Genomic DNA, 72,089 nt, shown 5'->3' with positions numbered 1-72,089 from the left:
GTAGCATCATCTATCCAAAGATCTCTGAGTAATTTACAGAGTCCACCTGCGATTCCAGCTGGCAATCTGCACCATTCACTAATTTATAAATCATGCAAGTACAGCATGCTTATGCCGTATCCTTCCAGCATTAAGTATCCTTGTAATTCTGTTTGCTATAGTTCCAATGTCAGGAGCATTTGCTCCCTGTCACTTGGAGCTTGCAAGGGTAGAGTGCTTCATATTTCTTTCTGTGGAAGAAACCAACAAAAACGGAAACAAGAAAGCAACCATCGTCATCATTCATCAAGCTAAGTAAAAAGTTACAAGTCAGGTTCTCAACTGATGTAAATCAACGTAGTTCCAGTTACTTCAAAGCAATACATGTGATCCTCAAAGCAGATTAAAATCTGTTTCATGCACTCTTTAATGACTAAATTTAGATTCTAAATTGAGTATCCAAAGTCAACTGAGCTACACTGCTTTACACCAGCTGAGGCTATGGTCCTATACAGTCTGTTCATATTCTACAGATTCGTATTCTATAGATTTAATTGCCACCCCCAGAAATGATTAAAACATGGAATCATATGAAAAAGATGGAATTAAAGAGTTATTTTTATATTAACAGAATTATAGAAATGTAAACATTAGAGATAGAAAAGATCTGTTAGACCATCCAGTCCATTTCCCTTCCAGTGCTGAATTGTTACTTCATTGTATATTTTCTAGTGTTTTGCCAAGTCCTGCTTTTAAAAGTCCCCTGTGATAGGCCTTCCACAACTTCTATTAGGAGACTATTCCACAGCCTGATTTATCTCGCTGTCAGGAAGTCATTCCTTATCTTCAGTCTAAATTTTCCTCTTCTTAATTTCATCCCATCGTCCCTATTTGTATACATGGGTGCTGCCCTAGGTAATTCCTCTCTACCTTTGGTGTTTACACCTTCAAATGCTTGTAGGTAATTATCACATCCCACTTGGCCAATCTGCAACCTTTTGCATTTTTTGGGGACTGATCCATGTGCATAGAAAATGGTGGAAACCTTCCATTAACTTCAGTTGGCATTGGGTCAGGTTTTTAATCTTTCCTCATAAATCAATTCATCTAATCCCCTGTTCTTCTTCTTCTTCTTTAGACTCCCTTCATTTTGTCATTGCAGTTCGATAGGTTTCAACTATGCAACCTTCAGAACTGTCACTAAAGGAGAATATATAGTAAATGAAAGAAGAGCTGTATGCTTTTCTCCTGATTATCACACTGAAAGCTGTACTCAGTCCACATCTCACATCTGATTCTCTCTCTTTGGCACATCTCTTGGGTTGTTTTTTTGTTTGTTTGATTTTGTCCCTTTCAGCTCCTAAAATACTAAGTTTTATTTGCCAGACTACAGATGCCATTCCAAGTTGATGACAATACTGGAAAAATCTGCTTTCAGCTAGGCACTGAACACACATGCACATGGTTCTGCTTTCAGGCATATCCATCCAACACCCATGAAGACAAAGAAGATATAATTTTGCCTAATTCATCAACAAAACTATTGACATGATATTAAACAGCCTGCTGCCTGAGAGAAATTTTATCCATAGCAGTGATAACAATATAGGGAATCCGAAGCCTAAATTTGAACTTCCAGCTTAGCATTTACACTAATGCCACATGACTCTCTTAATTGTCCTTACAAATAAAAGGAGGATATCGACACACACACAAAGGACTGATAATGTTCTTTTTATTTCTTTTTTCCCTAATGAATGTACGTTCAAGAGTGCAGACCAGGAAATACCAACTTTCATAGGCATTGACTATGTGGGTGGTTGGGGGCCAGTGCACCCATGCCTCTGGGGAAACAGATGTTGCCACTGATTCACTTTGCAAGCATGTGAGTCAAAGTCTACATCTGTGACAACTTACAGTAAGAAATTGTGCGCAGCTGTTAAGTGAAAGGCACCAAATGTAAAGTCAATCAAGATGTAAAATAAGATACTGTACAAACCTTGAAAACTGACAGATGGAATCCATTGATTTAGGCTCTAGCTGTGATAAATCTACCTGAATATAAGAAACGATAAGACAGACAACACATACTGATCTTTTCATATATGATCTACTGGGATTATTCCCTTGTGTGTGCACCATGCTTCCCTTGGATCTCATAAACTAAGCAGGGCTGTGTCAGGTCTGTACTTTGGATGCAAGACTTTCAGGAACACCCAGGTCCTGCATAATATGGATTTAGGAGATGGCACTCTTCTCTCTGGGTGGGTAATGAACCAACCCCCAAGCCTGGTGGGAGCGCTGTTCTTCTGGAGTTGCCAGTTTGGGGATGAGATGTAATACCAAATTCCTAGCAACTTGGGGTCACTAAGGGTTTGTCGACATCGAATTTTGGTACGAGTGGGAGTGAGCATCTCAGCTGGGGTCAACTGACTCAGGCTAACAGGGCTCACACTAGTGCTCTAAAAATAGCTGGAAAGACAGCACTTTGAAGTTGCAGCTCAGGCTCTGAAGCCTAGGAAGGGGGAAAAGGTGTCAGTGCCTGAACTCCAGTCCAAGCAGCATCTTCAAAGTACTGTCTATGCAGCTATTTTTAGAGTGCTAGCTGCAAACCCCATTAGCCCAAATCTTTTTGATCCAGGCTGGGAGGCTCACTACCACTTACCCAAAATGCTATGTAGACATACCCTATAGATCCAATGCTGCTCTTCATTAAAGTGGAGTGGTTAATTCAAGTATGCTGACCAGAGTCCATTTCTGGTAGTTTGTTTCTGCCTATCTATGTTAACCCTCCATTTTCAGCCTGATGTGGTATTCATTTGCTGTCAAAACCGTAGGGAAGGGCTGCTCTACATTGTTCCACAGTTGCTATTTCACTCCACATGTGTCTGCATTTCAGTAACCTCTGTGAAAGGTTTGTATATCAGCTTTTTACATCCGTAGAAAGGGCTCTGGAATTTTTGGGGTGAAAATTATAGACAGAGATAGATAGATCTGTCTCTATACCTAAGAGTTGAGGGAGTACTGCAAAAACTGATTTGCAAATATTCATGCACATGTTTAAACAAATGTTCTTCAGCCATGTTTTATATTTGCTTTTTGTGAATATTTATGCTATAAAGTTTTACTAGCTCAAGTATTTGTAGAAAGTAAATTACAACACAAGTTTATATAAACATGGCAACTGACTTTTAAATTTGTTACTCAGATTTTGCACAAGAAATATGATGAGAACTTCACTCATACAATCAAGAAACAGAACAAAACCGTGTGACTTAACTGAGCAAAGCCAGTGATGTGAGAACTTCTCCATGTAGATGAATAGTGCAAGGATGACTTCATTTGTAACTTTCATATGATTTTATACATGATCAATATTTGTGTAAGTACAGCAAAAGATACAACTGCCTTTATGATGTTTGATGTGTAGCTAAAACTACTCACATTTAACATAATTTAGCAGTTGAGGTTATTGGTCAATCAGAACACTATTCTGTCAGTTGCAAACATACCACATCCTGCAGAATTCACTGCTTATGAGTGTTCTATTTGTAAAATGATGTTGATGGAAGCAGTGATCTGATCTGCTGGAGAAATTTCCATGCCTTGCCTGGATAAACCATAGCCCAGTTCATAAACTACCTGTCGTAGAACTGGATACAGGAATACTGCAGCAAAGTGAAATGAAGAAGTAATTACAACTCACCACCAGCCTAGACATTATCAGATTTCTATGTGCATTACAACAGAGGAGTGTTGTGGATGGATTTACAGAAGGATAAGTTGGAGGTTGGTTGGAAGCTTTGATCCACACTGTACTCATGCAGAAAAACCATATCCCAGGGTTAATGGCATACTTTAGCATCACTGCACCAGTACTGAACACATTATTACAGATGAGACCATACCATTGATTTATATAATCACATTTAAATTGTTTCCATGTTATTCTTCATCCTGTTCTTTATGCATCCGAACATCTTATTTGCTTTTCTGACCACAGCTGCACATTGAGCAGAGGTTTTCATTGAGCTCTGAGCTGTCCACAATGATACCCCTTGTCCCTTTCCTGAATTGACACAGTTAATTTAGGACTATCTAATATATATGAATAGTATAAATGTTTCCCCTTCAATTTCCATACTTTCCACCTAGCAACATTAAACTTCGTTTGCTATCTTGTTGCTCATTGATCTAGTTTGGTTAAGTCCCTCTGAAGTTCCTCACAGTCTTGTCTTATTTAACTAACCTAAATTACTTTGTGTCATCTGCAAATTTGCTACCTCACTGCTCACCCGTTTCCAGGCCATTTATATATATATGTGTGTGTGTGTGTGAGAAACAACACTGGACCTAATACGGAACCTAGATAACACACTACTGTTAATCTTTTGCCATAATGAAAATTGACCATTTATTCCTACTCTTTAGGGATGTCTACCCTGCACACTTCTTATGGCAGCGTGTTGAGTACATACACGGGTAGCTCCCCTAGCATGGGTATAAACTGCAGTTTAGACAGTGAAGCATGGCTTAGGCAAGTAAAGACATGCCTAAAGCCCATGGACCTGTACCTTACAGGCCTTGCTACTCACCCAAGCAGTGCCTACTCTGTCTACATTGCTATTTTTCACAGAGTAGTAGTATCCCACTGCCTCCCTGCTGCTGGACGCTCCCCACCATGAGGCAAGACTTTGGCAGTGGGGAAAGGCTCTGGCAGAGGAGCTGCTGGAGCCTTTTCCCACTGCATCCCGCCAGAGACTTTCACTGACACATGTAGCTACGTGCTGGAATATGAACTCAGCTTACTTTTCAATGCGACTTTAGCTGCATACCCAATGCACTGGTGCCACCGGTAGACATAGTCTTTGTTTCCTGTCTCTTAGCCAGCTTTTGATCCATGACAAAGCCTCTCACCGAATGATTACTTAGTTTCTTTAATAACCTCTTGTGAAGGACTTTGTCAAAGGCCTGTTGAAAGTCTAAATAAATTATGGCAACTGGTTCTCCTTTATCCATTACTTGGACACATTCGAAAGAATCCTAAGAGTTTAGCAAGACACATTTTTCCTTTGCAAAAACCATGCTGGTTAGACCCTAGCATATCATGATCTTCCAAGTGTTTTATTCATTTATTTTAATTATTGTTTCAGCCAGTTAACGAGGTACAGAAATAAGGCTTATTGGTCCGTAATTCCCTGAATCACTCTAGAGCATTTTTTAAAAAATAGGTAAAACATTTATTACCATCCAGTCTTCCAATATAGTAGCTATTTTCAGTGAGAGCTTGCTTATTTTTGCTAGCATCTCCACCTCTTTATACTTAACAACCTTCAGAACTCCTGGATGTTTAGCATCTGGGCCTGGAGATTTATTGCTTTTTAAATTATCAGTTAGTTTCAGCACTTCTTCTGACACATGAATTTTTGATAGTACTTTATCATTATTATCAGAAAGGATCAAGTCTGAGATCAGGCCCTCTCTGGGGAAGTAGGTAAATAATATTACCTAAATATATTTAAGGTGAATTTCTACCAATTGTTATGGCAGCCAACTCCCACTGAAGCCAATGAAAATTATATGTGCATGTCTACAAGCAGAATTTGGTCCTTATCCTGTAGCTGATAGGAGGTTTATCACAAAACAGATAGATAAAATAATCTACAAATGGTCCAGTTCTCCATTCCTTGCATGCTTGAAATCAGTGGGAGTTTTTAGTCCAAACAGAATGCAGGATCCGGACAGGGGAGTGCACAGGAAAAGGCTGGCCTCCAGCTTTAAGTTTAAAGTTAAACTGAAATGCATTTGTTACAAAATTAGCCAGAAAGAAAATCTGTTTTGTTGGCAGTGGTGTTGTGATAAACGAAGGGAGGGGGAGCTCCCTTTTATGGACACCCAGTTAGCTATAAAATCCCTCTTAGTAGCTGTTCTCTACTTGCTTTTGTCTGTCTGTGGTTGTTCTCTGGGGGAGAGGCGGATAGGGCAGCAGTTATGCTGTAAAAACCTTGGGCCAGGTATGAAAAATCATCAGATCATACCTAGAAACTATGCATTTGAAACCCCAGATATGTAAGTAGATCAGGAAATGTCTAGGAAGATGCAATTAGGTTTATCTCTTTTATTTCTTTATGGCTTGTGGATTCCTCTGTGCTAACCCCAGGTGCTTTTGTTTTGTTTGTAACCTTTAAGCAGGACCTCAAGAAAACTATTCTTGATGCTTAATCCTTGTATTTGTTCTTTTAAAATCTAGCAATTGCCTGAGTTTCCAGATGCATTTTCTTTCTTTTTTTTAAATGAAATTTACCTTTTTAAAAAACAGATTGGAGTTCTGTGTCTTAAGAGGTTTGTGCACCTGTTTTTTTTATTAGCTGGTAGCAACAGCTGATTTCTTTTCTTTTCTTTCCCTTTCACAGCTCTTCCCCGATGGTGGGAATGAAAGGGCTTGAGGGTACCCCCCTGGAAGGCATTCCCAAGTGTGCCTTCCTGGTCTCTCAAAGGGGTTCTGCACTTGGGTGGTGGTAGCATCTACCCATCCAAGGTCAGAGAAAAGCTCTAACCGTGGGAGTTTAATACAAGCCTGGAGTGGCCAGTATTAATTTTTAGAGTCCTTGTGGGCCCCACCTTCTGCACTTGAAGTGCCAGAGTGGGGAATCAGCCTTGACAAGTGTAGTGGTAATTTTAAGTGCCTATCTACTCTATATTTCAAGAACTGCACTGGAGCCATTCATGTCTACATTAGAGTTTAATCATTCCCAAAAAGAATCATCCTCTATGGGACAATACATTAGACTTTCTGGGGAAAAGAGGCAAATATATTAGACTGATGTGAACTATATTTTAAAACTCACCTGAATGTACTTCAAACTTCAAAGCCTATGCACTGAACATTTTGTCTGGTTTATTTACATGTAAACATTTTCCCTGCTTGTTAAAAACAGAAGTTGAATTTGAAGTTGTTTAAAAAACAAAAAACAGATCATACCTTGAGAATATAAAATACTAATATGGCAGCAAAATAAAAATCCAACCGTAATCCTGGATTTCTAAAGCTGTGCTACAATCAGATCAAAAAATCCTCTGAAAATTGTTTGATATGTTCTCAGCCTAAAAGAATCATACATGTTCTGCAGTTGTCCCAAAGTCCAAATTTTCAGCTTTAAGGTAGGTTTTGAAATAGGACGTCCTTGCTATGGAGAATTCTGTCACAGAACCAGGTTTCTTGGGAGAGAAAGAAAGAGAAATGTCACCTAGCTGTTGGTACTAAGAAGCAGGACTGCTGGGTTTAATTCCTGGCACTATCACTGTGTAACATAGGCTATAGGGCTGATTGAAATATTTTCAGCAACAAGATTTTTATTGAAAAATGAAGTTTCATTGTTTTACCCAAAATAAGTGTTGAATTAAATGTTTAAATTTTTGAAAAAATTTAAATGAAAGTTTATTTCTTTTTAATTTTCAAAAGTTTTGGAATTTTTTTTTATTTGAAATGGTACTTTTTATTTTCTCCTCCTTTTTTCCACTGGGAAACATTGGGAAAAAGTTTTTCAAGTGAGCAAATGTGAGGGGGGAAACATTTTCTCATGTTTTAAATTTTAAAAACTCTTTCCCTACTTTTCCACTGGAACAGTGACAAGTCCATGCCACTTCGTGTGCTGTGGTTGGAGACTGGTGTGGAGCAATTCAGCACTCGCAGGGGTAGGCTTCACCCACTACTCATTAGTGCTGACCAGGCAAGTCATTAAAGCTTGTTTCTACAAATGGGCCTAATACTTTGCTTTTACTGGGTGCTTTTCATTCATAGATCATGAAGCGCTTGACAAAGGTGGACATAAATGAGTAGCTTCCACTTAACAGAAAGCATCGACTGAGCAGAGTCTTGAATGCATTTTTCTGAGAGGCAATGAAGTCTCACGGACATTGACATCAGAAATCTAGGTTCCATTTCCCAGATCTGTCTCCAGCTGATTATGTGACTTTGGACAAATCATTTATTCTATGGTTTTAAAAAGTGTCCCCTGATTTTGGATGACTGAATCATCTCTTCCACATGTTCAATATGTGAGTTTTAAAGGTCCATAACTATTAAATCAAACTCATTTCTTCTGGAACTAGGCAAGATGCTGCTCCTCAGTAAGGGCTATTTCCATAACGTTTCAACTTTCAACCCCAAGTTGCTACAGCTGTAGGACACATGATGAAAGGGTCACAAGAATTTAATGTCTTAAAAGAAAAGTAAACCTTTTTCTACTCTCCTCGTATTCAAAAATGGCCCAACCATTTTAAATCAAACTTTGAAAAAACAGAATTCACATTCAGGCAGGGACAAAGCCTGAAAACTTTCAGTCCAAAACATTTCAGAAAGTCATAAGCAACTGAAAACAGGGGGTTCTTATGGAAATCATTATGCAGTCTTAACTACAGAAGATCATGACAAACATTCAATATTTCTTTCAGCCTCTGGTTTATGAATGTTTGTGAGGCCATCATTTGAGTTGAAATAATTAAAACACTGGTGCATCTAAAGTTCATTAAATGCAGATACAGTCTGTAACAATTTCTTACTGTGCATGGTATTTCCAAACAGATGTTTAATTTTACTTTTACAAAACCATGCTGTGTAATCTTGTGACACGATCTACAGTTTGAAATAAAAGAATTTGGCTCTGATACATATATAGATATAGTATATTTAATATTTCTCTTCTTCATGTGCATAGCATGTCAGTGTAAAAACACTCACAGGAAAATATAATCTAAACGGCATTATAAATTCAAACAAAACAAAACTAGGTATTCTTCAGCTGTAACCATTTACCAAGTGTCCTTCATCAGCAGATAAATATGCCTCTATAAAAATCCTTATCAAACTTTACTTGCCAGCACATCTCTAAAAGTTTTAATTGTTATATCTCTAAGAGCATTACATCATTGTGTCAATTTGATGAAACAGTTTTTTACTACTTTTTAAATTAGATGTTTATTTCTTTTTAATTTTCTCTGTTCTGTCCATCTACTTTAGACTAATCCATGGCTTTGGCAAGTTCAGCCACAAGTCACTGGGCAAAATGTAGGAATTACTGGCGTAAAATTATATGGCTTGGTTATGCAAGAAGTCAGGCTAGATCATGGGTTTTCAATCTGGAATCATGACCACACTCCCTTTCTTTATGAATGAACAGTAGAAGGGGTCTCCCCCTCCAAAAAAAATTTGGTTTTGTAACATGGGATGATGGTATGAAAAAGATTGAGAACCACTAGACTAGATGATCACAATCTATGTATTTTAAAGTGCAGCTTCGAACCCTTGAGTATGATGGAGTTTCTCTGCACTGCTCCAAGGATCTCATCCAAAGCCCACTGAAGTCAGTGGCAAGATGCCTACTGACTTTGATAGGCTTTGGATCAGGCCCCAATGAGCTGTTCCGTCCCTGCGGAGGCTACGCCACCTGAATGCAGGGAAATGCTCAGATGAAATACATCATCTTCCTTTCCAAATGCAAACAGATGGACATCATACCAAAAGGACTGAAGGTAAAAAATCCATTACAATCTACATACCACACAGACTATGCTGACAGCTTGTGCCACACGCTCTCAAAGAAACTGCGGAACCACCTGATCAACATCCTCTTCAGCAAACAGGGAAAGATTAAAAATGAGCTCTCAAAACTGGATACTCTCATAAAAAACCAACCTTCCACACAAACTTCCTCGTGGCTGGACTTTACAAAAACTACACAAGCCATTTACAACACACACTTTGCTTCTCTACAAAAGAAAAAGGACACTAAACTATCTAAACTACTACATGCCACAAGGGGCCACAACAGTGGTTCCCTTTGCCCACCCAGCAATATTGTTAATCTATCCAACTATACTCTTAGCCCAGCAGAAGAATCTGTCCTATCTCGGGGCCTCTCCTTCTGCCCCTCCACCCCAGGATACAGTTCTGTGGTGACCTAGAATCCTATTTTCGACGCCTCTGACTCAAGGAATATTTCCAACACACTTCTGAACAACATACTAACCCACAGAGAGCTTCCTACCAAGAGTACAAAAAGAAGGATTCTGGGTGGTCTCCTCCTGAAGGTCGAAACAACAGACTGGACTTCTACATAGAGTGCATCCACCGACGTGCACGGGCTGAAATTGTGTAAAAACAGCATCACTTGCCCCATAACCTCAGCCGTGCAGAACACAATGCCATCCACAGCCTCAGAAACAACTCTGACATCATAATCAAAAAGGCTGACAAAGAGGTGCTGTCATCATCATGAATAGGTCGGAATATGAACAAGAGGCTGCTCGGCAGCTCTCCAACACCACTTTCTACAAGCCATTACCCTCTGATCCCACTGAGAGTTACCAAAAGAAACTACAGCATTTGCTCAAGAAACTCCCTGAAAAGGCACAAGAACAAATCCACACAGAGACACCCCTGGAATCCCGACCTGGGATATTCTATCTGCTCCCCAAGATCCATAAACCTGGAAATCCTGGACGCCTCATCATCTCAGGCATTGGCACCCTGACAGCAGGATTGTCTGGCTATGTAGACTCCCTCCTCAGGCCCTATGCTACCAGCACTCCCAGCTATCTTCGAGACACCACTGACTTCCTGAGGAAACTACAATCCATCGGTGATCTTCCTGATAACACCATCCTGGCCACTATGGATGTAGAAGCCCTCTACACCAACATTCCACACAAAGATGGACTACAAGCCGTCAGGAACAGTATCCCCGATAATGTCACGGCAAACCTGGTGGCTGAACTTTGTGACTTTGTCCTCACCCATAACTATTTCACATTTGGGGACAATGTATGCCTTCAAATCAGCGGCACTGCTATGGGTACTTGCATGGCCCCACAGTATGCCAACATTTTTATGGCTGACTTAGAACAACGCTTCCTCAGTTCTCGTCTCCTAATGCCCCTACTCTACTTACACTACATTGATGACATCTTCATCATCTGGACCCATGGAAAAGAAGCCCTTGAGGAATTCCACCATGATTCAACAATTTCCATCCCACCATCAACCTCAGCCTGGACCAGTCCACACAAGAGATCCACTTCCTGGACACTACGGTGCTAATAAGCGATGGTCACATAAATACCACCCTATACCGGAAACCTACTGACCGCTGTTCCTACCTACATGCCTCCAGCTTTCATCCAGACCACACAACACGATCCATTCTCTACAGCCAAGCTCTACGATACAACCGCATTTGCTCCAACCCCTCAGACAGAGACAAACACCTACAAGATCTCTATCAAACATTCTTACAACTACAGTACCCACCTGCTGAAGTGAAGAAACAGATTGACAGAAGAGTACCCAGAAGTCACCTACTACAGGACAGGCCCAACAAAGAAAATAACAGAATGCCACTAGCCGTCACCTTCAGCCCCCAACTAAAACCTCTCCAACGCATCATCAAGGATCTACAACCTATCCTGAAGGACAACCCATCACTCTCACACATCTTGGGAGACAGGCCAGTCCTTGCTTACAGACAGCCCCCCAAACCTAAAGCAAATACTCACAAGCAACCACACACCACACAACAGAACCACTAACCCAGGAACCTATCCTTCCAACAAAGCCCGTTGCCAACTGTGTTCACATATCTATTCAGGGGACACCATCATAGGGCCTAATCACATCAGCCACACTATCAGAGGCTCGTTCATCTGCACATCTACCAATGTGATATATGCCATCATGTGCCAGCAATGCCCCTCTGCCATGTACATTGGTCAAACTGGACAGTCTCTACGTAAAAGAATAAATGGACACAAATCAGACGTCAAGAATTATAACATTCAAAAACCAGTTGGAGAACACTTCAATCTCTCTGGTCACTCGATTACAGACCTAAAAGTGGCAATACTTCAACAAAAAAAACTTCAAAAACAGACTCCAACGAGAGACTGCTGAATTGGAATTAATTTGCAAATTGGATACAATTAACTTAGGCTTGAATAAAGACTGGGAGTGGGTGGGTCATTACACAAAGTAAAACTATTTCCCCATGTTTATGCCCCCCCCACACTCCGCACCGTTCCTCAGACGTTCTTGTCAACTGCTGGAAATGGCCCACCTTGATTATCACAACAAAAGGTCCCATCCCCCCCCACTCTCCTGCTGGTAATAGCTCACCTTACCTGATCACTCTCGTTACAGTGTGTATGGTAACACCCATTGTTTCATGTTCTCTGTGTATGTAAATCTCCGCACTGTATTTTCCACTGAATGCATCCGATGAAGTGAGCTGTAGCTCATGAAAGCTTATGCTCAAATAAATTTGTTAGTCTCTAAGGTGCCACAAGTATGCCTTTTCTTTTAGCTTCCATAGTGGTTCCAATGCTGCCCATCTCATGGCTACCCCGTACAGGGTGCATGAATGGGGGAACGGAGGCATAGCCAAGGTATTCATATGCCCTGTGATGCCTGACTTCTGCCAGGGACACCTGAGGGCTGCTCTAATTTTTTGCCAGAGGTCCAGCCTAACATAAGATCAGCCCCAGAATCGAGGGAGGTGGGGTACAAAGGTGGGTTAAAGCTAGAACTCATCAAAAAATGTCAATCAAAAATATTTTGGACAAAAATTGACCTTTTTTCTAAACTAAACTTTGTGCAGAACATTTTTGTTGCTTTCTACATTTTTCCGGCTTTTAAAAAGCAAAACATTTTGGTTCCCCTTCCTGTTTCTCCCTTTTCCAGGAGCAAAATGAACAAAGGGGGTGAGGGGAAAGGGAAAACGGAGAGAAATAGGGGGAAAATGAAAAATTTTCGGTTTTCAAAAACCCAAAAATATTTGGTTTTCAAAAAAAATTGCAGACAATTTTGGGGAAAAAAATTGAAAACTTCTTGTGAAAAAGACTTACTATTTTTTGACCAGGTCTGGCTAAAGCCACCTTTGAAACGCTCCCAAATGCTTCTCAACTGAAACCCATGGGTCCGTAGGAACAAATAACCAAATGCAGCCTAGTTCACATCCCAAATGGTTGCTATTTCTCCTCCAACTGAAGTCGGCCCAGAGTACCAAAAACAAAAAGTAGGTTGATTTTGAAAAAAAAAACAAAACAAAAAAAAAATAGAGAAAGTTGAACAAAGGAACTTAGAGTCATAAATTTGAAATCCAGAAGGGTTCACCAGATCATCTACTCTGACCACCTGTATATCACAGGCCACCAACATCACCCAGCACCTGCACACTAAAACCAACAACCAAAATTAGACCCGAGTATTACAGCCCACAGGAGACTCGACTATTGTGTGCCACAGGCAGAGGATAGTAGGAATCAAGGAGCACCAGTGCTCAAGACCCCAAAATGGCAGGGAAATGATTAAGTGAGATATACCCAGATAATCCTGGCAAGTGACCCACACCCATATGCTGCAGAGGAAGGTGAAAAATCCCAAGGTCACTGCCAATCTGACATGAGGGAAAACTCCTTCCCAACTCCATATATGACAATCAGTTAGACCCTGAGTATGTGAGCAAGAACCAGCCAGCCAAACACCTGAGAGAGAGAATGCTTGGTGTAGGGTTGCCAACTTTCTAACTGCACAAAACAGAACACCTGAGCACTGCCCCTTCCCCGAGGCCCTGCTCTCTGCTCACTACATCCCCCCTCCCTCGGTGGCTCGCTCTCCCCCACCCTCCCTCACTTTCACTGCGCTGGGGTGCAGGCTCTAACTGGGGCTGCGGGCTTTATGGTGGGGCCAGAAATGAGGGGTTCAGGGTGTGGGAGGGGGCTCCAGCTGGGGCAGTGGGCTGGGGTGCAGGGGGAGGGGGAGGGCTCCATCCAGGGGTGCAGGCTCTGGGGTAGGGACAGGGATGAGGGGTTTGGGGTGCAGGAGGGGGCTGCAGGCTGGGGGGCGGGGCAGATGGGTTCAGGGTGTGGCAGACAGCTCTGCACATGTCGCTACTCTTGCCTACAGGCCCTGCCCCCACAGTTCCCATTGGCCACGGTTCCCGGCCAATGGGAGTGCAGAGCCAGTGCTCGGGGCAGGGGCAGCACGCAGAGCCCCATGGCCCTCCCACGTAGAAGCTGAACCTTCCAGGGTGCAGCGTGGAGCTAGGACAGGTAGGGACTAGCCTGCCTTAGCACTGCAGCACCGCCAACTGCATTTTTAATGGCACGGTCAGCGATGCTGACCGGAGCTGCCAGGGTCCCTTTTTGACCGGGTGTTCTGGCCAAAAACCAGACACCTGATTACCCTAGCTCGGTGCCACCTCAGAGCACTTACTCACCCCATCCAGTTTCCTGCCATGCTCATCCCTGATGATTCAGAGGAAGAAGATTTAAAAAAAAAAAAAAACAGAACACACTGGGGAGAGGAATCCCTTCCATACCTCTGCTGGTGGCTGGCTGAAACCCTGAAGAATGAACCCATAGGCACAAAAGAGGTAAACTGGAAGTGAGACCCAGGTCTGCTAAGTCCTAACCTCCACTAATACAAGCAACCCCATCATACAATCGCACGCATAAATTTGTCCAGTTCTCTCATGAAACTAATTAAGTTGTTTTCCCCCACAACTCCTATTGGGAAGTTGTTCAAGAACCTCATCTATCTGATGGTTAGAACCCTTCTTCTAATTTCCAATCTGAAATTAGTTCGTGGCCAGATTATATCCATTTTTTCTTGTGCTAACATTGTCCTTTAGCTTAAATAGCTCTTCACCCTTCCTAATGTATTTATAGACAGCAATCGTATCATATCCCCTCTCGGCCTTCTTTTTGCTAGCCTAAACAAACCACATTCTTATAGTCTCCCCTCATAAGATAGACTCTTCATTTCCCTGATCATCCTAGTAGCTCTTCTCTGCAGCTGCTCCAGATTACATTCATCTTTCTGGAACCTCTTCTTGTTGCAGATAAAATCAAGAATATTTCTTTGCTGTTCCAACAAATTATACCAGCTCAAAAGTTTCTACAACAGCTTCAGACAGAAAATAAATCTCCCTTTTTTGTGTTTGTTGTCCCATTATTTTACCTCCAAAATGTTACTTTCATATGGTATAATTTTAACTCTTACATAAGTAATACCTTTCAGATGAGGTTCTGAAAGCGTTTTATAAAAGTTAAGGCCCCTCTGTGAGGTTTTATGTCTACATTATACTGATGAAACTGAGACCTAGACGGATTAAGGGACTCACCCAAAGTTATACCAGTTGATGCTTAAGCTGGTAGTGGAAACTAGGAGTCCCGAGTCTCAGCTCTTTGATGTGACCATTAGATTGTATTGATGTGGGAAAGACCGACATCTTGGACTCTCACAAGAAAGTGGTCCAGACCAAAGTAATCACTGGCATAAGGGGGTGTAACTCCACTGAAGTGAAGCTGGGGTGAGTTGGGCAACTTATTTTCAAAGAAATAGAGTTTAATATATTCTTTGCATTTTGCCTTCACAAATATTACCCATATGTTGGTGAGAATGGGAGTCCAGGTATATTCATGCGATACGAGTTTCAACATGCAAATTTACCTATTTCTCGCCATTTAAGTTGTTTGCACTCATATTCATAAAGAGCCATCAGATGGTTTGTTAATAGCTATGGACACAATCCTGCTTCTGTTGAAGCCAATGGAATGGTAAAACTCCTATTGACTGCAATAAAACAGGTTTGGGCCATAAACCTGGAAGAAACCTTAATCAATTTAATTAATGAAAGGGGTGTCATAGAACCTGAAGAAGTGAATAAAGGAAGTAAGAAGTGAGTTTATCATCAGTACCTGACCTGACATGAGAATTGTGACCATTTGTTTAAGAATTGCGCACCTCTATTCCTGAGACATAAGCTACCATGGATGGCAGACCCTAAATCATATGCAGTACTTACACAGAGTATACTTCATAAATGAATAAGAATTGTATGGCTATAAAGAGTCCAATCCTCCATTCCTTGGGCACCCAGAACCTGCACTGAAGACAGAACTCAGTTCCTGTAAACAGAAAAAGAATAATGATATATTGGTAATGTGTGACCACAAAAGCATGTAAACTGCTAGAATGCATTTTTTTAGAGTTTTTGATTTCAAGAGAGAAAGAATAAATTCCATGTTTTGTCAAAATATGTAAGTGTTTTATATCCTCCAGTCATATTGCACAATACTAGGAATACAGCATAGCTAGGTAAGAGGGTCAGTGTTCATGTTACTGCAGAAATACAAAAACAATCTTTCACTGTTAACTCCGGCACCACTCCTTCCAAAACTGTAAGAGTAAATAAAACAAAATGGCTCATTTCATAATGTGAAAACAATCAGCAGTCTGCGTCTTCTTTTACTTGACAATATCAGAAACCTATATGGAACTCTGTTTTGGTAGATAAAAATATTGCACAAAGTCAGCCACATGTTCTTATGGTTCTAAGACTTTCTGTGTAGACTTCTTAGTTGAGGCAAATTACTTACAAATGTACTTGTTCTTTATCCAACATATTGAGAAAAGGTTTCCTAACAGCACAATAGGCTGCAGTGGATATTTTTAGTAACATGCTAGTTTTCAGATCACCCATGTATCTGCCAGTGGTAAGCCACACACAAGAATGGCTATAATTGTAGCTGCTAAGTTTATCCAAACAAATATTTATCTAGGCTCTCTGTGTGTGTTTGATAGAGAGAAGAGGGGTACAAAGATCAATGTTCCTTTGAGGTCCCATGTGTGATACATGTCCTTGATCAATTTTTTCTCTATTTTTTTTCGAATAGTCTTTCTAGAGTTAAGTATCACACACAGGCAATCCACACAATACTATGGAGGCGCTAATAGATCATTTGTGCCCAGATGCTTTGGTAACCATAAAGGGTCATATGTTCCCCACCGCTGCAGATCATAAAGGGCACAAAGAGAGGTGGAAATTGAGCTGGGGAGCAGAATGGAGAGGTTAGGCCATTAAAATCCCCCATGGGGCAACAGCATCACCACAGAATCAACGCATGATTCAGAATACACATGTTTTGGCTAGAGGGCAGCTAGCCAGAAGAGGGTAAACTGTGGAAAACCCACTCTGCACTGCATGCTCCTATGCAAACTTTCTCTGATCTACACAACAAAATGCCGTGTATATTTTTGCTTCCAGTGGGTGGTTTCCACTCCCACTTCCAGAGAGAAAGGTAATTGCATGGCTTGGGGTCCCAGAACCTGCACTGAAGACGGGGAACCAGTAGCAGTAAAGACATCCAGCTGTCCGTGCTGCTGCGTGTGGGGAGGCCAGGAGGGCACATAGAGGGACTCCCTCTTCATGGTGATGACCCAAAATCTGGGATTCCTCATGGACCCTCAAACTTCATGGAGCTGGCAGGTCACGTCCCTTATACTTTCTACCTCACCATTAATCCTTCCCACAACAGAGGGAAAAGTAGAACAGCTTTCTTGGTATATTGTACTCTATGTATTTTAATGTAAGTGTGAATGTAAGAATGTCCCTTCTACCCAAAAATTTGCATTAGGGGAAGATATGGGGCCTAATTCTCCATGCACCTGCCACACAGCATAAAAGGCCATATAGCAGGCAGAACTGGGTCCCAGGAAATATCTGGTGGTCTAGGGGGTTTCCCTGCTTGGCACAGTGGCCATGAAACAACTCTACGCCACCGCTGAGAAGCCCCCATTGTAGGGAAATATTGCAGGCAAAGAGGTGGAGGGAAAGGTCATGGCCAGAGCACGTTGTGATCCAGCTATTCTCAACTGCCAGTGTACGTTTTCTGGGGTGTGTGAGTTAAACTGAGCCTGAGGCTTTATGAGAGTCAGGGTGTGTGAGGTAATATCTTTTATTGGACCAACTTTTTTTGGTGAGGAGACAAGGTTTCGAGCTTACCCAGAGTTCTTCCTCAGGTCTGGGAAATGTACTCAGTGTGTCACAGCTAAATATAAGGTGGAACACATTGTTTAGCATAGGTTTCAGAGTAGCAGCTGTGTTAGTCTGGATGCACAAAAAGAAAAGGAGTACTTGTGGCACCTTAGAGACTAACAAATTTATTTGAGCATAAGCTTTCATAAGCTACAGCTCTGTTAGACTCTTAGGTGCCACAAGTAATCCTTTTCTTTTTATTGTTTAGCATAAGTTGTTAACACTTATTTCAAGGGAACATTCAAGGTGAAGTGGCCCATTAACACCTCTCTAGTCACAGGGTGGGAAGGAGAAAACAAAAGCTGGGGTGGGAGCAGAGTGGGTTATAGATTGTTGCAATAATTCATACACCCAATGTGTCTATTCAGTTCATGATGTTTAGTGTCTAACACAGTTATGATTTTAAGCCCCCAGGCTTGCCTTTTGAAGGTACTGTGCAGGTTTACTTTGAAGATGTGAACCGACAGGTCAGCTATAAAATGATTGCTTTGTGATAGGGTACTTTTGTCTTTTATCATTTTTCTGTGTGAGTTCATTTGAGAGCATAGTGATTTTATCATTTCAGTCAAATGGTTATTGGAGCATTAAGTGCACTGGATGAGGTACACCACATTTTGCGATAGGTATATATAGGACCCAGGAATCTTGTAAGGTGTGTTGTGGGGGATGTTGATCATTGTAGCTGTGGAAATATGTCTGCAGGTTTTGCATCTGTTGGGTCTGGTGCAGCTTTGAGATGGTATGTCTTGGTCTGCGGGAGCTTGCTTCTGATTATGAGCTTGGAGAGGTTGGGGGGTTGTTTGATGGCCAGAAGAGGGGGTTTAGGAAAGATTTCTTTCAGGATGTAGTCTCCATCAAGTCTTGGTTGTAATTATTTAATGATACCCCTTATGAGTTCCAGTATAGGTGGTGACAACTAGGGATGTGCAGTCAGAAAGGCTTTTCTTTCCATATTGAAGCAGATTCTCTAGGGGTATTCAGGTGGCCCATTCCATGATGCAATCTACTTCTCTTGTAGAGTGTCCTTGCTTGGTGAAGGCAGTTTTAAGTGTGATAAGGTATGTATCCTGGACTTTGTCCTCAGAGCACATTCTATGGTATCTGAGTGTCGGGCTGTAAAAACATTTCTTGGTGCATTTGGGGTGGTTACTGGATCTGTGAAGGTAGGTGTGATGATCCAGGGGTTTCTTGTATATAGTTGTATGTAGAGATTGGCATATTGGGGAGCCATCCTAGTACTCCTGGCTGTTCCCATGGTTTGGACAGAGTGTTTGTTGTTGAATGTAAAATTGTTATGGGTGAGAATGAAATGGATGAGTTTGGTTTAGCTCTCTGGGGATTGTCCATTGTCTTGTAGATATCTGAGGCAGGCAGCAATGCCATCATTGTGAGGGATGTTGGGTGTAGGGAAGTGACATTTAGGTGGGGGGGAAGGAGGGTGTTCTGAGGGAGGTTGTTCTGGGACTAACAGTCTGCAGTGTTGTTGTAGCCAATACCTGAGGTTTTATGTCAGGAACCTGACAGTTCCCCAGACCACCCCGAATTCAGGAAGCATAGAAGTATCTTGAAACCACCTTTGCTGCTCCTGCAACCACCTGTTCTTGTACCAAGTACATGAATAGAGAGAGAGAGAGAGATAAGCAAGCCCTGGCCCCTAGGATTTAGCTGGCCATTTTTCTTTTCTGTATCTACATTTACGTTCTTGGGGCTGGGCTGGGCGGGGGCAGCACGCAGAGATGCCTGGCCGCACCTCCAGCTAGGAACAGCAGGGACATGTCGCTGCTTGTGGGGAACTGCCCGAGGTGAGTGCCGCCCAGAGCCGGCACCCCAAGCCCCCTCCCATACCCTAACCCCCTTCCCCAAACTCCCTCCCAGACCCTATGGCATGTACCCCCTTCTGCACCCCAATCCCCAGCCCTGAGCCCCCTCCCACACCTAAACTCCCTCCCTCTTAGTTAACCGGAATTTTTTTACTTATTGGCACTCCCCATTCCCACAACATGCCAGATAACAAAGCTTTTACTGTAATGCCTTGTTATCTGTTACAGGTCAAGGAAATTGCATCTGTATTTCCCCTCAGTAGTTCAGCAAAGGTACCCACTCCCAGCCTTCCAGCTCCTCAACTGTTGCCTCTCTTGGGTGAAGACCTGCATCTCACTCCCTGAGCAGCGTACGTGCAGGCTGCCAAGGGTATTTTATTTTTCTGAAATAGATGATGTGGTGTTTAGCACTGATTTCCTTATGGAAAAATATTTGAGAAAACTGATTTGTGCATGAACATGCAATGGCAGAAAACACCTACAGCTTCTTGTCTGCAAAAGGGGCCCACAGGAGGCCAATACAGCCCTAGAGCTGGGCTAGGATGTGCTGATTCCGCACTTTCTTACTGCAGACTCCACTGCAAAGTCTGCTTCAGAGATCCCCCGATGGAATGTTGCCCTCTTCTGGCTAACCCCTGGGGAGGGTGGAAGTAACGCTGCTTGCATCTCTAAGGAGTCACTCTTTTCTATAGCACTAGCAGTGTTGCTGGCATAAGGAGGTTCAACTTGCCCCATGCTGTGCAGCATAATGTGCTGCAGAATTTGACCAAGCAGAAGAAAGATAATGAGCAGAGCTGCACGGAGGATGGAAATTTGGCTTCGTGAAGTATTTTGACAATTGTTTTCATTCCGTTTCAGCATGACACCCAAAAATTTAAAAGTTCTCCACTAAAGAATGTTTGTAAATCATTGAGTCAATTGAAACTCTGTTACAACAAAATCAAAATGTTTCATTTCAATTTTGACCTTTTTATGTTGCAGTGTAATGTAGAATATATAAGAGAAAATGTACAGATTTTGAAACAGTCATTTCTAAACAAAAAACCTAAATGTTTCATTCCAAAAATGTTATGACATAGTCAGAACTTTTTCACCCTCATTTTTTTCCTAAACATTTTGGTGAAATTGACACGATTTCAAAAAGTGTTTCAATTTTGACATAACCGCTTTTTCTGCTGGAAAATGGTTTCATCAAATTTTTGCAACCCGCTATAAAAATAAGTAATATCAACCACAAACACACTACTAGGGACAGGTGAACAAGTGTATATCAGAGTTCTTGGCAAGTTTGGTAACTGACAGATGGTAGGAACAATGTTCCAATAGTTAGGGGTACTAGTCTAGGACTTCGGAGACTTCTGTTCTGTTCTTCTGCTGAAGACTTCCTTTGTTAATCGCTTGGAGTATGTAAGCTCTTGTAGACATACCCAAGCTAGCTTCACACTCGCTAGCGGTGACAGGTGGGCTGTACAAACCCACCCAGAACCCTGGGTAATTACTCGGTCAGCTTGCCTGCTGCGTGGTAACTGAGCTAGATAGATTAAAGCTAGCTTGCGCGTGTCTACATCAACAGCAGTCACACCCTGTGATTACAGTGTAGACGTACACGTAGGGTTTATCTTCATATGCAACATTGCAGCGACGCCACTGTAGCGCTTCAGTGAAGATGCTACCCTACACTGACAGGAGAAGCTCCCTGTCAGTACAGTTAATCCACCTCCCTGGGAGGCGGGAGCTATGTTGATGGGAGAAGCTCTCCCATTGACATAGCAGTGTCTACATTGGGTGGTAGGTGGATTTTTCACACCCCATGAGCAACGTAATTATACCAATTTAAGTTTGTAGTGTAGACCTGGCCTTAGTCTCTCTGTACCTCAGATCTGTAAAATGGGGATAATAGTACTTCCCTACCTCACAGAGATGATGTGAGGATAAATGTGTTAAAGACTGAGGTGCTCAGAAATGGTAGGGTGACTTGGAGGGTGAACTATAGTCCTTGAAATAGGATATTGGATTCATGGACTTGCATGTGTGTGTAGACAAAACAAGTTACACTAAAAAAAAATACCCAGACACTGTGTCACTGATTTCTCCTTCAACAGGAAAACAACCTACAAGGCCTGCTACTGCTCACCAGATGGATGACAATACTATGTCCAGTTGAAATTGCAGAGGGATTTACGCTGATGGAATGTCCTGGAATGGAACTTGGCTAGGACAACAGCTTGAATGTGAAAAGCACTACATGTGTGTTTAAATTGTTCCAGAACATTTCTTTGTCTTCAGTAATGGAAACAGACATTTCTCCAGTTGCATAATTCTGCAGAAATATAAGTTATATGCACAGCAGTTTTGCCCAGACTGAGACCCATTTTCAACTGTGGCTTTGTATTTTTGGTCAAAACATCAGAAAATCACTGTAAAACCAGTAGAAGATGGACTCGATACCTTTATAGGCATTTTTACCACACTCATCTTCATAATATTTGACTACTATAAATGAATGAATATATGAAACCAGCAGTAACATTGGAGATGGTTAAAATGGCTGCTGCACATACTGGATTAGAAGATACCTTTAGTCTCAGTTTTCCTTGCTTCCAGTTTAGTGCGTTGTGTGTGCTAACAGCAATATCTGGTCCACCTAGCATTCCTAACAACCTCAACTAGGGCCTGATCCAGCTGTCACTGCAGTCAATGGAAAGACCTCCACTGAGTTCACTGGGCATTGAATCAGCACCTTAGAGCTTTACTTGCAGTGGCAGTACCCTGCAAATTGTCAGGGCCCATGGTTAAGTGATGATTTCAAACAAAGCAGTTTCACTTCAACTCTGAACCACCATTGGAACATTTTAAACACTAGAAACAAATGAAGATGTGGGGGAGAGGGAGCTTTTGGCTTTGTTTTTTGGCCAGGGTTGTTTAATTCTGCAGGAGTCTTCTCTTTTCCTTGCATTGATTTATAGTCTTTCCTTCTCATTTTCATACTGCTGAGTCCCCTGCAAGGACTGAAAAACTATTTTCCAACAAGAAAATGAGTACTTGTGGCACCTTAGAGACTAACCAATTGAGCTGTAGCTCACGAAAGCTTATGCTCAGATAAATTTGTTAGTCTAAGGTGCCACAAGTACTCCTTTTCTTTTTGCGAATACAGACTAACACAGCTGTTACTCTGAAACCTATTTTCCAACACTGCTTCTCACTCTCTCCTCCAGCAGGAGAAGCTGGGATGTGAGTGTCCTACTGGTAAAAAACAGGACTTACATCCTAACCTGGGTTGAATCTATATTTTCCATACCTGGTGATTTGTGTACCAAAATTGTTGTGAAGTAGCAATGTTTCAGAGCATGTGTGTGTGCATGCGTATTCACTGTGGCTTACAAAACTTAAAGCTCAATGTTAAATTGTGCTTTTTCAGACTAGTGGTTAACAAGCAAAGGGGAGGGGAGGGAGCAAGAATAGCTCATGTGGTCACCTGTACCACCTGTACTCACCAGGACATGATCAGTAAAACCCATATGCAGGAAAACAAAGTATTAACTTGTGTGATGTGTTTGGTGACTTAAAACTCAGCTAAGGCCAGATTTTGCTCCTGTTTAAAATAATCAGGAAACTCCATTAAATTCATTGGGTGCAAAATCAAGTCCCTAGTGGGTTTGCAAATAGCTGAAAGAGAAATCAGTGGTAATAGAAATATTGTGTAGGTTTGTGCACCTGACATCTAGAGAATGTTACCCAATGGTTCGTCAGTCACTTTTGTTGCCAAGGAAATTTAAAAAAAAAAAAAAAAAAAAAAAACACCAAAACACCCCACACACACCAACTAATTTATGTGTCATTCTAAAAATTGAAGATTAGTTCTTTTCTGAAGATAGCAGAAGTCAAAATGATGGATTCAGCAAGAACAGTACTGTGAGCCTGGCTGAGAAACCCTACATTAGATGCACTAAAGCTTTTCAGCCACATTTGTATGGAGAAATAAAGCAATTGTAACTTGTTCTATACTGTACAACAGTGTAATTTCCCCCTCAAATAGAAAAATGCATTATATTACATCTTGCTTTGGCTATGTATCAGACAGAACCTAGACTTGTTTTGAGCATTCTAACTAAAGCTGAACAAATAGTAGGAAAACTTTTTGTAGCAGATTGAGCACTCACCGCCATAGCACCTCCTACTGGTTGCCTTGGGAATTAGCCTCAGTCCCCCCCCACCACCACCACGTCCCTCCCAGACCCCACTGCCCCTTACCTTGGGGTTCTGCCTACAGCAGTACCCCCACACTCTGGGCCTCCCTTCCCAGAGGAACCCCCTCCCCCATGCCCACCTTCCTTCAGTGACTACTGCCAGTCATCATCTAGCCTCCTTTCTCTAGGGCAAACTGCAGTCTGTGATGGCTACTCATTGGCAAGGGGGTTGGACCAGCTGCCTCTGCCTATCCCCAGGCTGCACCTCCAGTACCTCCTTGGGCCTTAACAAGGCTGGAGCTAGACTCTAGGCAGCTAGGTCCATCCTACTCCAAGGCTGAAGTGAGACTGACTCAGCTCTTCCCGTAGCCCTTATATAAGGGCCAGCTGTGGCCTGATTGGGTGTGGCCGCAGCTGTGACCGCTTCCCCAATTAGCCTACCTTTTTCCCCAGGAGAGGGGTAACTGCCCCGCTATGCTTTTCCCTAAATATTCATTCAAATTCAAAACAATTTCAATTTGACTGTGTTCACAACTCTTTTGTGTTCACTTTCTGCAAACATATGAGTGCTCAAGCTTGAGTCACAAAAATCCTAGTGCAAAGTGAATTTAAGGGTGAATGTTCAGCTAAAGCCTGATCCAAAACCCGCTGAAGTCGAAGGAAAGACTCATGCTGATTTTAATGGGCTTTGGGTCTCCTTCTAATAAATCTTTACATCCTGCTCTTTTCAAACTACATTTGTTATTCAAAACAGTATTTTTTAAAAAAAAAAATGTAATTAGCCAATCATAGTACAGTATGTAGCATTGGCAGAGCATTACTGAGCTCAAGACTAATGTCCTATCCTTCCCAAAAAGACTACAGTGTCCATATTGTCCCAACCTTCCTTTCTCTTCCAATATGTTTTTTTTAAAAGATACCCCTCATGGTGAGATTGGTGTTGGCTGCCAGCCAGCCAGCCTGAACTTTATCTTGACAAGTGTGATGTTGATATGCTTAGTTCTTTGAAGCAGTGCCAGGTTTACAATGGCACCAGTGGCTCCATGGAGCCAGGCCCAGGCTCTGAAGAGGCCCCAGCCTGCACTGCACTCCAAGACCCCACTCCCCCCTACCCACCAATTGCTCCTCTTGGCCTGCCCGCTGGCTGGCCAAGGGCTCCTCTCTGCCCCCTGGCCCCACTCCTCTGCTCCTCTCTGCCCCCTGGCTGGACCCCAGTGCACATCCAGCTCCAGGAAGTCTCTGCTTCCCACCACCTGTGGGGCCCCGCCTGTCTCCTCAGAGCTGAGCCACCTGGGACTGGTGCAGAAGCCTGGCCAGTCTTAGCCGGGGGAGGGGAGGAAGAACAGGACAGTGTGGGGGGCTTAACTGGGTCCCTCTACGCAAGTGGGTCTTGAGGGAGCTCGGCCAGGGCAGGCCCTGGTCTAGCTGATCGTGCCACAGTCGCCTCCCAGCAGGGCCGGTGAGTGCGGCCAGGAGGCAGAGCGTGGGGGAGTTTCTTGGGGTGTTGGGCTGTGAGGGGCAGGGAAGATGTGTGTGTTGGGGCACTAGGAGTGGGGGTTCTGTGTGGGGTGCCAGGCAGTTGTGCTGGGGCTGTGGGCAGGGGGGCACTGGGCAGGGATGGTGTTGTGCAGGGTGCTGTGCATTTGTGGGGAGGGCCCTGGGGGGGTGCTGGTCATAGTCAAGGGGGGCTCTGGTCATAGGGAGTTGGGGGGTGTTGGGCAGGGGGGCTGCGTGGCCCGAACTGCGTACTGCCAGCATGCCCCAAGGGGAAGGGGCATGCTGGTAGCATAGGGCTGGGCAGACCACTGTGTCTCTGGCAACTGCCAGTTTATAAATAGTGCCCTCGCACTGGGCTGGGCGGAGTGGAGCTGCACCTGCCATGCCATGCCCCATTGCCTCTGGCTGGCCCCTCACTCCGGGGACTGACCTCCCCACACCATGTTCCACTGCCTCCATGGGGGCCTACAAATATGTTTGGCGCCAAGCCCACAAAAGTTTAATCCAGCCCTGCTTTGAAGAGTCACACTACAAGTCCAATCAGTTAGCTTTTTTCTCAACTTAATTCTTTTGCATGCATAGCTTCAGCCCTAAGATGCATCCCCTGCAAAATTATTATTCAAAATGGCTGCTGGCATACTCAAACTTCAGCTGACCTCCTTACTTCCTTCTTTAAATGTTTCTGACCCCGTGCTATTTATAAGAAACACAACCAAGGGGTGGATTTCAAGAAGATTACATTATATATGTGTTTAGGCATATTTCCTGCATCGGGGACCCAGAAACCGGACAATGGGAACTGCAGGGGTGGTGCTTGCAGGTGTAGGCAGAGCATGGAGACTCACTGCCCCCTACCCGCAAGGGGCACGCAGAGCTTTGCCAGCAGCAGCCAGCCACAGCCACTTCTGGGAGCGGCGTGGGGCCACGGCATGCAGGCAGCCTGCCTGAGCCCTGCTGTGCCACGGGCCGGAAACCGCCTGTGGTAAGCACCTCCCAGCCAGAGCCTGCACCTCACACCCCCTCCCGCACCCCAACTGCCTGCACCCAAACTCCCTCCCAGACTCTGCACCCCCTCCTGCACCCCAATCCCCTGCCCCAGCCCAGAGCCCCCTCCTGCACCAAACTTCCTCCCAGAGCCCACCCCGCTCACCCTCTCCTGCACCCCAACACTCTGCACCAGCCTGGAGCTCCCTTCTGCACCCAAACTCTCTCCCAGACCCCAGACCCCACACTCCATTAATATAGGAAAAATCTGAGGCCCATGACGACTTACCAAAATTCGTGGAGTGGCCCCCCTGTGAAAATTATTGCCCACCTCTGATCTACAGAGTCACATATCCTTAAAATCATACAAATTTAAGAAGACACATAAAAGACAAAATACAATCTGTGTTGTTTTTGGAAAGTTCTGTAGTGTCTAAGCCCATTAGGTACTGATTTCATTTTATTTCATGACCACATTTGAAACTACATTGATAGTAAATCACAAATGGAGCCTAATTTACAAAGTTGTTCAATGCAGTAATAAAGCCATTGCGGTTCCTTTTAATTTTTTTACATAAGTACATAGTTACCTCCATGGCAGTATCATTAATAACTAATTCCCAGAAGACACTGTTAACTTGTTGGATGAACTGGTTACCTACTGATGATTTTATCTGTTCACTAGTTTGCATTTGATTTTTGAGTGTGTATAGCAAGGTTGCACTGCACCCTTGATTGAATCTTGTCATTGCAGGAATTTTATCTGTTATGCTCAGTGATTGCTAGTCCTTCACTTCTGTTGTAATGACTGAGTCAAGTCTATCTTTCACATTCCAGCCCCAAGCTGTTTTGTCTTGGGACTTGTTGCTTCTTTGGGATGTGGTAATATGCTGGATGAGACAAGGTAGCAACAGTAAGAAGCCTCATTGGGCTCTGAAGTGACATGCATTCATTAAGTGGCAGGAGTAGGTAATTGATACAAGCAGAGCCTTCTCCCACACACTGCATACTACCACAATCTGTATCTGTGCCAAAGGTGTGTGACTCTTACAATATGGCTTACTCCTAACCTGTGTAACCTGTCCTTAAAAATCTTGTCCCCATGTTCGACAGTTGCACATTGTGTTTTATGCACACCATCCTTCTTTTGTACTTACACTGTCTCTTTGCCCGCAGTGCAGTACCTCGTTGCTCGGAAGGACAGGGATGTCTCATATCATAGCTCATTGTTGGGGTTACACCTGCTCTGTTGGGTGTCAGGTCCTCAGAAACCATAAATGCAGACGCTTTTACCATATTTAAATAAACATTGCCTTTTCGTTGTTTATCTGATGCTTCCTCATTCACTGAAGCTATCCATTAACTCAATCACAAATCTACAGAGACAAGAGAACTACTGGTACCTCTTCCTACCAAAGCAGGATTGTTGCTAGCAGTAGTAGTACTTTGTACAGTCCACTGATCGGACATCCACCATTTCCCCAGTCAAACAGATAGCACCTTCAGAAAAGTTTTCTGGATATTATCCCTAATTTTCTTCTTTCTTCATTTAATTCCAATATTTCTAGTTACTCTGTGATCCGTTCTGTTATCCTAAATTGTTTCTCTTCTCGTTCACATCCTTTAAGTATTTGCAGACTTCGGTGCATCCTCACTTATTGTTTTGACAAACTACACATATTTAGTTCTTTTTTCAGAGTAACAGCCGTGTTAGTCTGTATTCGCAAAAAGAAAAGGAGGACTTGTGGCACCTTAGAGACTAACCAATTTAATTTGAGCATGAAGTGAGCTGTAGCTCACGAAAGCTCATGCTCAAATAAATTGGTTAGTCTCTAAGGTGCCACAAGTCCTCCTTTTCTTTTAGTTCTTTTTGTCTTTCCTCATAAGGCAGCATGGTGTAAAGCAGGGTTTCCAAACGCATTCATAGCGTGTACTGCATCGTAAATGAGATATCGTGCCAAGAATTATCTCCTTTCCCATACAGGATTGTGAAGCATCCCTGTGGCTACTACAACAATTAGTTGAATGTGGAAAAGTTACACTGGGTACATACTTGTATATTTTTAACTGTCTTTAATGTGAGAAGCATGTTCGCCTGTTTAAAAACAAAAACAAGAGTTGCTCTTCATTTTATCTCACTTAGCAGGCAATATGGAGGACAGCCAACACCAGCTGATACAGTACATATCTCCAGTAAGTGCTCTGCAAACCATGGTCCACAGTTTGGGAAACACTCGTGTAAAGGAATGAGCAAGGGTTGAGAATCAGAAACTCCTGAGTTCTAATCTTGACTCTCTCTTAGGGTATGTCTCAGTTCCCCACCCCCGTGGTAAAAATGGGCATATTAATACTTATACATATCTCACAAGGGTCTTGGAAGGATTAGCTAATTAATGTCTGTACATCCCTTTGAACATTTCAAGTACTATGAAAGTGCTATTTGTTACTTAGTTCATCTATACAGAACTCTAACTAGTTATGTTGCTCTCCCTGGAACTCTCTCCAATTTGTCACACATTTCTGGCAATGAGGTCCAGGAACCGAACACAAGGAAAAATGGAAAGGGGAAGTTTCTGGCCAAAGGCTACTACAAAATAAGGCCCTGGATCCTGAAAACATGCATGTATTTAGCCTTAGGCCCCTGAACAGTTCCACTGATTTCACCTGCATAAAGTTAAGCACATGCATAAGTGTTTGCATGACTGGGGACTAAAGCTAGACTCAAAGCAAAACTAATCAACAACAGACATGGAGGAATGCAAGCAGCAGAATGGAACTCCAAAGAAGGGAGCTTAGACGTTTCTTTTTTGTTAAAACACGCCTAATTTACACTGGGATTTCTAACAGTTCCCTCACATGTATGTTGCCTAAGGCCTTTCAGGCAAAAGTACATAGTTTGTTTTTTTATTTAAATCAATGTATGTCTTAGACACCCTTGCAGTTCAGGCCTATCTGTATTTGTATACCTGTCTGAAAATGTTATTTATATACAGTAGAGTGAAACACTGCTGGCAAGACTCATTCCTTTCCAGTACAGCTGGTCAAACAGTATTTGCCAATAGTTTGGCTGATTTTGATTTTCCCAGCCAACTGATGAATAACTATTCCCAGTTGTTTTTCCAACTTTACAGATGGTTAGATCCCATTTGCCCCGGCACATTATTTACAAATACAATGTTATTTGTACTGGCAAATAATTTCCCCTACTATTTCCCATAGTGATTCCAGGGGTGCAGGAACAATTTGTATAGTGGGGGTGCTGAGAGCCGTTGAACCAAACTGTAAACCCTGCATATGATGGAAACCACTTCAAGCCAGGGGGTGCGGCAACGGCAGCATCCTGAGCGCCCCTGGTTCCAGCACCTGGGGGGTGGTTCCAGGCCTGGAATGCCGGGCCGGGGGACCCCAGCTGAGACTCACTCCCTCTCCTCTGCCACTGCCCCCCTAGTTCCCTGGAGGGAGCTGTGCGCCCCCCTGGCCAGGATGCGGCTGGCCGTGAGAGGGGGCTGGGAGGCAGGAGGGGCACACGCTGATGGCTGCACGGGAAGGGGCTGGAGGGCAGAGTGGCCCCCAGGCTCACGGTGCCGGCTGGCTAGCGCCCCCGCCCCCACACAGCTGGGGTACGGGGGGCAGCCGCCAGAAGCGGGCGGGGCCGGGAGCCCGCGGCCTCTGATCTCCTCCCGTGCCCGGGTGTCTGGTTTCTGGCGGCGCGGAGCCCCCGCGGCCCGGCCCCGCCCCCGCCGCGGGAAGGGGGATATGAAGAGGAGCCGCCGCGGCTGCCGCTGCCGAGCGAGCAGAGGAGTTGCCGGCGACGGACAGGGGCGCACCGGAGCCAGCGGACGGAGCAGCCCGGCTGGGCAGGGAGGCTGCCCGAGGCGTGACAGCCGGAGCTCGCGGCCCCTCCCCGGGAGGGAGCACGGCCGCCCCGCCAGCAGTGCCCAGCCATGGGACCCACCGTCCCCCCATGAGCGCGGGCGGGCGGCGGGGGCTTGGCGGAGTGGCGGGAGCGCTCCCCCGGCCGGAGGATCCGGCCGCACCTTCTGCCTGGGCCAGTGGCCCTGCCTGCGGCGCCCCCGGCTCGCCTCCTTCCGAGCCGCCCGGCGCCTCCCCTGCCCGCCTGGCCGGCAGCTCGGCGCGGGGGACGGGACCGTTCGCCTGCCACCCACCAGCCGGGTTGCTGGGAGCTGGAGGGAGCCCGAGAAGACGAGGAAGGAGAGGGAATAAGGCGAGGAGAGGAGGAGGCGGTGGAGAGCTGGCAATGTCCCTTCCCTGTTGCAACCTGGTCAGATACCTGTTCCCAGCCCTGCTCCTGCACGGTGAGTGCCCGAGGGGAGATTTGACCTTGGGGTTAATGTCTCTTAGGAGACTGCTGGAGGCTCCCTTCTCCCAGGATGGCTGCAAGGGAGGGGAGGCAGTGCAGCAGGGTGCTGCTGGCGTCAACGCAGGAGTTGAATACGATGGAGTTTTCCAGGGCGGGGAGTCGTGTGATTCGTTTCCAAGATCAACCCTCAGAAGAGCTCTCTCCCTCCCCCACGCCCTGTCGGATTTCCAAACGGTGTCCTGAGAGAGGCTTTTTAAAAAAAAACAAACCCTAAATTGTGGTCCGTCTCAGGAGCGTTCAGAGCCCGTTGGGTGACTCTTGATGTGGCCAAAAATTGTAGGAGGTTATGAAGGACTACGCTAGGCTCATCTGGGGGAAAGTTTCGTGTATGTTTACGCCTGCCTTTCTTGGAAGTGGATGGTTAGTCCACATGGTTAAGTTTTCTTGTTTGTCAGAGGGGAAGTATATCGATCTATAAAGTCAAAGCATACCGTGATTTCAGTTACCTTGCTTAAACCCTCATTGCTGAGAATCTTTCTTAATAAAACATTTCGACAAATTCTACAAACAGGATCACGTGGAAGGTGGCCCACCAGTTACCTATGAAGTCCTTGTTCATTATGTTAATTTAAAATTTATGTCTGTACCAGCTCTGGCACTGCATCCCGTCTGGGGGCTCAATCCAATGCCGCTTTAAGAGGCTCTGAGTAAAATGCTACCCCTAATGAATTCAACCAGAGCTTTGCTATGGAGTTCAATAGGGCCAGGATTTCACCTGCAGGCTTTTCCTAAGAGATGGTCTTTGGATTTGGGAGTATTTATTGAGACATTTATTGAGAAAGATTGGATAACAGAATATGTTAGTACTGGGTTTAGTGCTCATAATAATTTCTTTTAGAACACAAAGGCTCTTTGGACCTGGTACTTTAAAATATGCCCACTTCTACTTTGACACTACCTAAACATATCACGAGAGTAAAAGTCTTCCGAAACAGCATTGTGGTGGGAACAGGGTTAATTTTAAGTGGTATGGGACAGAATGGTCAAGGCTGGGTGCATAAAGCCACATTTAGGCATCCAATTTTCAGAAGTGCTGAGCACCACAGTTTCAATTTTTTTTAAAGGTATTTGAGGGTGCTCAACCCCAGTGAAAATTAGGCTATTTAATTCGGTGCCTAAATAAATATTTACAGGCCTCCCTTTATGCACCCATGTTTGAAAATTTTGGTGAGATATTCTTCTGAAAGAGTGTCTCAACTTATTCAGGTTTCAGAGTAGCAGCCGTGTTAGTCTGTATTTGCAAAAAGAAAAGGAGTACTTGTGGCACCTTAGAGACTAACAAATTTATTTGAGCATAAGCTTTTGTGAGCTACAGCTGAGCTGTAGCTCATGAAAGCTTTTGCTCAAATAAATTTTAGTCTCTAAGGTGCCACAAGTACTCCTTTTCTTTCAACTTACTCAGTTACATCAGCATTTTGAGGACTGTACCCAATACTGAAGTATTCTGCAGCATCCAGCCTTCTTCAATAAACTTCCTCAGGTCCCAAAATCTACTTTTAAAAGGAGGTGCCTCTTTCAAGTATACTAAAACTGTGCACCCCGCTGGATCCAGCCTTAGAATAGGGGACCGGAGTCAGAACTTTAAAGTGCTGCTTAAAATTGTCTGTTTTGAAGTGGGGATTGTCTTTCTTTATGTTTGTACAGTTTTAAGCTAAACAGACGGTGCTCAATAAATTTGTCTGTTTTATTTTTATAGAGAGAGCATTTGCTCACTTCTCACAGCTCACCTCCGAAATATATAGACTATGTAAACAAGTCTAGTTGAGCCAGACCTGCCTGGACGCCAAGGTGTACCTTAAAACTCTGTGATCTGGGAATCTAAAAGTCAAAATGGAAGGTTTGAAGTTAGAGAGTAAAGAGAGAAGTTATAATTATAGGGTTGACTACCAGCCTCATCTGCTTGGAATTACAGAGCAGTTTTAAACTTTGGCTGAAATGAGAAACAAATCAGGGCCTATGATCAGATCAAAATAACAGCTGCCGAAAGAAGATGAAACAGGAAAATCATCTATTTTTTCCATCTGCAGTTATGTATCACAAAACAAAATATACTTAGTCAAATACTGTTTAGAAAGAAATAACTTGAAAACCTGTTCGTGAACATATACATATAAGTAACATAGGAACTGAAGCGAAGATTTATTATGGAAAAATATTGCCCCCTTGGGCTGAGATAGAAACACACAGTGGGATACAATGCCCAAAGATGTAGTTTAGCCTAATCTAGTCTTTGCCCATTCTGTGTTTGATGATAATCTCTAAACATTCTAAATGTATTGCACCACCCTGGGGCTTTTTTCCAAAGGTCTTTTAGATCACATAACTATCTTCCAGTCAACTGGATTGCACTTGGAAATCCAAGAGTCAATTAAGTATGTGTGTGTATAGAAATAAGAATTAAAGCTTTTGTTTTCCCTTTTTAATTCAAAGTGCTGTTAGTTTTACTTCCATTAAATTAACAATGTAAATGCAGTATAAGACTCAAGCTCATATTTTCATTGCAACATAACTCCTAATATTATTGAGTTAACATTTTGAAAAACTTGTACTCATTAGTCAAAATGAAACCTGTAGAATGTCAAAAGAGGTTTGCAGCTGGAAGTTGTCCATTATCAGTATTTCTTTGCTTATATGAAAAGCCACAAAAGTTTCAGATGTCAAATGCTGCAAACATTCAGCTCCAGAAAACTTGATTAATCAGACCTATACTAAAGTGGATTCAAAACAAAATGGCTAATTTATTTTGCAAATGACTCATTTATGTTACAAATGTGAGGAAATTACCATAGATTATTTCTGAATATGTGATTGTTAAAGTAACATGTTAAAAAAATTAATAATTGGTTCCTTATATGATAACATCCCCCACTAAAATATTCAGTTTTAATGACATTTATTCAGTCAGGACTGTTAGAGTTTTCATGGCAGAATTCATTGTTTATGCAAAACTAAATTAATACATAAAAGTGCTCCAATAGTGTCACTGAAATTGGTTGGATAGAAGTGTTTTATTTCCTTTCTTGCCTCAAATTCATTAAAATACAATGAAATTTATAAGAAAATGTGTCCCCATATACATAGAGATGGGCAGGGCGTGGGTGTGAGCTGTGGGATGTATGTTCCCTTTAGTAAAATAACTGAATTCAGTTAAGATTTAGGAGAGGAGAAATCCGAAAGAGTTCCCTCTGTTCAGTGCTCACTATGTCAAGCATGGAGGTAGATGAAGAGAGAAAGATAAAAATAAGCAGTTGTGGGCTGAATTCCACTTTCAGTTAAAATAAAATGTAAATCCAAAGTAACTCTATTGACTTTCAGTGGATTTATAATAAATTTACATTGGTGCAACAGAGCTGGATTTTGTGCTATGTGTATATACATAGAATATTTTGAAATAGAGAGAGTGTGTCTGTAAACTTAAAAATAAATCAATGAATGATGCAGAAATAAAATTTTCAGGTATTCAAGACAAGAGTAATACTTTGTTATTAACGCAACTTTTGTACAGTAGTTATATTTGTAGTGTATGCTTCCTAAGCATAGATTACTTTGGTATAGGATCCTGTCCTATAGTATTTACTCAAACTCCAATAAGTTTAGTGGTAGTTTTGCTTGAGTTTTTCACTAATTTGTATGTAGAATAGAACAGTGGTGCAGGAACAATTTTTTATAGTGGGGGTGCTGAGAGCCATTTAACCGAACTGTAAATCCTGTATATAAAGGAAACCACTTCAAGCCAGGGGGTGCGGCAGTACCTCTAGTTCCAGCACCTATGGTATAGAATAGATGTGTGTAGATCTGAATTTTGCGGACATCTGTGGTATAGATTAACATACATTTGCTCGAAAAAGGGCAAAGTCACTCTACTTTACGTATTGTGTTGCATTTAGGGTCCAATTTTCCCTCCTGGAAGTCAATAGCTAAGCTCCCATTGACCTTAGTGGAAGCAGACTTGAACCCTTAACAGTTCACAGAAATACACACTAGAGATACCACCGCTTTTTCTTCATTCAGTGATGGTGGTCCATTCTAGTACAAAATTTAATTCAACATTACAGAGCTCATTATGTTATAAAACCGCTTAAAGTTTTATATGAAACAACAGAATGTGAAAACTATATGAACCCACAGTTATCCTACTCTCATACACTGGTGGGAATTTATCGTTGTGCCATTGGACTCAGGTTTGATTGCTATATTTTTTTTAATTTTTTTTATGTACAGCACCTGTGAGCCTTTTGGTAAATGGTGCTTAAGTGAAATTAAAGGGCACTCTCAATGAATTTATCATGATATTTAAATTAATTTGTTATACAGTATTTTATAACAATGCCTTGAAAGCATAACTCTAAAGAGGTTTGTAAACTTTTCTCCTTACCAAATCCATTCATTCCACCATGCATACCTACTTTGTTGTGAAGTGGCTCATAAGGAATACAGATCTGAGGACACTGATTCTGTTTTAAAGTAGAGAGCACAAATGCATCTACTTAAAAATTAAAGTAAAAGAATTTCAGTAGATTACCTGTGTGAAAAGTTATAGGGGCCTCAAGTTCTTACTGACATTACTCAATTGTTGACTGAAACAGGTGCTTTGGAAGAGTAAGCACGGAAGGCCTAACTCTCCCAGGTGCTGAGTGAACTGATTTCGCTAGGTTTTGAAGTTGTTCAGCCTCTCCTAAGAGATTCTCAGCCTATTTCGGTACTGGGCGTTGAGTAAGGACCTCAGGATTTGCACCATAAAATAACAGAAGATCTAATTCTGGGCCAGTCAGCTTTGATGGAGTTTCTAATTGTTACATCTTAAAATCCTTGTTTTGTATCTCTATTCAGTAACTTCACCATTATAAACTGGCATTTCCCTCCTATAAACTACAGGTCTGTTTGCAGACCTATATCTAAAAACTATGTACACACACAAGAAAGGTAATAGGTACATATGAAACAAAAGCACATCTTGTTATCTTTTACAGTTGTAAACTTCAACCTTCTCTGCCCCCAATCCTTTGTTTGTAATCCCTTGCTATGGTATGTCTAATTTAAATCCCAATCCTGTAAGGGTCCTTTGAAGTATAAAGCAATAATGGAGAAAAACATGGAAAGTAAACACAGACGAATTTGTTTGCCAATGGAACATTATATTCTCCATTGTAATTACACAAGTTTGTACTGTAATTAAAAAGCTGTCATAGAGGTTATCTAGCACTTTCCCACATCAAGAGATAACTGTTCTCTAATGTTAGTCTCTAAGGTGCCACAAGTACTCCTTTTCTTTTTGTTGTCTAATGTATATTTATTTAATTATGCAGGGCAATTGACAAGATAAGTAAAGCTAAATAGTTAACTAGTCAATTATTCATCTGTTTGAAAGATTTTTATCATTTCAGACAAGTTCCAACTTGAAAATAGTTTGCTGCAGAAATAAAATACTAGTATTAAACGTGATTCCCTCCAAGGATGTAATGCTCAGAAATAATAGCAGTTCAGCTTCCACGTGAGGTTGTTTATGTGAGAACGAGCTAAAAGGAAGCTATACTGGATTTACACTGGTGTGAATGAAGAAAGAGTTTGGCCCTATGTGTCTCAACTGATATAAATTAGGAACTTCCCAGTTATCAGACACGCCAATCCAGATCTAGGTTTGAATCTGTTTGCCGTTCCAATTTAACTCTCTAATAGGCCACATTTGAAATCTGAACATGAGAAATTCAGGGTCTCAATTTTGAAACTCCAAGTGTTTGAAGCCAAAGTTTTGATGCAGCTCATTATAGATGTATTGGTCCAGACTTTGCTGTCAGTTACACTGGTTTAAATCCATAGCTATTTAACGGATTTTGAAAGAGTTACTCTAGTGTAAATCTGATGTAATTGAGAGCAAAATTTGGTCTAAGAATTCAGATCTAGATCCTTTGAGTTTGAGCAAAACTCTAGTTGTAGAATCATAGTTGTAGGACTTGAAGGGACTCAAGAGGTTGTCTAGTCCAGTCTCCTGTGCTTATGGCAGGACTAAGTGTTATCTAGACCATCCCTGACAGGCGTTTGTCTAACTCTTAAAAATCTCCAATGATAAAAATCTCCATTCCACACCTCCCTAGGCAATTTATTCCAATGCTTAACCGTCCTGACAGGAAGTTTTTCCTAATGTCCAACCTAAACTGTCCTTGAAGCAATGGGCTTAAATTGAAGCTTGTCCTATCCTCAGAGGTTAAGGAGAATGATTTGTCTCCCTCCTCCTTGTAACAACCTTTTATGTACTTGAAAACAATTACATGTCCCCTCTCAATCTTCTCTTCTCCAGACGAAACAAACCCAGTTTTTTCAGTCTTCTCTCATAGGTCATGAGACTCCGGTTGAGGCCTGTCATAAATATGAAAGGAAGGGTAACAACCTTCCTGTATACAGTACTATAAAATCCTTCCTGGCCAGAGGCACAATATCCTTTTACCTGTAAAGGGTTAAGAAGCTCAGGTAACCTGGCTGGCACCTGACCAAAAGGACCAATAAGGAGACAAGATACTTTCAAATCTGGGGGGGTGGGTGGAAGGCTTTTGTCTGTCTGTTCTGTGTGCTTGCCGGACAGAGATCAAGAAAGCAAGCAATCCAATTCCATTTGAATTAGTAAGTACTAGCAAGGAAATGCGTTAGTTTACTTTTGTTTTGGCTTGTGATTTTTCTCTGTGCTGAGAGGAAGGTGTATTCCTGGTTTTCTTTTTGTAACTTTAAAGTTTTTGCCCAGAGGGAAATCCTCTGTGTTTTAAATCTGATTGCCTTGTGAGATTAGCTTCCCTTCTAATTTAGAGAGGTGCTTCTTTTACCTTTTTTCTTTCTAATAAAGTTCTGTTTCTTTTAAGAGCCTGACTGATTTCTCTATTGTCCTAAGACCCAGGGGTTTGGGTCTGTGATCACTTTGTAACCAATTGGTTAGGATATTATTCTCAAGCCTCCCCAGGAATGGAGGTGTAAGGGCTTGGGGGGATATTTTGGGGGAATAGGAACTCCAAGTGGTCCTTTCCCTGATTCTTTGTTAAATCACTTGGCGGTGGCTGCGTACCCTCCAAGGGCAAAAAGTTTATGCCTTGGGGAAGTTTTACCCTAAGCTGGTAGAAATAAGCTTAGGGGGTCTTTCATGCGGGTCCCCTACATGGCTCTGGGAAGAAGGATAAAGGAGTTTGAGGCGCAAGTGGTGTTCTTGTCCATCCTCCCCGTGGAAGGAAAAGGCCTGGGTGGAGACCATCAAATCGTGGATGTCAACGAACAGCTATGCAGGTGGTGTCGGAGAGAAGGCTTTGGATTCTTTGACCATGGGATGGTGTTCCAAGAAGGAAGAGTACTAGGCAGAGACAGGCTCCACCTAACGAAGAGAGGGAAGAGCATCTTCGCAAGCAGGCTGGCTAACCTAGTGAGGAGGGCTTTAAACTAGGTTCACTGGGGGAAGGAGACCAAAGCCCTGAGGTAAGTGGGGACATGGGATACCAGGAGGAAGCACAAGCAGGAGAGCACGAGAGGGGAGGGCTCCTGCCTCATACTAAGAAAGCAGGACAAACAGCAAGTTATCTCAAGTGCCTATACACAAAGGCAAGAAGCCTGGGAAACAAGCAGGGAGAACTGGAAGTCCTGGCACAGTCAAGGAATTATGATGTGATTGGAATAACAGAGACTTGGTGGGATAACTCATATGACTGGAGTACTGTCATGGATGGATATAAACTGTTCAGGAAGGACAGGCAGGGCAGAAAAGGTGGGGGAGTTGCTTTGTATGTAAGAGAGCAGTATGACTGCTCAGAGCTCTGGTATGAAACTGCAGAAAAACCTGAGTCTCTGCATTAAGTTTAGAAGTGTGAGCAACAAGGGTGATGTCGTGGTGGGAGTCTGCTATAGACCACCAGACCAGGGGGATGAGGTGGACGAGGCTTTCTTCCGGCAACTAACGGAAGTTACTAGATCACAGGCCCTGGTTCTCGTTGGAGACTTCAGTCACCCTGATATCTGCTGGGAGAGCAACACAGCAGTGCGCAGACAATCCAGGAAGTTTTTGGAAAGTGTAGGGGACAATTTCCTGGTGCAAGTGCTGGAGGAACCAGCTAGGGGCAGAGCTCTTCTTGACCTGCTGCTCACAAACCAGGAAGAATTAGTAGGGAAAGCAAAAGTAGATGGGAACCTGGGAGGCAGTGACCATGAGATGGTCGAGTTCAGGATCCTGACACAAGGAAGAAAGGAGAGCAGCAGAATACGGACCCTGGACTTCAGAAAAGCAGACTTTGACAACCTCAGGGAACTGATGGGCAGGATCCCCTGGGAGAATAACATGAAGGGGAAAGGAGTCCAGGAGAGCTGGCTGTATTTTAAAGAATCCTGATTGAGGTTACAGGGACAAACCATCCCGATGTATAGAAAGAATAGTAAGTATGGCAGGCAACCAGCTTGGCTTCACAGTGAAATCCTTGCTGATCTTAAACACAAAAAAGAAGCTTACAAGAAGTGGAAGATTGGACAAATGACCAAAAATATTGCTCGGGCATGCAGGAAGGCCCTGAAATCAGGAAGGCCAAATAACACCTGGAGTTGTAGCTAGCAAGAGATCTTAAGAGTAACAAGAAGGGTTTCTTCAGGTATGTTAGCAACAAGAAGAAAGTCAAGGAAAGCATGGGCCCCTTTACTGAATGAGGGAGGCAACCTAGTGACCGAGGATGTGGAAAAAGCTAATGTACTCAATGTTTTTTTTGCCTCTGTCTTCACGAACAAGGTCAGCTCCCAGACTACTGCACTGGGCAGCTCAGCATGGGAAGGAGGTGACCAGCCCTCTGTGTGGAGAAAGAAGTGGTTTGGGACTATTTAGAAAAGCTGAACGAGCACAAGTCCATGGGGCCGGATGCGCTGGATCCGAGAGTGCTAAAGGAGTTGGCGGATGTGATTGCAGAGCCATTGGCCATTATCTTTGAAAACTCATAGCGATCGGAGGAGGTCCCGGACAACTGGAAAAAGGCGAATGTAGTGCCCATCTTTAAAAAAGGAAGAAGGAGGATCCTGGGAACTACAGGCCAGTCAGCCTCACCTCGGTCCCCAGAAAAATCATGGAGCAGGTCCTCAAGGAATCACTTCTGAAGCACTTAGATGAGAGGAAAGTGATCAGGAACAGTCAGCATGGATTCACCAAGGGCAAGTCATGCCTGACTAATCTAATTGCCTTCTATGACGAGTAACAGGCTCTGTGGATGAGGGGAAAGCAGTGGACGTGTTTGTTCCTTGACTTTAGCAAAGCTTTTGACACGGTCTCCCACAGTATTCTTGCCAGCAAGTTAAAGAAGTATGAGTTGGATGAATGGACTATAAGGTAGATAGAAAGCTGGCTAGATTGTTGGGCTCAACAGGTAGTGATCAATGATACCGGCTGCCATCTAGACATGGAGCCAAGTGGAGTGCCCCAAGGGTCGGTCCTAGGGCCGGTTTTGTTCAATATCTTCATTAATGATCTGGAGGATGGTGTGGATTGCACCCTCAGCAAGTTTGCAGATGACACTAAACTGGGATGAGAGGTAGATATGCTGGAGGATAGGGATAGGATACAGAGGGACCTAGACAAATTGGAGGATTGGGCCAAAAGAAATCTGATGAGGTTCAACAAAGCCAAGTGCAGAGTCCTGCACTTAGGACAGAAGAATCCCATGCACCACTACAGACTAGGGACCAAATGGCTAGGCAGCAGTTCTGCAGAAAAGGACCTAGGGGTTACAGTGGACGAGAAGCTGGATATGAGTCAACAGTGTGCCCTTGTTGCCAAGAAGGCCAATGGCATTTTGGGATGTATAAGTAGAGGCATTGCCAGCAGATCGGGGGACGTGATCGTTCCCCACTATTTGACATCGGTGAGGCCTCATCTGGAGTACTGTGTCCAGTTTTGAGCCCCACGCTACAAGAAGGATGTGGAAAAATTGGAGAGAGTCCAGCAGAGGGCAACAAAAATGATTAGGGGACTGGAACACATGACTTATGAGGCGAGGCTGAGGGAACTGGGATTGTTTAGTCTGTGGAAGAGAAGAATGAGGGGGGATTTGATAGCTGCTTTCAACTACCTGAAAGGGGGTTCCAAAGAGGATGGATCTAGACTGTTCTCAGTGGTAGCAGATGACAGAATGAGGAGTAATGGTCTCAAGTTGCAGTGGGGGAGGTTTAGGTTGGATATTAAGAAACTTTTTTCACTAGGAGGGTGGTGAAACACTGGAATGTGTTACCTAGGGAGGTGGTGGAATCTCCTTCCTTAGAAGTTTTTAAGGTCGGGCTTGACAAAGCCCTGGCTGGGATGATTTAGTTGGGGATTGGCCCTGCTTTGAGCAGGGGGTTGGACTAGATGACCTCCTGAGGTACCTTCCAGTCCTGATATTCTATGATGCTATGATCTGTACCCTAGAGTTCAGAGTGGGGAGGGAACTCTGACAAGGCCTAACCAGCACTGAGTAGAGCAGAAGAATTACTTGTGTCTTGCTTACAACGCTCCTGCTAATATATCCTAGAATGATGTTTGCTTTTTTTGTGATGGTGTTACACTTTTGACTCCTATTTAGCTTGTGATCCACTGTGACCGCCAGATCCCTTCCTAGACAATCATTTCCCGTTTTGTATGTGTGCAACTGATGGCTCCTTCTTAAGTGGAGTACTTTGCATTTGTCCTTATTGAATTTCATCCTATTTACTTCAGACTATTTCTCCAGTTTGTTCAGATCATTTTGAATTTTAATCCTATCCTCCAAAGCACTCACAACCCCTCCTGGCTTGGTATCATCTGCAAACTTTAGAATTGTACTCTCTATTCCATTATCTTAAATCATTGATGAAGATATTGAACAGAACCGAATCCAGAGCTGATCCCTGCAGGACCCCACTTGATATCCCCTTCCAGCTTGACTGTGAACCACTGCTAACTACTCTCTGGGAATGGCTTTCCAACCAGTTATGCACCCACCTTATAGTAGCTCCATCTAAGTCCTATTTCCCTAATTTGTTTATGAGAAAGTCATGCGAGACTTATCAGAAGCCTTACTAAAGTCAAGATACACCACATCTACCACTTCCCTATTTTTGTTGCAAATGTATCTCATATCAATATTTATTCACTGAAAACTGAAATTGAATATGTAATAATAGAAGACTTTCTGCAAAATTGCTCATAGAATACTTTTTCTTACCAGCCTTTGGACCTAATACTGTTATCCAACTGAATACACTGCCAACATCTTAATACTTGTAAAAAATTTATTTTACTCTCAATTGATTGCTTAAGAACTTGAAAATAACTTTTCCCTATACTTGTTTTCCTTTCTTCATCTAGAAAATACTGGCTATTTTTTCTTCTTGAGTTTCTCATGGAGCTGCAATTATTATGAGTTTCTTATTTTACTTTTTGACTTACTGTCTTGTTTACGTACCAACGTGATGAGTGATGCCATCTTTGTAACTAGTGTTCATTAGATAACTGAAACTACAAAGCCAAAAGAAGTTTTTACGGCATTATTTTTGTGGGTCATATTTAAAATGTGGATCTTGTTTGAAATCTTTCAAATATCTCAGGAATAGATTGGTAATTACCCCTCTGATAATTGGTAATTTTGTGTTTTTGTTTTTTTTTTTTAAAAAAAAGAGACATATCAGATCCAGAAGATAATTCCTAATTTATAATAAGTTTAAGGTAAGTCAGATCCAGAGTGTAAATTACTTACATGCCCCTTTCATTGTTTATCATTTCCCCAGCTATCTTGCAACAGACATATGTATAGATTGTGAAACCCCCATATTTGCCTCTGTTGTAGAAAGTAGCACATTTGGATCCCTTTCAATGAAAGCCAAAGCTCTAAGTATACAGCAATTATGTTTTGGTCTCCAGTGTTGTTTAAAAGTGGTCTTTTAAATTAACTTCCACATTTTTTAATTTCACAAAAGCACAGTTAACCATGAGGCTGCCAACATCTTTCCATTTTATATCAACCAAAGGAATACTATGAAGTTAATGGAACTACTCACTGCTTAAAGCTGAACACATCCTTAAGTGCTTTGCCTAAAAAGCATTTTAAAAGACTATTTTACATGCTGTACTGCAACATACCTTAATACACCAAAGTAATCCTAAAATCCAATAATCATGTGGGTTTTTTTCCCTTGTAAATTAGGATGGTATATTTTTCAAAGAAAATAATTACTTGCCTATCCCAGTGTGCCATGCTCCAACTCTCTTCTTTTAAATTGCTCATGAAAACCCACTCCTTCCATTAAGCCTTCAAATACTAAGCCACGTTGCTGTGATCTAGCAGCAGTATCTAAACAGATTTTTGTGTGCTGTACAGCACCAAGGAAAATGTCAAAGCTGAATAAATAAATGAATAATGTATTTCATCAACACATTTGCTCTTTATGCAATTTGAATCTTGGATCCCTTTTTCCTTAATGAAAATGCACCAGGCGGATTTTTTGTTTTTGTTTATTTAGAATGTGTCATTACCTTCAGAGTATCCTTAACAACCTGTGGATTCTCACTGCAGAAGGAGGAGGAGAAGGAAAACATACTGCTGCAAAACTTCCCTCTGTGTGTAGAAAAGCATACAAGGAGATAAATGGTGCTCAAAGGGGATCTTGTATCCTACCCATGTCCATACTATATCATACTCTTTCAAGCCTCTGACAGCATCCAGGAATGGGAACAAGCACACTTAGGTTATATCCAGGAAGGACAGATGTGTAAAGGCAGTGGCATGGTTGCTTACCAGGCCATTTACTGATGTGTCAAAGGCTGGGATGGAGAGCCAAAAGGGAACAGTGTTTGACAAATGTATCTGATCTTAAGGTGATCTAAAGAGGAAGTATGATCCCACATCTGGGTTCTTTTGAACAATGACACGTACAAAGATGCAGAAAGGTGCAAGCTCTGAGACACTTCTTATTGTGCTGATTAGATGGGATGGTTGGAGCAGTGAGATTTGTAACTTGCCCATATGCAGAACCAATAGATGAGACTGTGTTTTGACACAATATGGGAAAGTTAAGGTATAAAATGCTAACAACCCAATGCTGAGCAATGCAGAATTTATTATAAAATCACTAGACATATTGCAAGTGTTGCTGAATTATTAATTACATATTTCTTATCTTCACATAGTTGTTTTCAACTGTGGTTCATCTGCATAGCTGTTAAAGCAGTAATGGGTAGTCATTTTAATAAAACAGTGGCCGTCTTCTAATCAGTAATCTAAGATTCATATTTGTTCACCTGTTAATCCGAGATGTGCTTTTCTCTTGACCCATATTTTCCTACACCTTATATAGCATGCAGCCTAAAGGAGTGCAAAAAGCATTCTTTCTTACACTACATATTCATTTTGTTTGATTAATTTTGTGTAGAAAGATTGCTGGTGAGTTTCCTATGTAAGTATTACTAGAAACCAAAATTACTGAGTGCTAGAGATAAAATTAGCTTTAGAAATTCCTTTTTCCCTGAAAATAGCAGAATCCGCCTTTAATTGACCACCTCAATCATCACAGAGGCTTCCTGTGTACAGAGGCTGTGTTTTGAATATCTGTTTTTCTTTGACTTTAAAAGGTGGCCTTTATTTGCAAGTTTATTATAGAACCATTCAAATTAGAGGTGGGCCCAAGCTGCAAAGATCACATCTGGATCTGGATCCAGCTTTCCCACAGTTACAGAGGTGCTTGGGTCCAGGGTTTGGGGTTGTCCTCTTACTGACAGACATAAGAACCAGTTGTGAAGTTCAAATCCAGATCCACACTTCAGAGGTATTTGAATTTGGTTTTGGTTCTGTTCTCATTTTACAACACTAGTGAAATCTAGTCAGGTTTTGTAATTTGTTGGCAGAAAGGGATATCTTCCAATAATATCTTTTTTTTTTTTTCTTTTTTTTTTTTCTTTTTTCCCCCCACATGGAACAAGTAATATAATCAATTCTTTCCCCAAGCACATAATATTGCTAAGCAAGTGATGTGTTAGCACTGTTACTCAACCTGCTTTACTGTGTGTCTATCAGTCATCCTTGCCAGAATCCCCTGGTAACTTACACTTTTATTTCCCAGGGCTGGGAGAGGGTTCTGCCCTTCTTCATCCAGACAGCAGATCCCACCCTCGATCTTTAGAGAAGAGTGCATGGAGGGCTTTCAAGGAATCACAGTGTCCTCACATGCTGAAACATCTTCACAATGGAGCCCGAATCACTGTGCAAATGCCTCCCACCATTGAAGGACATTGGGTCTCTACTGGGTAAGGATAACAAAAAAAGATGCTTGAGTGACTTGGGCGGGAAATATCTACAAATGTAAAAGCATTTTTCATAGATACTTAGAATGATAGATATTTTAGTTGTATGACAGAATAGCATGCTGTAAAGCTACCTTGTTATATACCACTTTGCAGTCTGCATCTTAAACAGTAAGGAATGCAATGTTTTCTAAACCTTTTTTTATTTAGAAAGAACAAAGTATTGTTAAAACCTGCTTATCTGAATATTGCACTATTACAAGTCTTTGTACAGTATATCTAATGAATGGATCCTTGTTTTTAAGAGCTTTTGCATGAACAAATTTCATTAGCAAATTAAATTAAGAAACTTTGTTTCATCAGCCCAAGCATGTGCAAGTGCTTATCTGTACATCATGATGACATTCAGTCAGACTGAGATTTCATTTCCAGTGTCTCAGCTGTAATATTCGTCAACTTATTTTAAATGATTTTCTTAGACTGTTTTGGGGGTTTTAAGATGTTTATGGGGCCCAATCCTGTAATCGTTACTCAGACAAAGCTACAACAGAACTCAATGAACGTGGTTCCTGAGTAATGACTGCTGGATTTGGCCTGTAATTATTCCTGAAAACTCCTATAGATTTCAGTGAGAGTTCTGCGTGTGGAGCAATTGCAGGATAACGATAGAATCTTTTCTGACTATCCTAAGCAGATAAGCCACAAAGGGTTTAAACAGACAAGCTGCAAACTTTACTTCTATTACTATTGTAACTTTTTCAGTTACTGTACTTTATATTCACTGTTTTATAAAGCTACAGCAAGTTCACAGTAGCTAATACACTTTCTTAATGGAAAAGTTATGTGACCTTTAGTCTAATAAATAAGTCAGTAAGTTATTTTATGTTTAATGAAACCCTTTTTGGATGGGATTTAATGCTCTCTTGTGAAATGTGTAGCAAGAGTTCCTTAATAGTTTTTTGCCTACACTTTCTTATTAGTAGAGTGGAACCACTTAAATGACTGACCAAAGAATACATTTTCCACACACATGTATAGATATACACCAAAAAAGTGAGGTCCTGATCCAAAGCCCATTAAAGTCAATGGGAGTTTTTCCATTTCTTTCAGTAGACTTTAGACTAGGCCCTAAAACTATTATCTTATTATAAGGGGAGCATCCCCTCTATTTAGGTTACCTAGCACTTTTCAGGGATCTTGTGAAAGAAGGCAGTATGTGATCATGTAACTGAAGCCTTTATCATAACACATATGCACAAGGGTGACGAATCAAGGTTTGCATGGGCAACCTAAATTCTGGTACTTACTAATTTTCAGCAGCTTGACTTTGAAACCTAAACAACATTCTTGTAAAGTAGTTTTTTCTCTATGATCATAGCAATATGTCTGTGTAAAGAATAAGTTCTCAACACACTAAATGAAAAATGAATTGAAAATTGACCTGAAAAGTATAATCTTCTGAGTTTATAATTCTTAACAAATATTTTTCAAAAAATAGTAAATTTAATAAGCAGCCTGGATGACACCCAAGAGAGATTTTTTTCAAAGACACAAAGGGGAGCTTCGCAAAAAGAAAAGGAGTACTTGTGGCACCCTAGAGACAAACAAATTTATTTGAGCATAAGCTTTTGTGAGCTACAGCTCACTTCATCAGATGCATGTGAGCTGGGAGCCTCGCCCCCTTTGTGCCTTTAAAAATCTTCCCCAAGATTAACAATTTAGCCTCTCGCCTCTAGGTCACGCATTCAGGTGGCAAAAAAGCATTACCACCTGATGGCTGTTCAGTAGCCTGTGAGTTGGTAGTTTGAGTCCAAACTCTGCTGAGCCCTAGGTGTCACATTACTCTCTCTATATAATATATAAATTTACACTAAGTGTTTAGGAAGTTTGCACAGCTGCTACCAATACTGTACCTGTTCTGTGGTCAGTTAAGGTGCTTCATATTTCAGTGCTCTTGTCTTTTCTCTAAATTCACTATTTTTTTTTTTTTTTTTGTAGCCACTTCCTCTGAGGAAGAACTGCTTTACATGACAGTCCTGAGACAAAACTGAAAATATAAACATTTTTTTTAAAAAAGGAGAAGATTAAACATTCAAACTAATATGGTCAAAATTAAGCTTCATATTTAATAATCATGTAATCCTAGAAAGAAAATATATTGATAAAATGACAGACTGGGGGTAAATTTTTTCCTAGGAGCAACTATACATAAAACTACACTTTTTTTTTTTTCCTTCCAATTTAAAGCAGTGTTAGCTAAAGAGAGGACATAAGAGCTTGTTGTTCCAGTTGTGTGAGTGATAAAAAAGGAGGAAGAGGAAGGGCTGCCCAGAGATTAACATAGGACCCTGGGACTTGGGAAAACCCAAGTTCAGTTCCCTCCTCAGTCACAGACTTTCTTTGTTACTTTGAGCGATTCATTTAATTGCTTCTGTGCCTGAGTTCTCCATCTGTAAAATGAAGGTGATAGTACTTCCTTTCCTCATGGGTTGGGCCCTACCAAATTCACAGTCCATTTTGGTCAATTTCATGGACAGAGGATTTTAAAAATCATAAATTTTATTATTTCAGCTATTTAAATCTGCAGTTGCACAGTGTTGTAATTGTAGGGGTCCTAATCCAAAAAGGAGTTTGTGGGGGGAGGGGGGTCACAAGGTTATTGTAGGGGGTGTTGCGGTACCACTACCCTTACTTCCGCACGGCTGCTGATGGCAACACTGCCTTCAGAGCTGGAGAGCGGCGGCTGCTGGCCGGGAGCCCAGCTCTGAAGGCAGAGTTGCCGCCAGCAGCAGTGCAGAAGTAAGGATGGCATGGTATGGTATTGCCACCCTGACTTCTGCGCTGCTGCCTGCAGAGCTGGGCCATCAGTCAGCAGCTGACACACTCTGGCCACCCACCTTTTAAGGCAGCAGCGCAGAAATAAGGGTGGCATGGTATGGTATGCACTTACTTCTGCGCTGCTGCTGGCAGGGCACTGCCCCCAGAGCTGGGCATCTGGTCAACAGCTGCCACTCCCCAGCCACCGAGCTCTGAGGGCAGCACAAAAATAAGGGTGGCAGTAAAATAACCTTGTGACCCCCTGCATCTCCCTTTTGGGTCAGGACCCCCAATTTGAGAAACACTGGTCTCCCCCATGAAATCTGTATATAGTACAGGGTAAAAGCACACAAGACCAGATTTCACAGGGGAAGCCCAGTTTTCATGGTCCATGACATTTTTCATGGCCACGAATTAGATAGGGCCCTACTCATGAGGGCATTGTGAGGATAAATTATATTAAAGACTGTGAGGAGCTCAGATACTAGTCATAGTCGCTATGTAGATACTGTAGGTAGTTGAGTGGTATAAAAAGATAATGTATTTAAGAGGTTTCTGCAGTACTAATATACTAGTGCACACTATAAGAATTTGGCCATCTTATTAATTGTAGCATGATAGTGTGGTGTAGATCTCTAAAATTTTATATTATTTTCAATCCTCCTACAGCTGTGAAGTTAGATCAGGCCCAGAGTTTATCACAAGATCCTATAGATTCTACCACAACAACACATTCAAGGCCTACCAATTTTATTACGGAGGTAACCGCTGCACAAACCCTACCTACACCTTAGTTATCCGTGGTAAAATTCGTCTTCGTCAAGCATCCTGGATCATCCGAGGGGGAACTGAAGCAGATTACCAGTTACATAACATTCAGATCATCTGCCACAGCGAAGCAGTAGCCGAAAAACTACGTGAGTTGGTGAACCGTACGTGTCCTGGATTTGTACCAGACAGCAATCCCTGGGAGCAGGATGTGAGCTACAATTTATGGAGAGAAGAGAATGGATGTGAATGCACCAGAGCTCTTAATTTTGCCATGCATGAACTTCAACTGATCCGAGTAGAGAAGCAGTATCTACATCATAATTTAGATCACCTAGTGGAGGAGCTATTTCTTGGAGACATCCACACTGATGCTACTCAAAGGATGTACTATCGGCCTTCTAGTTACCAGCCTCCTCTTCAAAATGCAAAGGTACATTCACTTTATTTTTTGACAAAAGAAGCAAACCAAATTCAGGATCTTTTATGAATGAACCTAAAATCCCTAAATAACCTAAAATCCCACTTTTATTCTAGAATCCGAAATGGATTGCAGGGTTACAGACAATGCAATTCGATCAATTTTTAAGTGATAATTCATGGGAGTAGTATCCACTTGTGGATTATGAAATTGCATTAAGTGCATTATAAGTTTGGGTCAACAGGAGGATGGGCTGCTTGAGCACGAAGAGAGCGCCACTCTGGGATAGAACCGATTCCCAGAATGGGGAGATGAGAACCGCTACAGAAATGGACAAAGTCCATGGACTTTGATGAAAGTCAGCATCAAAAAGGAGAGACAATTCAAGGTTTGAGGCAGAAATTGGGAGAGAGAAGGGGAAGGTAGTAGCAGAGGGTGGAAGGTGGTGCAAAGGCAGCAGTAGTGAAGAGAGGAAATAAAATTGTGTGAGCATATAAGGAGGGAGCAATTGTTAGACTGTGCAGGTCATGGGTCCAGACTCCAATGCATACATTATTTGAAATGAAAAACAGGGACATCTTGAATCTGAGGCTATAATTCCATTTTAGGATACCATTTTCAGACTGCCCTCAGCTTCAGTGGGAGCTGATCAAACCATAGTGAGTTTAAAAAAAAAAATCAGAGAAGAGAGTGTGCAGTGGTGTACATTTGCAGTGGGTCTGTCTGTACATCTTTGCTGATGACATCTCAAAGAAATATAGCAACTGGAACCATAGGCACTGAGTTTCTTCTTTTCCCTGGAGGTGCTCCACCCCGTCCCTCAAGGCCCCACCTTTTGTCCACCTCTCCCATCCCCTCTCTGCCTGCTTGCTGCTCTCCACCCTCCCCCATCTTCTCCCCCAGATTTTAATCAGCTGTTTGGTAACGCCTCCAATCAGCTGCTTGGTGGTGCCCCGATCAGCTGATCGGGGTGCTGCCACACAGCTGTTGCTGGTGGATGCTGAGCACCCATGGAGTCAGCACCTATGATTGGAGCCACAGCTGAGACTTCAGTTGCCATTAAGAACTTCCAGACAGTCATGTCCAGTTAATGGGTTATCACAGTTTTTAACTTTCACTATAACTGTTACAAAAATTGACCACAACATGCTGAGTGTGAGAGGAGACACAACCGGGGAAGAGAGCAATTTGGGGAGAGTGGGTTTGGGTGCTTCTTTCATTTACATAACCCTTCCACCTTCCCAGGGTTGCTTCTGTCCTCTTCCCTCACTGGAATTCCAATAGTATGACACTTCTAGATTGGTAGTGTTGGTTAAAAGCCACAATCTTGTGTGAGGCTATGCAACCCTGGCCATTATTTTTGTCGTCTTAGCTCACCTCAAGTGGGCCTAGAACAACTTTTTTCATTTTCTTTTTAAACCTTACATCTTCCCAAAATAGACAGATTCTAGCTCTCACACACACACACACACACACACACACACACACACACACCCCATAATCAAAACACCTGAGTTCAAAACAATTTTAGTTTGTCTATTTCATTTGATTAACTAAAATAACTTTCTATTTTAGATTTTTCTCTTTACTTATTTTGGAGTGAGGGTCTTTGTTTGAAAGGGATCCTTAAGTACAAAAGTACACTAATGTATGTTGTAGCTATACTAGCAAATTTTGTAGGTGTTTTCAGAACCGTTGAAAAGGAGACAAAACTCTGATTTCAGTACAACAGCTAAGACTCTGGGACAGTCCCACCAAACCTGGTTATCCTGATATTGGCAGTTAAATGACATGGTAAAAATGTCTGCACTTCATTTTAGAGAACTTTACTAGAGGTTCAATGTTAGATCAATATTTGGGGAGCTCAGTGCATTCAATCATAGGCTTATCTGTCAGCATATAGGCAGAGTCCAAGTCCTGAGGCTGAATTAATGGCGTTGGAACATCATTCACATAAGTATCACTGACAGCAGAGAATGACATTACTACATGGCAGGCAAGCTAATTCAGAGTATTCTCAAGGTACCCAAAAGTGCAGACAGATGCAAGTACTGGGTAATAAAAAAACAGTGTAGTTTAGTGGATAGAGCAGCGAGTCAGGAGATCTGGCTTTATTCTCTGTTCTGTCATTGAACCGAAGTCACTTCACCTCTGCTTCTCCTCCATCCTTTGTCTATATAATCTGTTTGGACGAAAGCTCTTCAGGATAGGAACTGTCTCCCACTGTGTGCTTGTACCGTGCCTAGCCAGTGGGGTCCCAATCTTAGTTGGAGCCAGTAACTGTAACAAAGCAATTAATTGGACCTATACAACTCCTGAATATGCAAAAAAAGAAGATTCTGTAGATATTTTTAGTTTTGTGCATCTTGTTCAGATTCTTGTGACTTTTTTTAAATAGGAAATTTGGGCATTGAGACGATACACTTTCACTATGATAGTTAGCAGTAGGAAAAAAGTGTATACTCGCATTAGCCATCATATAAGGCTGCTGGTTTTGGATGTGTACCTACCCATGAAGTCCTCTGTACCAGCAGGCTGTTAACCTGGCTCTGGGCTGCAGTGTTTTTTGAATGTAGGAAGAATGGTAACAGAAGATGCGTTGGTTTTTTTTTTTTTTTTTGAAAGACCACACAAACATACCATTGAAAGGTTATAACCCTTCTTCTTTGAACACCTTTCCTTTTCTAATTGCTGGTCCACAGGGACCCAGCTGAAAATGAGTTTAAATGCTAAATTGAGTTTAAAACCACTAGTCACAGACTCCTCTGGAAACTGGACACCTTAAATAAATAGAAACATTAAATCAACTTATACAGTTTTCTACAGTCATGCAGCAAGAATGGGGAGGTGAGGAAATGGCCATTGAACTGAATCAGGTGTGTTGTATGGAATCTTTCACATATGGCTTGTTTCATTTCCTTTTTATTTCCTTACTATTTTTTAATATATAAGGACTTGGCTAAAATTAGTTTTTAAGAAGATTCACTGTCTGAATTAAATTTATAATTAGGCCTCCATGAAGATGATCGCTCCACCCAGCTTATAAATTTACATAGCCTAAAAGTTGGCTGTGATAGCCACCACATTCATTACTTGTGCAGTTGAAGCAAATGGTAATTAAAAGCAAATGGCTGCTGGATCAGTTAGAAATGCTAAAGCCACATGATCAGACTTTAAACAAATATAGTTGGGCCTTTTCCAAATTCCTGCATTGATTTAGCCACAGGATGGTAAATCAAAAGGGCTGTCCAAAAACCAGACCGCTTTAAGCCACGCTACTAATCTAAGTAAATTCACAAATGCCCATATCTTAACTCAAGTGTACATATGAAATTGGGGAGCTTTAAAAAAATATCTAATTTGTAATCTCTTAAGGCCTTACAAATTCTCTTAGATAAGAGCATAGCCTACACAAATTCCTACTTTAAAATATTGTACATAAATTCAGCTCAGCAATTTGCATCAGTGATGGGTCAATATGCTGACGGAGCTGAAGATAATCAATTCAGATCTGACTCTGAAAGTTGCTGAGCATCTTCAGCTTTTGTTGAAATCACTGGGAGTTCAGATCAGGTGCCCTGCACCTTGCAGATTCAGCCTTCTAAATAATATCCGAGAACGGAGAGAGGGAGAAAGAAGGTTGGCGCTACCTTAATGGTGTAATGGTAGCAATACATTGTGCTGTGTCATATGGAAGATCTAAGGTCAAGAGTGACTTCAGGGATTCTTTCTCATTAGCCATAGAAATTACATGGTTTGCAAAGGTGGTGAGAGATATAAAGTCCCTAATGGTCTGAGAAATCAAGAACAGGTGTGGAGCTCGACCCGCTGTTAGTGAAAATAAGAGCGCTATTTAGAAAAGATGCATATGTCTAAAAATGGAGGTAATATGCATGGAAATCGTACTGGCACCCAGCTTGCACACATAATTTGCACTAAAATATTGTTTACTGAACATTGAACTCCAGGTGCCTCTTTCTCTTTATTCTGTCAGGCTACAAAGATCAGAGTGAGGATTATGTTAACAGGTTATTCTACTGACATCGTGGTAGCTATTAGAGTGTTAGCACAGAAGTTTTTGTAATGTCTTCAGAACCGAAAAATGTGTTTGAATACCTTATTTACCACTTTTTTTTTTAGCTCAAATATTTGAGACATGCAATTTTAATGAGAAACATTCTCATTCAAAACCATATACTAAGTATCTGTCTTCTCTCTTGCAAATATTTGGGAGAGGGGGTCTGATTTTCAGAAGTGCTTAGCACTTGCAAGTACCATTGACTGTGGGTGGAGTTCTGGGTACTCAGACGTCTGGAAAATCAGGTTTTAATTGAGCATCCAAAACCAGAGGTGTCCAAAATTAGTGGACACATTTGAAAATTTGGTCCTTAATCTGAGTTTCTTCATCTGTAAAATGAAACCACTACTTATTTGCCTAGTACCCAGGATAATTCCAAGGATGAATTAATAAACGTCTATTAAGTGTATTGAATACCTCAGATAGAAGGTGATGTGTAAAATATTACCTCAGCGAAGAAATGTAATTGTCTGAGGACAGTATTTTTTTGATTGGCCAAACCATAAATACTGCTACTAAAACATGCAAAAGTCTGTTCTAGATACAGTGGTAAATGGAGGGGTTTCACATCTTTGTATTTGCGTAAGATAGTTGCTTAAGGAAATAGGATGGGGGGAAAGGAGAAAGCAGAAGAAAACTATTTTTAAAAAAACTCAGTGATTTCAAGACAATTATGAGTAATGGAATGTATGGGATTGTCTTTGGTTAATTTATCTCTAATCATTTATCTGAGGCTTATTTCACATTACAAATCTACTGGGTATAATGTTGCAAAGAATATGCTACTTTTAAAAGTTCTTTCTTCTTACTTTTAAAGTAACACACTTTATTTACTCTTCAGAGGAAAAGCCATTCTTTAAAATTGGCAAGGTGAAATATGACTTTTGCTCTTGTATAAACCTTGATTTTTAAAATGTGCTTTATTTTGTCTTTGTGGATTTAATTATTAGTTCTATTTTACAATTGTAAAAGCATAACTAACATTTTAAGGCAGCTTTATTCTTGCAGTTCTTCATGCCCAGAGTCTTCAAGTTCAGTCAAGTTCAATCAATCACTTGCATCACTTTTTCCAGGACCTTGTTTGTTGCTTCTGCTTCCCAAAATATATATGGTTTGTTGCTTCTGCTTCCGAAAATATATGTGATTTGTCACTATAAATTAGCATCAATTTAGCTGGATAGATGACAGATGCAGGCATGTTCCTCTGAGGAAAAAGCTGTTTTGGGTCTCATTTCATCTTTTGCTGTAGATCAGGGGTGGGCAAACTTTTTGGCCCAAGGGCCAACCACATTGGCGTGCGAAACTGTATGGAGGGCCAGGTAGGGAAGGCTGTGCCCTCCCAAACAGCCTGGCCCCCTCCCACTTCCTGCCCCCTGACTGCCCCCCTCAGAACCCCTCACCCATCCAACCCCCCCTGCTCTTTGTCCCCTGACCACCCCCTCCCAGGACCCCCCGCCCCAAACCACCCCTCCCGAGATCACACCCCCTATCCAACCCGCCCTGTCCCGTGACTGCCTCCGCGCACACGCACGCACGCCTCCGAGCCCCTACACACACACACACGACCGCCCCAGAACCTGTGCCCCATCCAACCGCTCCCTGTCCCCTGACTGCCCCCCGGGACCCCCTACCCAACCCCTGCCATGCGCAACACCGCCACCCCTTACCATGCCCCTCAGAGCAGCAGGAGCTCGCAGCCCCACTGCCCGCATGGCAGCATAACAGCAGAGGAGGGGCTGGGGGCTAGCTTCCCCAGCCAGGAGCTAAAGGGCCAGGCAGGATGGTCCTGCAGACCGGATGTGGCTCACAGCCATAGTTTGCCCACCTCTGCTATAGATGATGGGATTTAAATTCAGGAAGAACAACAATTTAAGACTTTTTCGTACTTTATTTTGATTTTATGTGGGCTTGTGAAATTCAGTTAAAATAATTTATATCCGCCAATGGTGCAATTATAGCACCTTCAGCTTCCTTCCCTGCCCTTCCGCTTCTGGGAGCATTTGACACATGCAATGCCCTAAAATTTGTGGCATTCATATGTAGACAAATCTCACCACTTCCCACCCTTCTGCCTGCTCTGAATTCCCCCAAAAAAACCTGGCAATGTTGCAGCAGGATTACTGATTTTTTTTTTTTCCAACCGTATGAAACATCTTTCATTCGTTTCATGACTTTTAAAATTTTAAATCTTCTGTTTTTGAGTAATTTCATCCCATTTGGCAGCCTGAGTTACAACTGCATCAACCATACTTCTCAATGACCAGCAGTCAGCCTTCTATGTTAGCCACCTTGGCCACATATGAGATCATGGCAAGCCTACAAGTTACCACTTTTGTGGTGGAGTTCATTAAAGCGTTGTCTTGGTCTGGAATTATCTTTGAGGGTGGAGGAGTGGAATGAGAAATTGTACTGAGTATCCATGAAAGTGACAAGGTGGGTGAGGTAAGCTTTCTCTCTCACCCACAGAAGTTGGTCCAGTAAAAGATATTACCTCCTCCACCTTGTCTCACTAAAATATCCTGGGACTGACACAAGTACAACAACATGGCATAGCCTTGAAAGTGCCCTTTATGTGGCCCGAGCTAGTTGGCAACATGAAGATGAAGTCCAGCTTTTTGCCTTTATTTTAAGACCTTTTTAGCCTGCCTGTGAATTTAATGGCTCCAAAGGAATTTTTTTTAGGTTATTTGTGTTTCCATCTTGGGACATTTTAGTTGCTAGATCTAGGATCTGCCACCTAGATTCTCAGGTGATGAGCTGCTCAGAAGTGTTTATAGTAATAATCGTGACCTGGCATCCCTTTTTCTGCTATTAGCCTTGGCAGACTAGCTTTGTGGATTTTTGCTAGATTATTGGTAAGAGCCTATTTTATTTTTCCCTTCTCTCCTACCTCACTCACCCTTCCCCCGCATCCACCCATTCACCAATGGCAATATTTTCTTCCAGCTGATTTCAGTTACTTGATTCACAACTCTGACATTTCTAACTAAATAACTGCCTGTTATTAATTTGTCTGAGACACTAGCTAAACAGGACCCGCTTCTTGGGGCACAGCCTTGTGAATCGGTGTTGCTCCATTGACTAATGGAGTGATAATTTACATCTGAAAAAGACCTGGCCCTTTTGAAGCAAACTGTTGCATGAAAGGTGCTGGAGTAGACAAGGGAGTGGAAGGCAGTAGGAGCAGGACGTTTTGGGAATCATTTTTATTTCTATATAATTTTATGAAGCCCAGTATTTTTATAAAAAATCTAAAGTATGTGACTTCACAGGGCATGAAGTATGTGAGTTATTCTAATTGAGCAAGATGGGGTGACAGCAGCATAGGAGGAGAGCTGGTAAGCTGGCTCAAACCACAATGGTAAAGTAGGGGGAACTTAAACCAGAAGCATTAAATCTATTCCTGAGCTGAGTTTAAATAAAAAATGAAAGTTAAAAGCACTAGGGCCCCAAGTGGAGCATTACAGAAAGAAGCAATCGCTCTGCCACGAGTTTCTGGGTTGGGTTTTTGTTTTTCATTGGTGTCACTGGAAAGGAGAGAGTAGGATAAGGAGGAGTTCAAAGGCAGGCAAACAGGATCAGAAAGAACTTTTGCAGAGTATGTGCTTGTGAATATTTTACTGGCCTTATCATTTAAAAAGGATTCACCATTCACCACGTTCACCATTCTGTGGCTCCAGAGAAAGAGGGCGGGGGAGTTGCGCGCAGCTTTAGCATGTGTGAAGGGAGGAATGACCTCCCAAACCCCTTTCCAAGTTAATGGAAATGGACTGTCTTTTCACTAGGCTCCTGTTTTTATTTTCATTTATAGTGTAGTTTAAGGAATAGTATAAATTTAAGGGATTGACAAGCTCTAAAGTGCTACTCAGAAAACTAGTGTTCACAGCTGTGGGTCCCCCTGCCTCAATATTCTCAGGGTACCTCTACACTGCAGTTAGACACCTGTGGCTGGCCTGTGCCAGGTGACTCAGGGTCCTAGAGACTGGGTTCCAGCCTGAGCCCAAACATCCACACCACAATTAAACAGCCCCTGAGCCTGAGCCCTGCCAGCCTGAGTCAGCTGGCACAGGCCAGCCACAGGTTTTTAATTGCATTGTAGACCTACCATCTGTCTCACCTTGCCTTAGCTAGCGTCAGCCCTAAACAGCTGGAGTCGCACACTCTTGCTCCTGATTCAGACTCTCCTGTAATAAAGTGCTAGATTCCAAACTCCACGATGGGACTTTGAGAGCTACATGCCACCATTATCCTCACCACCCATTCTTCTGCCATCTTAATGTGCCCCTGCCTGAGCGGTATAAACTCCTATTAAGAGCATGAGTAAAGCAGGTCAGGAAATGGTAAATATATGCTGTCAAAATATTCAAAAGGAACAAAAAAATTTGTTTTTTCCTGAATTTTTAATGGAAATATTTTAATTTTTCAGTGAAAAAACAAACACTGAATGTTTGTTTTTCACTTAATTTTTTTTCAAAAGAAGCTCCCATTTTCCCTGAAAAACTTTGTTTTGAAAAAGGAATGTTTATTTTTTAAAAGTTGAAGTTTTTAGTTCTGTCCCCTCTATACTATCTCAAGATATAGGCTCATTATGATCAACACAATAGAGAGCGCATTAGTTGAGCACCTAAAAATAACTACATTTTTATGGCACCCCCATCACCATTGTCTGACATGTAGTTCTCAGGATCAAGTCATTGTTCTTGGCTGGTCACTAGACACTACTGTAATAAACACCATCAGTAATAACCTACTTATCTGCAGGATGTATCTCATTGATATAAAAAGTAGGGCAGGGCTGTTGGATTCCACTTGAATTCCAGCTGCCTCTCTACTTTAAAGAAAATTTTCTGCTTTTCTGAAAAGGGCTTAAAGGGCTTTTAATTTTCCAAAGTAGGAGTGAAGTGTGAAGGTGTTCAGTTCAGACCAGGCAAATACCCTCCAAGGAGAAAACATTAGGCTTTATTTTTAAGATTTTACCATCGCTCAGGGGTGCAGAAAACAGCCATCTCCCTGATGGAGTGTCTATAGCCCTGGCGCTGGCATAACCACCATGACCAGCTCCGAGAATAACAAGTCCCTGGCAGCCAAAGGATTTGTAAGAAAAAGAAAATATACTGGGAAAGGTTATTTCTGAATTCCGAATCACAAGGGAACTTGAAAAAGTCCAAGGAACCCCACTCCTACTGCTGTTTCAATGGGGTTTTCCCCCAAGTGAAGGCAAGGGCTACCGATCAACCTTTCAGTGGAAGCAGCAGCAGAGAATAATGAAGAGTGGTAGTGGTGGTAATCTTCAAATCTCTAGGATCCTCTTTTGTCCCTGAGCTCCTGAACAGAGCTGTCAGCTAGGGAACCAGCCTTAGTCTATGTGGCCTGACTGACTGACTTTACAATCGGACTCAGAAAAGTCACCAGGAACAGAGAAGATTTAGGTAACCACGGAGTCAGCATTATGCAGCTACTAGCAAAAGACAAGCCCTCTGCAGAATAGGAAAAAGCCCCTAGAGCTCCATAGCTTGAGAAGCTTGTAGAGTTTTCATTTGGCAGCAGCTATGGTAGAGGCTGTTTCTTCTAGATAGATCCCATTGTTAGAAATACTTATTCACACACAGAACCTTACTTTTTTGTAAAGCAAGAGCTATCCATCTTATCCACCGTTCATTTTAAAGCATTTTAGCTTATTTTATGCTCAAATGAGTTTTTTATTAGAAATTATTTTAGTTGTGCTTGGAGAATGCTTTTTGCCTGTTTAAGGTTTTCTTTAAATGTCTGTGTTTAGAAACTAGATCCTATTGCCATTGCTAAAGACATATGGAAAGAGTGATTTTTAAGCACTCTGATTTAGAGCCAAAAGCAGTTGGCCTAGAAAAGAAAGATCTCACAAATGAAAGCAACATTGAAAAAAGAAAAAGCCACCCTCAAAAATAATTACTCCATAATTAGATCCATTCACTTTATAACAAAAACTAAATGTCTTTCTTCCATTAATTGGACAAAAGCTACATTTTCAGGGATTTTGCAGCAATGTATAAGCATACACTTGCTATTACAAAGTTCATAGCTCTCTTAAAACAATTTTCAGTCAAAGCTATAATGAATCTGAAAGGGGTTTATATGGGATTGGAGGGAATAATCTGAATCATAAAGGAGCAGTGTCTTCAGTAGAGCTCCCACTAGAAGGCAGCCAGCATAAGTAAAAAGAAAGGTTAGAAACTTTATATTATAGCCCTGCTCATGAACAAACCCTAAAACAAAATCTGATGAAACTTGTTTCCTCCTTCTTCTGTTCTACCATAAAAAACTTACCAGGCTTGCTTGGGAGTTATGAAACTCATCTGTCTTCAAGTAAATCAGAAAGTTTTGTCCTGAAGATTTATGGTTCAGAATTGCTCATGGGCTAATACTTTTTTTAAATGAATATCAAGTGAATGAGTGCTTGTGAAAGGTGTTGGACTGACAGCTTGGAGACTCACTGCACATCTCGGGTAGCTGCTCTGCAGTTTCCCCCATTCTCCCTTGCCGATATGCCTCAGCCATGAGTGGGGAAGAGTGCAGTTCAGTCTTCATGTCTGTTCAGTCCTGAGCTCCTCTGCTGAAACTGCTAGCAAGGTTTTTGAATGAGAGGTGGAGATCTGCTCACTGCCCTTCAATTTCTTTTAACTTAGACTGGATGACACAAAGCCAGTTAACTTCCAGTCTATCTTAGATGCCTTCCATTGCCTCTATTACCATAGAATCTGAGCACCGCAGAGTCTTTGATGTATTTACTCTCACTTCATCTGTGCTTGGCAGAGAATGCACAAGTTGTAGATAGGGAAACAGAGGAGTCTGGTTGGTTTTTTGTTTTAGCTCAAGATCACACAGGCACCCTGTGCCACAGCCAGGAATTGGCCTTGGGTCTCCTGAGTTCTAGACTAACCACTGAACCATTGGACCAACAAACTCCAAATAGAACCCTCAAGCCTCAGAAAATGCCACACTTTCACAATCCTCATATTATCGGTGCTTTTTTAGTGTTCATGTAAGCCAAATATTCAGGACCAAGTTCTGTTCTCAGTTACAGTCATGCAAATCTCTAGTAGCTCCACTGGATCAGTGAAATTACTCAGTGGCATTTTTCTGTTTTTATATGGGTATGTTCCATGAAAGGGGAGAAAGGCACAAGACTGTGTGTTCTATACCTTTCCTTCTAACTATAGAAGTTTTTTCAATCTAGTGTAAAGTACCAACCACCGCATTCTGTATTTCAGCAGCCCTTTATAGAAGTACTACCATCAGATCCAAAGATGATATGTAAACAAACAGTATGTAGCAAATACACAACAGGTGCTAGAGCAGAAAATTTTTCTTTTATCTAACAGCGCTCTAGTTATTCTGCATAATTTAATTATTTATAGACAATTCATGTTAGCTAAAAGAATTTGTTTCATAATACTTTATCCTTCAAGAAACTGTGGTTCAAAGTTTGCTTAGAAAAGCAGAAAAAGTTTCTCTTGCAGCTGAGTAATCTGCAGTTTGAAAGCAGAATAGCTAAACTGCCCTCTCTTGCCAAAAAAAAAAAAAACCCTAAAACTTTGTGAAGTCACAAACAGTGCTAGAAGCTACATAAAAGTCTTTAGAGTTTTCATTTCCGATGTTAAAGGACTGGGAGCCTTGGAAATTGAATTCCTCCCTACTAGGGACCTTGAACCGGACATCGAGAGAAGGTTCATTCAGCATGTTAGTTCAGTTACTGCACACCCAACAAACTGCATCTCATACCAAAATGCACCTGATGTGTAATCGTTTGATCATTGTGTCAACACTTATCCATTAGAAAGAGAACTGAGACTCCCTCTCCCCCCACATACATACACACTCATTTTAGTTTCTGTGGAAGGCCTCTGACAGCATATTTATAATGCTAAACCAACCCAGCTCTAGCTCCCCTTCATGTCAGGTAAAAGGGCCAGAGCAGTGCAAAAAAAGCTCTAAAAGCATGGGAGCTGGCTTAAGGGGTGGGGATTCTCCAATACTGGAACTGAGGATGACAGCCTAAGGTTGCCCTCCCAAGTCCCCGCCTTCACACGTCCTCACATAGGGGATGGGGCCACAGCACAATGGAGATTCTGGGGATCGCTGCAACTCCTAGGCAGCTGGAGCAGCTGCCATAACTTACACTGGCCCCCAAAGCTGTCAAAATTACACTGGGAGTCATGGAGCAGGCCAGGATTGGGAGGGCACTAATGGCTTAAACTCACCTTAGCCCTCTTTCCCCCCCCTCCCCCCGAATGAGTTCTGTGCTGCTCCTGGTGGGGCCACAGCTCAGAATCACAACCCACATGTCCAATCAGGGCTGAATCCTGCTGAGTGCCCTCATCTCCAGTGGGGGGGGTCAATGGAGGTGCTTCACACCTTGCAATGTCAAGATTTGTGCTAGATAAACAAGCCAAAGCGTGTTTCCATTGAAATCAGTTGTATACCTCTCACTGATTTTAATGGCACTAAAACATAGCCCATCCTGAACTAGGTGCTTGTATTATAAAAAGGATAATATGTCAGGTAGTCTTGGGCCAGAATGTAGGAGTTAAAATATCCATTAGAAATGTTTTCTTGGTTTTGTTTTGTTTTTTTATTACAATGAAGACACATGTAAACATGGCGACCCACATACCACATCATTGTCTAGTATATGAGCACCAGAAAGTGACACTAGGCCATCAGGGAGACAAGGTGGGTGAGGTAATATCTTTTATTGGACCAACGTCTTAAGAAGAGCTTTGTGTTACCTCAGAAGCCTGTCTCTCTCACCAACAGAAGGTGATCCAATAATAGATGTCACCTCACCCACCTTGTCTCTCTAATAGCCTGGGACCAACATGACAACGACAACACTGCATAGTAGGCCATAAGATCATAAGAATGGCCATATGGGAACAGACCAATGGTCCATCTAGGAGTATCCCCTCCTCTAACAGTGGCCAATGCCAGATGCTTCAGAGGGAATGAACAGAATTTGATTTCCAATTTTTAAAGGATGCCTTTTTGCCTCTTTTAGTCTCCTGTTTTCTGGTGGCATTTTCTGGTCCTTTTGCAGTTTTTTGTATTTGGGGTGTATATATATCATTTGAGCTTCTATGTTCATTTGTGATGTTTTTAAATAGTTTCCAGGCAGCTTGCAGGCATTTCATTTTTGCCACTGTACCTTTTAATTTCTGTGTAACTAGTGTCCTCATTTTTGTGTAGTTCCCCTTTTTGTACTTAAATGCTACTGTGGTGTTTTTCTTCGGTATTTTTCCCCCTACAAGGATGTTAAATTTAATTACATTATGATTGCTCTGACCGAGTGGTTCAGCTATATTCAGTTCTTGGACCAGATCCTGTGCTCTGCTTAGGACTAAATCAAGAATTGCTTCTCCCCTTGAGTGTTCCAGGGCTACCTGCTCCAAGAAACAGTCATTAATGGAGTCTAAAATTTTTCTCTCTACATCCGATGCTGAAGTGACATGTACCCAGTCAATATGGGAATAGTTGAAATCCCTGGGTATTATTGTGTTTTCTGTTTTTGTAACCTCTCTAATCTCCCTGAGCATTTCACAGTCACCATCACCATCCTGGTCACATGGTTGGTAGTATATTTCTGCAGCTATACTCTTACTATGCAAGCATGGAACTTCTGTCCATAGAGACTGACTGTCCAAAATGAGTGAAAAACAAGAAGTAAATCAGTTGTGAAAAATACATTCTCACAGTTTAATCATCAATGGTGTTTTATTAGTAGCACACAGGAGAAAGTTGATGTTCTGTTTTTAAGTTTAGGGCCAAACTTTGCTTACACACACCTATGCAACTACATTTAAGTGAGTGGAGTTGCATGCATGTCATTGAGAGGAGAATTGACAGAGTCCCTTCACGCAGGTACCCCGGAAATGAAATATTTTTGCGTTGATATTTTACACGAAAGCCTAAAGTTTAAATAGCAGGATATTAATTTTCCAGACTGCTAACCAAATTAAAGTTAGGAGGATGTATGTACATATCCACCGCATCCAAACTTAATCATTAAAAAGAGGTAATTAATAAAAAGTCAGAGTTGAACATTTCTTTTTAATGAAATGAAGAGCAGGTTTTTAAGGCACCTACTTATGAGTTAGCCATTCTGCCAGCATTATAGATTCAAAGTTTTTTTCCCTTCCAAATGAAGGAAACAATAAATACCTGAAATAAAATATTTGTTCAAGGTAAACCCATGAGAAGAAATTAATATCTTAACCCTCTCCCTGCTGCAAAATATGCTGTGTGCACCATATTTCAGGTACATCACTCTGACGTACGGAATCTACAGTAAAATGAGGCAAACATTTGAAATCCTTAGATGTGAGGTTGATTTCAACATGACACAAACATCATGGTCTTCATTGAGGAGAAAGTCTAACAGGGTTTTTCTCCACTTTGTTTCAGAATCACGATCATACCTGTATAGCATGTAGAATCATTTACCGGTCAGATGAGCATCATCCTCCAATCTTACCTCCAAAGGCCGATTTGACTATTGGATTGCATGGAGAATGGGTGAGCCAGCGCTGTGAGGTGCGTCCTGAAGTCCTCTTTCTCACCAGGCACTTCATCTTCCACGATAACAACAACACCTGGGAAGGTCATTATTACCACTACTCTGATCCCATCTGTAAGCACCCCACCTTTACCATCTATGCCAAAGGGCGCTACAGCAGGGGAGTGCACTCTTCCAAAGTGATGGGAGGAACAGAGTTTGTGTTTAAAGGTATGACCGCTACATTGCGCAGTTTTGTTCCATTACTGAGAAAGAAGATAGGTTGTTCATAGCTGGGTGAAAGTTGCCAGTGATAATGATTCAAAATTTGTATAGTGTCAAGAACTTCCCAAACTGATATGCAAACTGTGCAGGGGGTCACGTCTGTCTCTCTCACACACACACACAGAAATGCAGCAACTTCTGAGGCAAAATGTAGTAACTTTTAAATGCACAGCAAAACTACAAAACAGCTTCAGTCACTAAGTGAAGAATATCTATTGAAACTACAGGAGCATATGGGCAGAATTCAGTTATCCAACTGGTGAGATAAATGTGGTGAAAGCACTCTCCTCTTATAAAGAATACTGTAGAATCTTTCACAGCAAGAGAGCAGTAGCTTTAGGATCTTAAGACAAAAGACAGTCCCTCCCCCCTTGGTATCACCCTGGGAAATTGGTTCAGCATTGACAATGTCACCTATGGAATCATCACCAAGCACTGACTATACCTTTCTGCTTAGCTTGAGATCTGGCAAGATTCACAGGCCCCTGTGGTCTAACTTGAAATGACATTTGAGAAGCCTCATATGCCCTTTTAGACTCTCCTATGTCTCCAACTTAGGAAAGAGCCTGACTGGAGGAACTAACAGATTAGGACAGAATTTCCAAAGGAGCCTAAGGGTTGCTCCAGTCTGGCGGAGGTTCTGCTCACAATAGCAACACAGAGCTGTGGTTGGTTACCTGGAAATAATTACGTGGGGTGAAAACTTCAGTAAGGTCAGCATTTCACCCATGCTGCTTATTTATAATGTATTGTTCAACCTGCTGCTGAACATATGAGAATCCAGCACTAGAAAACCAAGAGGATGAACTGTTAGTTTTCTTCAGTTGATCTTTGTGTAACACCTGGGAAATAATATGGATCGTGAGACCACCCAAACACATACACGGTTATAAAATCTCAACATGAAAATTCTGAGAAGTCCTGATTTAAAAAAATTCTGGAATCACATATACGTTGCTAATATCCTACAGCAGAATTTACATTTCTGGAGGGTTGTGAAGGATTTTGTTTTATTTTTGGTGAAGTTTGTCAATGCTAATCCACTGAAAACCCCAGTTCTCTTTTTATGTAACATACTGGGCCAAATTCATCCCTAGTGCAAACTCCATTTAAGTTCCCCTAAACCCATTCAGTTTAGCTTTTCTTCAGGTCTGTTGCAATTGAGCTGATGAAAATCAACGCTTACATGCCAAACTCCACTGAAATCTGGTCAGTATAGCTAGAATTGCAGAAAGTTGTAAGACTTATGTTTGAAATTATAAACTGCGGTTATTTTTAAGAGATGGGATAGGGTCTCTCTCTATAATTCAGACCTAAAGATGTAATTCCTATGATGGTATGGATAGTCTATGAGAGATGGTGAAACTGTTACATTTTCTGAGGTTTGAGGTGTCCATTTGGAATTTGTTAGGTCATTATCTTTGTGGACTATCTTAAAAATTCTCATGTTGCCCGTGGAACTAATATTAATTAAATTCTGAGTAAAGTTTTATTGTATCCTCCTTCCTCTGTCTTTATAGCTAAACCAACCAATCGAGAGAATCAAGCCCTTTGTTGCATCTCTGAATTCAGGGCTAATAATAAGACTGTCACCTTGACTTTTGCTTTGTCCCTCAGAGATATTTAGCTTTCTCTTTTTCCTTTACAGTAAATCACATGAAAGTCACCCCCATGGATATAGCTACAGCCTCTCTACTGAATGTCTTCAATGGGAATGAGTGTGGAGCAGAGGGATCGTGGCAAGTTGGAGTACAACAGGATGTTACTCATACCAATGGCTGTGTTGCTTTGGGGATCCGCCTACCACACACAGAGTATGAAATCTTCAAAATGGAGCAGGATGCCAGGGGTAGCTACTTACTGTATAACGGCCAGAGACCTAGTGATGGGTCCAGTCCAGACAGACCAGAGAAGAGAGCCACTTCTTATCAGATGCCATTAGTTCAGTGTGCTTCATCAGCACCGAGACCGGAAGAGTCACCAGAGGAGAACAAAATAGACCGCTATAGCAGTGAGGCACCAAAAAAGGACTCCAGTGTATTTGTCCTTACCCTGATGTTGTTTATTTGTACTGTGTCACATTGGAACATTCTCAGTTGAAAGGAAAAAACTATTTTTCATGACTATAAAACTAGGGTTCCATATGACTGAGGGTTTTTCTTTTCAGAAAGAAAAGGACATTTATTTTCTTGATGCACTGGAATGCCTGAGAACTGTTGTTCTTTTCCTTATTTTTTTTCCCCTCCTTGAATCCTGAACGGCACTCGTTTGATGTTTTTGCTTTGAACTTCGTCCAGTCTGATCCCTGGCCTGACATGACTGCACAACAGTAATTGCACTTTACGACTGCAGACGTACTTGGCTTTTTAACTACTATGGTGAACCTAAAGCTCCTGCTTCGGTTGGCTCTGCCATTTTGCTGTTGTGGTTCATTTCCCCCTAGTACTCAGTTTCTCATCAGAATTTAACTATCAGGAATCACTCTGTATAGTATTGTGTTAATACTGTGATAATGGCTTTAGTCTTATTCTTTAGGACTCTGCTGTAGATATGTATATATAAAGAAACCCTACAAGGATCTATCTTACAGGTTTTACACAAAAGAAAAAAAAATATATAAAACTATCCTCCTGTCAGAAGTTAAATGGAAAATTCTCCTAAGTAACATCCAAAGTAATTTAAGCTATTTTTACATATCGTTGTTTAACTTGTAAAAACAACCAAAGGTTTAGTGGGATGTAAGTATTTTTCTCATTCAGTTACATTAGGTATGCAGTTGCTTCATGCCTCCCATTGTATTTACTAACTAATTACGAAATCAGATAGAGAAAACATTTTTTCAGCAGATATGCATCGTATATGTAAGTTGCAGAAGTATTAGTGGATTGCTCCATGTTGTTGTACTCACTACCCCTTATATCCTTTCTATGCAATGTTCCTGCCTCAAATTTCATTTGATTAGGGGTAGACAAAATAATGAAGGGGCTGGGACCATAACACAAATCATAAAATAAAAACACCCGTCTGCTAAAGTAGATTAAGAATTGTAAAGTGGAAGTAGCTGGAAGTAAAGAAAGGATTCTAGCAGCAAACATACCCCCCATGGGCCAAATCATGTCAGCCTCCTTTCAACTTAGAGAGCAGAGAAACAGCAGAAAATTTGAAAAGATGGAGCAAATTTCACCAGAGGGAATGGGGTTTCACAAATACAGAGCACTCCCACCCTTCCTTTCAGTACACAAGCCCCTACACAGGGTCACATTGAGTTTGAGGCTCTACAGGGTTGGGAGGATGTGGCTGGGAAGAGAGGGGGCACACTCAGGGGAGAGCTCCCCTCCACAACATCATGTGAAGGGCATCTGTTTAAAATGAGGAACTAATTCAGTTGAGTCTAGTATCAGCAGGGAGGGAAACCCTATTTCAGTGATTGGTTATGCTCAGACTCCCCCATTGACTCCTATTTCACAGGCCCCAGAATGTTTTCTGTAGAATTGCCCCCTCTTCACCTGAGTTTTCCAGGCATGGTCTCAGCACTTAAAGACAAACTTTGTGGGAAAGACTCATTAGGTGATCTGGTCCTTCTTTCCATGTGACTATCTAATAGAAACCAAAGTGGTTAAATTAAATAATAGTAATAATGGCAGACTTTGAGTTGGCTTTGCATAGTTTTCTTAATTAGACCACTTGCTGATGTGACAAAAGTTTAATTCACATCTATGCACAATTCATATTTTCACTGCCATAGACATGGTTAAAAAAGGAATCACTAGATGAACATTTTTATATTGCATTAGTATAGGAATTCAATCTGGGACTTTTCCAGTTCACTTCTAATATTGCCTGTGAAACATAATGTCCAGGTATATAGTTATGAACAAGGTCCTTTGCATATTCCTCATCGGCTGTGGTTTTTTTTTTTTTCCTTTCAAATGAAAAAAAGAAATGCCTCCCTGTGTCCATACACAATGTATATTGTTTTAAATATGGTTATTATTAGTTACCCATTAGCTTGTCTTCAATATTATATGGCTGAGATAGGAACAAATCTTCAAAATTACAAGTAAAATATGCCATCTCTATTCTCTACAAGATGTATGCAGTTAGGTCACATATGCAAATGAGATAGCTGAGAATTGCACAAGTTATTGATCCTTTAATTTCATCACACTCATTTAAGTTGTATAGCACCATGTACACCTATGGCACAATACAAATAAGTTCCAATCTATAGTTTGTGTGACGTGGCTCCATAGCCTGTCAGCCTAAGGTGTAAAGACTCAGTAATGGAGGACCTGTGAATGGAGTAATGTATATCATATAGGTTCAAATACTTTTAAAAAGTGAAAGGATAAAACAAGGTTTTTTTCGCAGCCGTGCAACTTGACACTGGAGTTCTGTAGCAACATTGTTACATTCCGGCCCAGAAGAAGTTATTGCACCCAAAATAAAAAACCCAGAATATAACCAACGAGAGAAAGAAGCTGTTGTGCAAGTCATTTTTACACATATTTTTTTAAAAACTAACTTCTCTCAAAGCACAAAAGGGAACAAAGACAAAAAAAGTGATCAGAAGACTCCTTGTGTGTTTTACTACAGTTTACACATTGTGCCTGCTGTCGTAGGTCAGAACATGACAGGAGTCCATATTTTGAGATGTAAAGTCATCCTTGTCAATGGTGGAGTGCATTAGCTTTAAGCCCAGGATTTTTAAAAAAACTATAATTTTATTTTTGTAAAGTTATAGAAAATATTTTGCTTCCCAATTTAGTATTCCAGATTAAACTGCCAGGGAACTTTGAGCACTTGTTAAAATACTGATTGAAATAAAAGACTCAGTGAAGAACTAAGAATTCCTCAGTATCTTATCTGTAATGGTTGTGTTTTGTCTCCTTTCCACCTGTAAAGAATAAAAAGCCTCTTGGTAAATTACACCCAAGCTAGATTGAACCCCTTTATCTAATGATTTAGCTGCAGAAAACAGATTTTATTATCTAATAAAGAGTATTTTGCTTCAGATCACCTCAGCTGAGGTTAGAAAGAGCTCTGATGAATGAACACAGGTATCATTATGTAAGTTTTAAACTAAAACTCTTCAGGTTCTTTTGATAAAATGGACTGAAATATGCGCTGAAAGCACACAACAAGGAATGATACTGTTGGCCTAAGAGGACTGTACAGTCATCCAGTCAGAACAAAGGGTGTGAGGTTTCAACAGAAACAAAATATTTTCATAAATGAGCTCTATTTATGAAGTCAAATTTTTTTGGCAAATTAAAAGGTAGAAAAATTCATTTTGGATCAAACAAAATGTGCTCTTTCGATTTCGACAACTTTTAAATGTTTTTAATTTTTTTTATCAAAGCAAGTTTTGAAATGAAAAGTCCTTTCAAACACAAAAAATGAAACATTGCAAAAATGCTGAAAGAAAACATTTAGCTTTTTTCAGAATGTTTTTCCAGTTGAAACAAGTGAGCAAAATCAAGACCAATTTCTGCAACATTTTGGTGTCGCTGAATCTGCATCCCCCTTCGCCTCGCCTCCCCCCCCCCCAAAAAAGAGTGTGTGGAAAAACTTTTCCCAGCTCTAGTCAAGTCTTTGCTATTTAAAAGAAATTCTACTGAAAAATGAGAGCAAAAACTGCACAGGATAATTGTTTCTTCATTCAATACATTAAAGGCTTTCATCTTGAAGGGTTTGCTAAGTAATGGCAGCACAAATTTACACTTTGAGATAATCTATATAAGCAAACTGAATGGAATTCAATAGATTTGTCTATATAAGGGGTATGGCATTAGGCCATATATATCACAGGTTAGACAAATTCCAGAAAGAGAATAAAATGGATATATTAAATGTCTCTAGACATTTCACTGATTTCTCTAAATCCTAACCATATTCCCAAATAATTTTTTTTTTCCCTCTCAACCACAAGCACTAATATTTTGGAGACTATAGGAGGCAAACAATAAAACAGTAAATTTGCATAAATTTGATTAACTGCATAATAATATATATTTCTAGATTCAGTCATATCTTCCAGTAAGTAAATGTGTTAATAAGCCACCATAATACCTCTGATCCATGAAACTCCACATACCAAATATTTTGCTTCAAAATGAAATACAGACCCCAAAGTTTTATCACATGTATTGTGAGTTTAAAGTTATCTTAAAGACTTAATCAATTGATCTTGTGACATCTTCATACTAGAATCTTTAAGCAGTTCATTAGGTAATTTAGAACTCACTGGAAGAAATTAAGCTCTCTCAAACAAAATAGTGGATAGGCATAAGAAAATATTGCCATCTAGTGGTAACAGCTTGCCTTATATTAATTCACTAATTAAGTCCTACCACCACACATTACACCAGTGGTCCCCTAACTTTTCTTCTTGTGTCCCCCTCTTACCAGTAATAGAATGTATCTGTGCCCCCCTCTCCCTCCTGGCCAGGAGCAGAGTTGCAGCTAGGCTAGGGGCTGTGACTGGAAGCCGGGTGCCGGCCGCTGAGAGGGGGCCAGGGGCCAGTGGCCAAGAGCAGGGGCCAGCAGCTGATCTGCAATCAGACGCAGGGACAGGCCTGGGACGGGAGCGGAACAAGGGCCAGAGATGTGGCTGGGGGCAGGGCTAGAGCAGAGTGGGGGGCAAAGTAAAGCTGAATGGTGCTCCCTCCCTGCCTCCTCGTGGGGTCTGGCCAGGCCCGACTGTGACCCCCCTACCTTCCTCAACATTCCTCCACGCTACACAGAGAAACACCAGAGCTCATTGTTATTCTCTTCGTATTAAGCAAACATTTATTTTTAAAAATAATTAAATAGGTGCTAAATATCTAGCTACAGATTTAAAGATGATCCATTAATTATGTGAAAAGCTTGCATATCCTCAATTTGGAGGCTTTGTGTGCGTGCATGATGATGCAGTCTTTAATTATGCAATCATAGAATCAGGGTTGGTAGGGACCTCAGGAGGTCATCTAGTCCAACCCCCTGCTCCAAGCAGGACCAATCCCCATTTTTGCCCCAGATCCCTAAATGGCCCCCTCAAGGATTGAATTTACAATCCTGCGTTTAGCAGGCCAATGCTCAAACCACCGAGCTACCCCTCCCCCCTAAAGAAAGGAGTAACATGAAGCAGGACATGCCTTCTGAAGATCTTGGAGGATGCCACATGGGGAGAAGTTCTGCATGCCTGACCAGGGACTTGAACCCTGGACCCTCAGATTAAAAGTCTGCTGTTCTACCAACTGAGCTAGCCAGGCTCATCACATACTATTTTTTCGCCACAGTACCCCTGTGTCATTCAGTGCACATGATGGCGCATGCTCTGGGGATGAATCAGGATTTTAGAGTGAAGATGACAGTCTCTAGGACCCCGATTCATTTCTTGCAGAAACTGAAGGATGTGTATGAGGCAGGGAACTTTAAGAAGGGAAAGGATGGTCTCATGGTTAAGGCAGTTGAATTCTACCCTGGAGAACTGAATTCTAACCCTGCCTCTACCATGGAGTTCCTATGTGAAGCTAGGCAAGTCACTTAAATCGAATGTATATAAAATACCTACAAGGAATCCCTTCTCCAACTCCCTCTCCAAAGTACTGAAAAACTTGGCTTGTCTGCATAGACTGTAAGCTTATCAGCCATTTCTATGGGGTTTTAAAAGCCGTGAAATTGGTCGCTTTGGTGTTACCTTGTCAAATGCTGCACATATACTATACATCAATATTTCATTAAAAAGGGTATATGTACACACCCCACACACACGCCATGGCATAGTATAAAGGCTTTATCAGCATATATTAGGCATGACAACGTTACTCATGAATGCTGAAGCCACAAGTTATGCGAGTGATCCCAAATGAGGACCAATTAATACCGTAATACACCAAGCCAATGCCAGTATTTTTACATCAGACCATCATATAGTCTGCATATACCACACGTTACAGGAAAACTATTTTACAATTACTTAAGAAAAAAATTATTAGGACCATTTTGTTGTCTCATTCTGACTATAAAACCACGTGCCTTAATTGCCATGAATCCAAACATATGCCTCAGAGCGAGCTATGAATAACATCTGATTAGATTTTCTGTACCTAAACTACCTTGGCTTTAAGGTCTGATCTCTCAGGTAAAAGCAGATGCCATGTCCCACATTGGAATGCTACGGATGTTCTTTTTCTAGAGCCCTAAGGCTCCTATTCCTATCTCTGCAGGGTCAAACTA

At 41.7% G+C, this 72,089-nt stretch overlaps 1 protein-coding gene and 1 non-coding gene across 2 annotated transcripts; one reads left to right on the top strand and one right to left on the bottom strand.

Annotated features, from left to right (window-relative positions):
- The first annotated feature begins 30,093 nt into the window (after nucleotides 1-30,093).
- Nucleotides 30,094-68,713, top strand: APCDD1 (APC down-regulated 1). The gene is made up of 5 exons (XM_027824737.3): nucleotides 30,094-30,656; nucleotides 44,789-44,972; nucleotides 48,456-48,987; nucleotides 63,491-63,812; nucleotides 65,515-68,713. The coding sequence occupies exons 1-5, from the start codon at nucleotides 30,305-30,307 to the stop codon at nucleotides 65,964-65,966; spliced, it is 1,842 nt and encodes a 613-aa protein (XP_027680538.2). The 5' UTR covers nucleotides 30,094-30,304; the 3' UTR covers nucleotides 65,967-68,713.
- Nucleotides 68,714-71,049: 2,336 nt separating this feature from the next.
- TRNAK-UUU lies at nucleotides 71,050-71,122 on the bottom strand. Its single transcript has one exon. It is a non-coding gene; the product is annotated as a tRNA-Lys (tRNA).
- Nucleotides 71,123-72,089: the final 967 nt, after the last annotated feature.

The sequence above is a fragment of the Chelonia mydas genome, chromosome 2 (assembly GCF_015237465.2).
Source record: "Chelonia mydas isolate rCheMyd1 chromosome 2, rCheMyd1.pri.v2, whole genome shotgun sequence".
NCBI classification, from domain to species: Eukaryota; Metazoa; Chordata; order Testudines; family Cheloniidae; genus Chelonia; species Chelonia mydas.
This window is presented reverse-complemented; position numbering and strand designations above follow the sequence as displayed.

Coding starts and splice junctions, on each gene's coding strand:
- APCDD1 (XM_027824737.3), top strand. CDS start 30,305: ATGAGCGCGGGCGGGCGGCGGGGGCTTGGCGGAGTGGCGGGAGCGCTC. Junction 30,657..44,788: donor CCCAGCCCTGCTCCTGCACG/GTGAGTGCCCGA, acceptor TTTATTTCCCAG/GGCTGGGAGAGGGTTCTGCC. Junction 48,988..63,490: donor CTCCTCTTCAAAATGCAAAG/GTACATTCACTT, acceptor ACTTTGTTTCAG/AATCACGATCATACCTGTAT.